This window comes from Amblyomma maculatum, chromosome 7, assembly GCF_055883805.1.
Source record: "Amblyomma maculatum isolate TAMU_Amacu chromosome 7, ASM5588380v1, whole genome shotgun sequence".
Lineage (NCBI taxonomy): Eukaryota > Metazoa > Arthropoda > Arachnida > Ixodida > Ixodidae > Amblyomma > Amblyomma maculatum.
In genome coordinates, this window is record NC_139350.1 from 134653270 (window position 1) to 134725358 (window position 72089).

At 46.7% G+C, this 72089-nt stretch overlaps 1 protein-coding gene across 1 annotated transcript; it reads left to right on the forward strand.

Moving 5' to 3' along the window:
- The first annotated feature begins 14382 nt into the window (after positions 1–14382).
- LOC146184801 (uncharacterized) lies at positions 14383–30195 on the forward strand. Its single transcript, XM_084608842.1, has 4 exons — positions 14383–14437; positions 14686–14791; positions 19068–19154; positions 30066–30195. The coding sequence occupies exons 1-4, from the start codon at positions 14391–14393 to the stop codon at positions 30153–30155; spliced, it is 330 nt and encodes a 109-aa protein (XP_084464968.1). The 5' UTR covers positions 14383–14390; the 3' UTR covers positions 30156–30195.
- The last annotated feature ends 41894 nt before the right edge of the window (positions 30196–72089 follow it).

Consider the following 72089-nt stretch of genomic DNA (forward strand, 5'->3'; position numbering starts at 1 on the left):
TCCCGGGCTAGCCCTCTCCAGCTCAAGTAACTCATAGTGCGGCCAAGCTTACGAAGATGGTGTCTCCTCAGGAACGCGATTCTTGCAGAGGCTGCAAATGCGAAGGTTTTGGTCTCCTGTTTAAACAAGTCCCATTTTTGAAAAACTGACAGATAATGGCGTGACCATATGTCTTTCAAACAAGTAAATGCAGCACGCTTAAAGATTTTATCTCAGAGCAGAGAGTTATTCATCTTCCACAGCTCCCACCAAGGGTGAAGTATGTGCCGATTGTACCTCCCTACCTGAAGAGATACCATACAATGGTCACTGAAGAAGATAGGTTGCACCCAGTAACCCAAAACATTTGCTAATGCGTCTGCAGAAACATCAATTATGTCAAGGTGGGCATTAGAGGAGAACTAAAAATGAGTGAAATGAATACTGTCGTCTTTTTCCTGCCCCACATCCACAAGATAATATTCACAAGCCAATAGTTAAGTAATGCAGGACTAGGCTCATATCTCTTACATAACACTGATCGGTCCTCATCCCTACAAACACAAATAAAATCTCCCTACAATATAATTTTGCGACCGTGTACAAATGGCTAAGTAATATAGGAAAAAAATGCCTTCTTTCTCGCTGCTTTACGGGATCATGAACACAAATAATTCGCCCATGCATACCGGAGATTGTGAAATCACAGCGTATAAGTCACGCCCGGTCATCTATGCAATAAGACATGTCTGTCATCACTAGCGTTTTGGCCATGAATAGCCTACACCCTTCCGACAAGCCTCTGGCGTGGCTGACAATAGTGTTATTATATTCGGGCAAAAACGTATCGAGAGCTGTTCCCGTCTCTTCATCAGAGGGCAACTTTGTTTCCTGAATTGCTGCTACAGACACGCACCATTTCTTTAAGAGATGCCTTAACTGCTGCTGCCTCCGACGATTACGCATACCCCTTACGTTAAGGGTAGCGACTTGATATGTAGCGACTTGATATGCAGCGACGCTAGCCATTCCTGGTACTAGGCCGATTGAACATCATCCCCTGGAGTGGGGTGGACCACCTGTAATTTCGCTGCCTTTCGGGCAGACATAAACCTCCTCTTTAAAGTCAAACTTCCTATGGTTTCTACACAGTGTGCCTTATGGCCAGCACCAACGATACACACCTCCTCATCTGCGGGACTCTTTAAAGGCGCTGTGCTGTCCATGTCTTCCTCTGAGACACTCAAGGCTTCGGCCCACGAACCTGAATGGAGCACATCGCTCGCTTCCACACTAACAGCCGAGAGAGAACCGGATGCGCCAGATGTTGACGCCACGAACGGCTCACTCATCATCATCCTGACTATACCCACAGCAGGGCGAAGGCCTCTCCCATATTTCTCCACTTAACCCGGTTCTGTGCTAGCTGCATCCACTTGACCCCTGCGAACTTCTTAACCTCATCCGCCCACCTAACTTTCTGCGGCCCCTGCTACGCTTTCCTTCCCTTGGAATCCAGTTTGTTACCCTAAGCGACCATCGGTTATCCTCTCTTCGCACTACATGTCCTGCCCATGTCCATTTCTTCTTAATTTCCACTAGAATGTCGGTAACTTGAGTTATTTCTCTGACCCACTCTGCACGCTTCCTATGTCTTAATGTTACCCCTACCATTATTCGTTCCATAACCCTCTGGGTTGTCCTCAACTTAAGTAGAACTCTCTTGGTTAGCCTCCACGTTTCAGCGCCATAGGTGAATACAGGTAAGATGCATCTGTTATATACTTTCCTCTTTAGCGATACCGGTAAGCTGCTAGACATAATGTGCGAGTGCTTGCCAAATGCGCTCCATCCCAATCTTATTCTTCTTGTTATTTCCTTTTCATGGTCCGGATCTGCGGTTACTACCTGTCTTAAGTAGACATATTCGCCTACTACTTCCAGTACTTCGCTACCTAATGTAAACTGCTGTTCCTTTCCGAGGCTGTTGAACATTACCTTAGTCTTCTGCATATTGATTTTCAAGCCTACCTTTCTACTTTTCCTGTCTACGTCACCAATCATTATTTGCAGTTCATCCCCCGAGTTGCTTAGCAAGGCAATGTCATCAGCAAATCGCAGATTACTGAGGTATCCTCCATCTGCCCTTATCACTAAATGCTCCCATTCCAAGTCTCTGAATACTTCCTCTAAGCAAGCTGTGAATAGTACTGGGGAGATTGTGTCTCCTTGGCTAACACCTTTCTTTATGGGAATTTTGTTACTTTCTTTATGCAGAACTATGGTTGCTGTGCAGCCATTATATATATCTTCCAGCACTTTCACGTACGGCTCGTCTACCCCCTGATTTCGCAATGCCTGCATCACCGCCGAGGTTTCAACTGAATCAAATGCTTTTTCGTAATCAATGAATGCTATGTATAAGGGCTGGTTATATTCCGAGCATTTTTCTCTCACCTGATTGATGGTATGGATATGATCGATAGTAGAGTACCGTTTCCGAAACCTTGCTTGATCCTTTGCTTGATTGCAGTCTAAGGTTGTCCTGATTCTATTAGCGATTACCTTAGTAAATACCTGATACGTAACAGACAGTAAGCTGATCGGTCTGTAATTTTTAAGGTCCTTAGAGTCCCCTTTCTTGTGAATGAGGATAATGTTTGCATTCTTCCATGGTTTCGGTACCGTCGATGACACCAGGCACTGTGTATACAGGGTGGCCAGTTTTTCTAGCACGATATCCCCCCGTCCTTCAGCCTTTCTGTAGTTATCTGATCCTCTCCAGCTGATTTCCCCCTTTTCATGTTTTCTATTGTTTTCTTGACCTCGTCCTTCGTCACTGGTGGAGCCTCTGACTGTTTTTCCCTACCGCCAATCTCATTACGGTCCTGACTACTTTGGCTACTGTAGAGATCAGTATAGAACTCCTCGGCGACTTTGACTATCTTGTCCATATTAGTGATAACGTTGCCCGCCTTGTCCCTTATCGCATACATCTGGTTTTTCCTATGCCCAATTTCTTCTTTACCGCTTTAAGGCTTCCCCCGTTCTTTACAGCATGCTCAATTTTCTCCATGTTATACTTCCTTATATCGGCCACCTTGCGCTTATTGATTAGCCTTGATATCTCGGTCAATTCGATCTGGTCTGTTGGATTGGAAGCTTTTATACTCTGGCTTTTCTTAATCAAATCTTTCGTCTCGTTAGACAGCTTACCCGGTATCCTCTCTAACTATCCTACCGCCTACTTCTACCACGCACTCAGTAATGATATTTCTGAAATTGTTTGTTCATTGCTTCTAGGGTAATGTCGGCATCCTAAGTTAGAGCTGAATATCTATTCTGTAGCGAGATCCTGAACTCTTCTGCCCTCCCCCTAACCGCTAATTCGTTGATTGCTTTTTTCTTACTAATCTGTTGCGTTCCTTCTTCAGGTTCAGGCTAATTCGGGACCTCACCATCCTGTGGTCACTGCATCGCACTTTCCCGATTACCTCTACATCTTGCATAATGGCGGGGGTTGAACACATTATGAAGTCGATTTCATTTTAGTTTCTCCGTTAGGACTTTTCCATGTCCATTTCCGGTTCTTCCGTTTGCTGAAGAAGGTATTCATGCTTCGTAAGCTATTGCGCTCTGCAAACTCAACTAGTAACTCCCCCTGCTATTCCTACAACCAATGCCATAGTCACCTACTGCCTGGTCTCCTGCCTGCTTTTTCCCTACCTTGGCATTGAAGTCGCCCATTAGCACAGTGTACTGCGTCTTTACTTTTCGCATTGCCGATTCTACATCTTCGTAGAAGCTTTCAACTGCCTGGTCATCATAACTACATGTAGGCGCATAGGCCTGTACAACCTTCAGTTTATATCGCTTATTAAGCCTAATAACGATGCCTGCCACCCTCTCATTATTACTATAGAATTCATCTATATTACCCGCTATATACATATTGACAAGGAAACCTACTCCTAGTTGTCGCCCCTCTGGTAAACCTCGATAACACAGTACATGCCCATCCTTCAGTACATTATATGCCTCATTCGGCCTCCTAACTTCACTAAGGTCTATGAAATCCCATTTCATACCCTCTAGTTCCTCTAACAGCCCTGCTAAACTAGCTTCACTAGCTAGGGTTCTAGCGTTAAACGTTGCCAGGGTCAGTTTCCAATGGCGGCCTCTCCAGCGGAGCCAGGTATTCTTAGCATCCCCTGCTGCGTCACAGGTCTGACCGCCGCCGTGGTCAGTTGTTCCGCAGCCGCTGGTGACTGAGGGCCCGGGTTTTTGTGGAGCTTATCATAGGAGGTTGCGGCCAATTACTGCACCAGGGTGGCCAACTCCTGTTCTGGTGAGGGAGTGCGTTGCCGGAGGTGTTCACCGGCATCAGGTCGCGCCCCAAACTTGTTTATGCAATTCCATCGACACGCGGATTTTTTTTCTTTTTCATCCGATGGAGAATTGCGCGGCACCGGGATTTGAGCCCCGGTCCTCTTGCATGCGAGGCGGATGTTCTACCGCTACGCCACCGCTGCACCGGTGGCGCAGCGGCTCACTGTTGCTCTCCAAAGACGAAGGAGAATCAACGACGAATGAAGATAGGTGAGCATCCACTGGTAGTATCTTCTCCATTGGCTCCACAGGAGGCATAACCAGATGACCTTCAGTGATAGGTGGTTCCTGTAGCAAGCACAGTACTCTGAGTGGCACTCGCAGGCGCTTCCGGGTCCGGCGGTTTTGGCTCTAGAGACACTGGTTCTAGATGACCAGTCGATGCAGATTTTTTGTGTTGATATGAGGTGCTGAAGGCTTCTGGTCCCCATCAATTTGAGGTTCACGACTTTGTTCACCGGTGACATCGACAACCTGTGACACATCCCTGATATGTTCTGACACCATGTCATCTTCTCTTTTTCTGTTTATGTAGTCGACATTGCTCTTTCGACTTTTTGTATTTTTCTAGGGTGCAGAATCCGTGGTCGTAATTGACCGATCGCCCTTTAAACATGCTGAATCTTTTTCCTGGCTATCATGAAGGGTTATCCGTCTCCCGCATCTTACAATGCATGACAAACCTCAGAATGTCGCCCTTTACTAGTGCAGATGTGTTTTGTCATCGTCTTCAAACGCATACGTTTTGCTGCCTACAGAGATATGCGGTGCATCAACACTTGTAAAACTGCTTGTTTTAGCTTTAGCTGCTGCCAGCGGAGCAGTGACATCAATGAATTTACTTCCGACCGAGTGTTATACATAAACACTCGAGGAAGTAACTCCCGATGTCCGGCTAACCTGTGCATATTTCAATGGTTAGCGATGTGTTTCACTTATTCTCGAGCGTATTTTTATCCTCGCTAACGAAGCGCTACTTTATATACTCTGTCCGGCATCTGTTCCATTCATGACGGGTTTGTCCGAATTAAGTGAAACCGGACATGATCTGTCCTTTATATGAGCTCAATACAGGACTAGTCCGCCCTGTTTCATATTCATACCGGTTCGGATGTCCTATTTGAGATGCATACTGGAAATGGTCTGTCCTGTATTGACTCCATACCGCACCAGACCGTCCGATTGAGATTAATACCGGGCATGACCTGTCCGGTATAAAGTGTCTAAGCCTCATACTGGACTGCTCACACCGGTATGAAATTTATACGCGATAATACAGCACCGGCTCAAACCCGTTTGTCGCGATACGGGATTTTTCACTAGAGGAGGGTTAGAATGAAACTTGTTTCTTTCATTTCCTGCCTCGTCCCACATGCGAACTCAAGGGACACGTACCATGTGTGTGTGTGTGTTGCGAAAAAAAAACAAGAGCAAAGCAAAGAAAGCCGCTACCTGTACATGCTATCAGGTAGAAGGCCGGCGGTGCTTTGCGCACAACCCATCGACGCACGAGCGCTCCTGCTGACGGCTCTTCGTTTTTACTTCCTTCAAGAAGAAATTCGGAATATGAGCAATATGGCACTTTGGAAGTTAGCAGGTAAATAAAATGAACTAAGCCAGTGTACACAACGAGCAGTACTCGCTTTTCTCCTCGGTAGCAATGTAGACGGTATGCTTGACCCTCCAGAAGCGAGAGTCGAGTACAGCTTGGCATCGTCGGCCAATGAGAAGGCCCTTAAAAAAGCTCTCCACAAGAAGGGAAGAGCACAGGTTGTATCTGGAGATGTGCCCTAAGGCGTCGGGCCATGCGTGCTTTTTTGGTGGTCGGCAGTTCTGCCGCAGTCTTTCTTTTCTACTCGGTACGTGGAAACGAGTGGTGTCTTGAGGCAGTGCAGTGAGCACAAAAATAGGCATAACAGAGAAAACTCCGAAGCGCGTACTGTTCTGTGAATTTCGAAGGAGTGTCAATGTTGAGAAATATTTCAAGTATTACTGCTTGGTGCACGGTGAGAAACTGTGCGAAGCCAAGCACGCGTGTATGGAGAGCGCGAGGCACTTCACAGTGCAGTGAGGCCCTCCGATATCTTCAGAATATGTACTGGACAAATGATAAGCGTTTTCTATGTCTCATCTTGGAGGTGAGTTTTGTTCCCTTTCAGCACCTCTTCACCACATATATGTACCTCTGTTTTGTTGTATATAGTTGTCTGCAAACCCACGCAATATCTCAAAGATTTCAGTTGCATCTGCAAGGCCGGGTGCCACAGTTAGAGATGAGTCACATCGCTGAGCCAAGAAAGATGAATACTGGGATTATTTTTTCGCGAAACAGTGTGAACATATTCGTTCTGCGCCTAGCGCTAAATATGGCGAGCGACACGCACTTTCGTATCCCTTCAGTTTACTGTCTGACGAAGCTCGATCACCCTATCCATAACATGCTGGAAATATAGTTGTTAATATATATTAGTAGCCAGGGTGTTGGTTTATGTTGCTACTCTCGTTTTCATAAAAATTGTCACTCCATATGTGTGTGTAACGTGCAGGCTACCAAAGGCTACCGTGCGGACTAAATATAACACGAGATATGAAAGCTAAGTTAAGCAGAAGCTCCAGAGAGCGAAAGCTATAGTACGAAACGCGAATCTCTTCACCATGCAGCACTGTTGGGTCCAGCGCTGTCTCCTTTCACTCTCATATTGCCACGAAACCTTCAAAACTGTATTTGTTGTTTTTTAACAGACCGCCGGCATGCGGCCTTATCACTGTGATAGTGGCAACCGTGTCGATGCTGTATCCCGTGTATGTTCACGCTGCGTTGTCGCGATACGACGCGCTATCATTTTCTTTTTCGCGAACGATGCGCTGAGATCAGTCTCGAAGATTCTGATCACTTGCGTATATTTATACATAGTTCCATGTTGTCCTAATTCCTAATAAGCGTTTGCGACTTTATCTAGATTGTTCTGAGCAGCCTTTAAATTGAGCGTTGACGAGTATGACGGGCATCCTTTGTTCGACGATCGACGAGCACGTTTGTTGCTATCGCCGCCGCCGAGTTGCTTAGTTCTTTTCCGGGGGCAAGTCAGCCCAATAAAGAGCTAATTTCAGTACCATCAAGCCTGTGTCTTGTTTTGGTGTCTATGGCCTTGTCACCACTACGTGACATCTGGTAGAGGTGCTGCTATTGATCCCTCATGCGAACACCCCAGCCTTGTTCCTGTCTCCCTGAGGCACCTGCCTACAGCCTGACCCCGTTCGACACCAGAAGCCATCAACTTTGGAAATAGCCCAGTCAAGAGCACCAGTCGTCTTCGTGCAGCACCGAGAGCCCCCCCCCCCCCCATCTTCTACTGACTGCCCAGTGAAGATGCGGAAGACTGAATGGACCTTTTCGACCGTGTGGCAGAATTCAACGGCTGGAACGACGCTGCGAAACTCAGGAAAGTCTACTTTGTTCTTCAAGGACATGTGCGAGTTTGGCTCGAAAATCACGAGACTTCTTTAAAGGATTGGGAGATATTCAAAACAGAGTTTTTGGTGGCCTTTGCAAGTTCTGTCCAAACAAATGAGCTCAGGCCCTCCTCCACTTAAGACCTCAACACTCAAACAGGCCCGTCCTGGTCTACGCATAGGAGATGAAGCGCCTAATTCGCCGCGCCGACCCTAACATGACCGAAGGTGAGAGAGTAACATTTTATTGCGAGGCGTTAGAGAGTCACTCAAGGCTTGACCGCAAATGTCCGAAAACTGTGGACGAATATGAAAGTGAAGCATCGACCATCGAGGAGACGTTGGACACCGGGATACGCCACTATGAGCGACCACTTCAACAGGACTAATCAAGCCGCTACCCCAGCGCATCTGCAAGTGGAGAGAACCTTCGGGACGTCATCCGGGAGATTGTGCGAGAGCAGCTCCGCCGATTGCTGCCATCATCGCAACAACCCCTGGTGGCGATGCTCGCGGACGTCGTCCGTGAAGAAGTCCAGCAGGAGCTGGGCGTTCCTAAAGCGACGGCATCGACAGTTCCAGCACAGTAGGCAACAACGGTGAACTGCGCTACTGCATTACGTGGCCCTGCGCCCCGACTTGATGACTTTCCAAGCCCTCGCCGCTACCATTCTGTTCCTGAAAGCGGCCCCTTAACCCCCACCCGCCAAGCCTAACAACGACCCCGTAGCCCCAGGAAGTGCGACGCGTGGAGGACAGCGAACAACTGGCTATTGCGCTTCCACTGCGGTGAGGCCGGCTACATTCTGCGCCACTGTTCGCACCGATGAATCGCATCATCACGGACGAAAACTCTCGACCGCTATGTCAACCCCCTACCGTGTATCGCCGCGAGAACGCCAGGCCATACGCGATCAAGTTGAGGAAATGCTGCATGATGACGTGATCCAGCCATTCAACAGCCCCTGGACGGCACCAATCGTTTTGATGAAGAAGTAAGACGGCACACTTCGCTTCTGCGTTGATTACCGTCGCTTAAATGACCTAACTAAGAAGGATGTCTACCCGCTTCCCCGCATCGACGACACTCTGGACCGGCTCTGTTACGCTAAGTACTTCTCGTCGATGGACCTGAAGAGCGGTTACTGGCAAATTGTGGTCGACGAAGAGACCGTGAGAAGACTGTGTTCATAACACCGGACGGCCTCTTCGAATTCAAGGTAATGCCATTTGGCTTGTGCTCCGCACCAGCCAAATTTCAACGCGTAATGAACACTGTCCTGGCGGGCTTAAAGTGGCAGATTTGTTTGGTATACTTGGATGACATCGTTGTGTTCTCGTCAAACATTAAAACCATCTGAGAAGGCTTCGAACAGTACTTGACGCAATCAAGTCCTCAGGTTTAACGTTGAGTGCAGAGAAATGTCACTTCGCCTACAACGAGATGTTGTTTCTTGGTCATATTGTCAGCAAAGAGAAGTTCGCCCCTACCCACAGAAAACAGCCGCGATCGCATAGTTTCCACAGTCAGGTGGCCAGAAAGTTGTAGGCCGATTCGTCGGTCTGTGCGCATATTGCCGACGATTCTTCAAGTACGTTTCGCGCCTCGCCGAACCTTTTGCGCAGCTTACAAAGGCAGAAAAGCCATTTCGATGGGAAGCAACTCAAGCGGAAGCCTTCGAGGAACTTGAGCGCCGCCTACAGTCTCCTCCTGTGCTACGCCACTTTGATGAGAACGCGCCGAGACCGAGAGACATACCGACACGAGTAGTCTGGGCCTAAGCGCCGTTCTCAGTCAGAAGAATGCCGGAGAGGAGAACGTAATCGCCTACGACAGCAGGTTCCTCTCGAAAGCCAAAGCGAATTACTCGACCACCTAGAAGGAGTGCCTTGCGATCATCTGGGCCACTTCAAAGTCACTGCCGTATATATATGGCCGACCATTTAAGTTGGTAAGTGATCACCACACGCTCTGCTGGCTGACGAATAAGAAGGACCCCTCCTGCCGCCTTGCCCGATGGAGCCTACGTCTTCAAGAACTCGACATCACAGTCGTGTACAAGTCAGGCCGCAAGCCCTCCGAAGCAGACTCCTTTTCACGAGCCCCTGCCGATGCGCCGCCGAAGGAAGACGACGAAGACGACTTTTTTGGACCGGTAAGCGCCAGCAGTTTCGCAGAACAACACCTATCAGACCCTGAGCTGAAAGCACTAGACAATTACTTTGAAGAAAAGACCGCTTCCCCTCCAATTGTGTTCAAGCGACATTTATCACTGTTCGCGTTAAGCAATGGTCTCCTCGTTAAGAAGACCTTCGCACTCAACAGGACCGCGCAGCTTCTTGTTGTGGCTAAAAACCTCCGGCAGGAAATTTTGCAGGCGTTGCACGATGAGCCCACAGCAGGCCATCTGGGGTTTGCACGCACGTTGCATCGAATCCAAGAGAAGTACTACTGGCCGCGATGGCCTACCGAAGTTGCCCACTATGTGAAGACATGTCGTGAGTGCCAACGACACAAGACGCCGCTGATCAGACCAGCGGGACTACTAAACCCGATTCCGCCCCCAGATCTGCCCTTTCATCAAATTGGGATGAATCTCCTCGGCCTCTTTCCAGCTTCGTCTAGGGGTTACAAGTGGATCGACGTGGCCACTGACTACCTTACCCGTTACGTCGAAGCAAAAGCACTGCCCAATGGTACCGCGGCAGAAGTTGCCAAATTTTTTGTCGACCAAATTCTCTTGCGGCACGGCGCCCCAGAAGTGCTCACCACGGACAGGGGAACGGCGTTTACAGGCAGAGTTGACGAAGCCATCCTGGAATTACGTCATACAAGCCATCCACGAACAACTGCATACCATCCGCAGATCACTGGCCTTACGGAGCGCCTGAACCAAATGATCGCGGACATGACTGCCATGCAAGTTGAAGCTGAAAACAAGATCTGGGACGCCATCTTGCCATACGGGATCTTCGCGTATAACACGGCAGTCCAGGAGACGACCAGAGCGACCCCGTTCAAGCTTGTGTACGGCAAAGAGCTCATGACGACGCTCGAAGCATTTCTGCCGCACCGTAACCAACGAGGACAACTTTGACGTCGCCGCCTACCTACAGCGGGCTGAGGAAGCCCGACGACTCGCACGGCTGCGTATTAAAGACCAACAGTGCACCGACACCCGACGATACAACTTACGACGACGCCACGCAGAATATTATCCAGGGGACCAAGTGTAGGTTTGTACTCTAATTCGCCGCCGTGGACTAAGTGAAAAGCTGCAGCGTCGATACTTTTGGCCATACAAAATCATTCGCCGCGTCGGACAACTCGACTATGAAGTCATTCCCGACGGTGCGACAGCATCACAACGGCGACGAGCGAGCCCTGTAATCGTACATGTTCTCCGTCTAAAGCCTTATTACGCGCGGTAAAGAATCCGTACGCACGCCGTTTAAACTTTGCAATGTTTCAATTTAAGTCGCTTTCTTTATTATGGAACATCGGGGTGACGTTCTTTAAGGGGGAGTAATGCCGCGAAACCTTCAAAACCGTGTGTTTTTCACCAGCCACCGGCATGCGGCCTTATCACTGTGATTCTGGCACGCGTATCAAATTCTGGATCCCGTGCTTGTTCATGCTCGTTGTCGCGATACGACGCGTTGTCATTTTTGTTGTCACGAACGAAGCGCCGAGATCTGCCTCGAAGATTCCGATCACTTGCCTATGTTTCTACAATATTCCAGGTTGTGCTAGTAGCAGTTTGCGACGTTATCTAGATTGTTCTGAGCAGCCTTTAAATTGAGCTTTGACGAGTGTGACGGGCATTCTTTGTTCGGTGATCGACGAGCACGTTTGTTGCGGTCGCCGTCGCCGAGTTGCTTGGTTCTTTTGCGGGCTCAAGTCAACCCAATAAAGAGTTAATTTCAGTACCATCAAGCCTGTGTGTCTTTTGGTGTCAACGGCCTTGTCACCACTACGTGACAATATGATTTCCAAGAAAACCGACAAAACTTATTTTTGGTTGATTCCCAGCTGTATTCTTATAACTATTATGGCACATATAAAACAGGAGTAAATCAAGTTGTTAGTTTTAAAGTGCGTTTTCTTTTGCCTTTTGCGGAAATAGTATGTATGCATGGCAAGCCAGAAACCGCGCACTACTGCAATGTGTTTCGGTCTCGATGTCGTGCTTCGACGTCAGGCTAGACTACCCGAAAGCGAGCGCCAAGAGTAGCTGGAAGCTATCTTTCGGAATTCGTTAAAGAAAAAAAACTCCCGCTCGGCAGGAAGGCTGCGCGCTCTCTACAACAGGGGCAGTGTCCGAATACTTGCTGGGCCCTGGTTCCAAACATGCATACATAGTACAGCTCTTAGCTCGAGATGGGTCCAGAAGGTAAAAAAAAACCTACCCCGGTTTAAAGGCGAAGGCTTTTAATGGAGCATGCTGTCGTGGACAGTGTCCCGCTTTTGCGGCGTTCTAACTGGCCGAGGCGGGATACGTCCCTGCCATCTGCAACGCCACTCTTGAACGCTTGCCAAGGAACGCCACGCGACAGGAGGGATGGAGTACCGTCCAAACTCGCGTTTGCCGGAGAAATTGTGAGAGATACTGCCCCTTTCCTTTTCTGTAAACCAATTAAATTATGTCTACCACTGCAACCAATGTCGACAAGAGGATGACGATGGGAGGCAAATAATAGGAGAGGAAGGGTAGGTTTTCGTCATTCTCATCTTAAGGACATCTAAGAGACCCTCTAATTTTCTATCACAATTTCTCTGGTAAGTGTGCGTTTGGAACGTAAAGCTTCGCTCCTTTCGCATGGCGTTCTTTGGCGAGCGTTCAAGTGTAAGATTGCAGATGGCAGTAATGCTAGACAAGAAGAGACTTCTCAGGCTTTTGCCGTTCACTGCATTAGTAACTAAAGTCCCTCGTATTTTTTTTTTGTCGCGTGCCGCGAGCTCGAAACATACTAGCGAACTGCCATTCTTGACACCTAGCGTGCAGTCATTAAAAGAAAACAAGAAATGCGCAGCCAAAATGAAACGCGCTGGGTGAAATATGGGGTTGGAAATGATCTTAAAGACAACAGTAAGCAGTGGCTTTCATTTCAGTGGGCGTTTATTACTTTATTCTTGCGTGGATCCGGGAAGAAATCGGAGCACAGCGTCGGCGCTAGCCGGGGCACCGGATCCAAATAGCCACATTTTTCGGTGCACCTCCCAGAGGACGCTACAAGTACAGCCGAAGCTGCAGCGCACCAGGCCCACAACCTTTAATATAACTGACAGCTTAAATACATGGCAATCCTATCTACAATGACACATTTCACACCGTGGTAAACAATGTATAAGAAAGAGAACTTGATATATTGGTATCCTAGCTTCGCACAAAAAATTACAAAACCTGCGAGTTTCTAAAACGAAGCGGTAGCAAAGTATTTTTAGGGGGAGCGAAGAAGAGTGCGATACCCCCGTGTCACCGGGGGGCTGAATTCTCCCGTCTGTGCAGTAGTTAGGAAAGGGGGAAGAAAGTAGAAAAAAACAAAACAGCTTGCGGGAGAATCACATACAGCCCACAGCATCAGAACGCCCTTCGCTAGAGACCAGAAAAATTTAGTTGTGGTTTAACTCTGGTTCTTCTATCACGCCCTATCAGTGTCAGTTGCTACATTATTGGGGACACTTAAGCTCATCCTTTAAGGGTATGGCGCGAGAGCATAAGCTATCAGCCCACATATGAGAAGGGTTCAGCGCTGCTGAACCGAATGTGGAGCGAAAGCATTAGCTGCCAGTGACCGAATGTTCTTCTTCTTCTTCTCATCCTACTCCCCCTCCTTCTTCTTCTTTCTCCTCCTCCTCATCTCCGTCTTCTTATTCCTCTTCTTCCTCTCCTTCTTCCTCCTCCTCTTCTTCTTCGCAGCGGTTCAAGGACACCCATGGCAACCGGCAGTGAGCTAAGCGAAGGGTCGAAACCTGGTTGCAGTATTGCTATCGCAATCAAAAACATCCCCAAAGAAAAGAGCGCAGAGGGTAAGGATGCGCCTACTCCCGCATTCTCCCCGCCCGGTGATCAAAGCGGCGGGGAAAAAATTTAAAATGAAAAAAAAGTCCTGAGAGGGCAAGCAGGACTAGATTCGCAACACGTGGCCGTGACTCAAGTTCTAAGTCACCCTTGTTGTCACGTGATCCTTCCCATCTGGCTTGCAAAAACTAAGGCCCGGAAGAGTCTGTAAGATTTGTTTGGCCATATGGTGTCGCCCTACGGAAAAGGCAATAAACAAGCATGATAGCAGCTGCTGCCACCCCGTTTCAAAGGGAACGCTCCTATGTTCCATTCATCCATCCACTCCGCGCGCGGTCATAAGTGTAAAATATCAATGCATGCTGACATTCTTGTCAAACATAATTAAATATATCTAACCTCACAAAATACATTTCGGCTACTTTTGGGCTAAATGAAATGTTTATTGTAATTTTTGGCAATATTTGGGTTACTACGGAAACAAATTTTGCGATCTGTGGTTAGGGTGGCCTGGCAACCCTTGAGCTCACTCGAGCAGTTCTGAAGATGGACGCCGTTCAAGAGCTGAAAATGAAGACGGAAGTTCTAAAACGGTACGCTTATCCTGTTTCAGTTATTACTGTGAATTGAGGAATATCAGATCGAAATGCCTCCTCAATAACTGTAACGAATATACGTCGCCGGTAGTTCGGGCGATGAATTCAGCTAAGTATTACGGTGTTTACGCCTTGCTAAAGAGATAATATATGGCAAGTTTAGCCATTTCTTGTACGCGGAAGTGCTTCAGCCCATTTGTGAATGACGCCCACGTAGCTTTTCTCAAATGGACCGACTTTTGCAGAGTGACAAAGGAGAAGGCGTTCCGCCTTGTGGACATCGAAGAACAGAGGGAGAAATTGACCAAGCTGATAGAAATGGGCAAGGAGGAAAGCAGTGTCAGGCAGCAGGTGAGCGAGAAGTGAACACGAATTTACCGCACTCACAAACGCTCCTTATTGTGGCATGGCTTCAGCGAGAACGCAGCTTTATGAGACGTTTTGTGCCGCTGGTGCTTTTGGTGCCGCTGGATTGGTGTGACGGTGCAAACGTCACTCTCTGCCGAGTACTGAACGCCAGAGGGCTTGGTATTTGTCGAGTATATGAAGCACTGCAGGCCGCCAACAGCTGCTGTATTTGTCATAGTATAGGCAAGCTTGAATCGCTACTTAACACGAAACTTTAGAAAATTCCTTACTGACCTTTGGAGATGTCAGCTTGCCATGCATTTGTGCACAGCATGCATCCTAAAAAACCTGACGCTAGTGTCAAAGCACTGGTCTTTTCTGAAATTTGCACCTACGGCAGTTGTCTGAGCACGCATATTACAATTGCTTGAATATAATAAGTCATATGAGCCCTCTGATACTTGGCAAGCACTCTATTTCGCGTGCCTGGTATGAAGCAAGGCGCTCTACGTTTATCCGAATGTACAAGGAGAATTAACAACATGCAGAATCCAAGATCACATCAAGACAACGTTATTGGGTTAAGCTGTGAACAAGTAAATTCTGAGTCTCCAGCAGTTGTTTAAACACATGCCAAACACATACTGAAAGATTCCGTAGCAACTTCCAGCTTTGTTTACCATGATGACATTTTCCACTCAGACTGTCGTCACCAGATTAGGATCGTTTGATGATTAAGAAACTTCTCGATCCCATATTTTTACACTTGCAATGTTTGTTAGTGTGACTGTCAGACCCAAAGCCATGTATATGCGCCTCATAATACGGTCGTGGTATGGCTTTCATGGCAGTTTAATGGCACTTCCATCAATGCCATATTGATGAAGACTACATGATCTGTAGCCTGTTTAGTGCTGCATTTCTGCTGCATTTCTTCTGCAGCCATGTTCTATTTCAGATCTGAAGCTCTGCTATTGAGGCACTGCTCCTGTATTTACTTTATTCGATATATGAAGGGGTGAGCCGGTTTGAGTAATAAAAAATATACTGGCGTTTACCATAACCTGATAATATTCTTCTGTTACATTTTGAAGGAAGTGTGTATGTATGTGTGGCTTCACCATTTGCTCTGATTATATTTTTAATTTCAGTCACCCTGGCATCTGACACTTGCATTTTGCTTCAGTGGAGTTTTTATCCCATTCATCAATAATCAGAAAGGGAAACAATATCTGGGCACGCATCATTAAAAAGCTCTAATATCCCGTAGCAGTACGTCATTGCAGTGACAAGTTGCAGTAGGCAACGCTAACCAAATAAAGACATGAATAAACCAATACGATTATAATCATAACTAATCACTTCGGTCCGTACAATATCCTGCAATTTAATCATGACAGTAATATCCCAGCTAAAATGGACCTGAGGCTATTTGCACCTATCTCTAAAGTTATGTTTCTTTTTTCTTTGTTTATTATTACTTATCGCGTTGGTTAGTGGCCATGTAACCGTATTTTACTGTTGCAGGAATAAAATCTCTGGTTCATTTCCTGAAACAGATATCTAGGTCTATGCAAGAATAAGCAATGAAATGATGTGTTTTTTTTTTTTAAATCAGCGGGTTTCCTCAAACGTGTTTGAAGTTTTTAGGGGTGAAAGACCTGTTTCGGAAAGAAATTCGGTAAATATAGTGAATTACCTACATTGAGCACCACCTGTTCGTTTTGCTTTCCCTATTGACGTAGAAAACGTGCTCAATTCATACCCGACGATGCCCTGTTTTGCGCTGTCAGGTCTTGTTTTGAAGATAAGAGTGTAATAGCTTTTCAGAACGCATGTGGTTAGAAGCTAGAAAATTTTATGCCTAGACTTGATATTTACCTTTATTCAAGCTATGTTTCTTTTAACAATGAGAACCTTGTTCAGCGCGATGGTATTTGCATTGGTTCGTGCGTGGCTTTTATACAAGCTGAAATTTTCTTGTCTAGCAAGGACCGTGATCTGGTGCGCGTTTTGGATGACGATACAAATTTGAAAAGTTTAGGATGACGATTATTTGATTTATCTTAAATATCAACCCAATGCCATACACTAACTATGGAAGAGGTTGTTTCACTTTTCAAACGACATGCGAAGAGTCCAACTGTTACCCACGAATTGCCGGACCATAACAAGCTACAGTTCTAAGATATTAACCTGACATTAACACCAAGTCACGTGTGCTGAATGTATTCGACATGGGCACAGAAATACATGTTGCCGTTCGGTTCAGCGCATTCCAAAACAGTAAAACGGGCCATCGGAATGTATTGCTTACAGGTGCTCGGTATGTACTTTCGTACAGACAAACGATCACCGTTTTCGTAAACAGGAACGACAGGTACTCACCCTCGAGTCGTTTGGTATTTTCCCTGTGGCAAGTGATACGTCAAAAATATCTATCAAGAACAGAGATAGTTGTTCCGCTTACCGTCACAGAAAAGAATTCGGTATAGCGTCAAGCCCAGAAGGCTTTTTAGTGTCGAGTTTTAAAAGCATAGCTATGACCCCTTCCCGAGTAACCACTACTTCATTTGTGCGTGCTAAATGTGTGCTCTGAGCCCTGAATTCCTAGGCGGCAGTGGATGCACTATGGAAGTAAACGTTGAAATGTTGAGCGATTCCAGTGGGATCAGTTATTGTTGTGTCTGCAATTAAAATTTTCTTAATTTTCTTTTTGCTTTCATTTAGGTGACGCCAGAATTTTCTGGCGTCGCTTTATATGAAGTCAGGAAGATGATGACCAAAGTAATTATTTCTAGAGTCCCTAACTTTTTCCAGTAACTCTTGCCTGAGTTCATAGAAGTGTGCAGGTTTCGTGTTGTCTTATCTCCTTAGTCGCGTCATCTTACGTTTCGTATGCATGTTACTGGTAATGCAGAAACTGAAGCGTCGGCTACGAACATTTCTTGCGGGCACATAGTTGTTAACACAAAATCTGATGGCGTCGCAAATCGTTTGCCAAAAAATTTCAACATTTTTTACCATGTTGTCAAACTGGATATCCATGTAATCAATTACTGTAACATCATTAGCCCTTGAAAAGTCTCTGACTACTCTTCGTCTCTGTTGCTGCCGCGTTTGATTTTGTGATAACCACCGTTAAAATATTAACTTGTGGTCTGACACGCCTTGCCCTACTGAAATCTCTGCATTGCTACAGTTAAATATCTACATGCTAACTACATTGCCATTTTAAATAAATCTACTGATCTAAATATAACTATTAAATGCTTCAATGTTATTGAAGATATGTAGTAGGCCATTGGAAATAGCCCTTTCACTTTTTTAGTTTTCGAAAATGGGAACCTCTGTGGTGCTGTAGTTGTACAGCTATTCTCCACTACATGTTCTTTTTTGAAAGCGCGGGCTGTGGAGTGATGTCATTTACTACGCGTTGCTCCAGCTGGCACCTGCCACGAGACCTGCCATGTCCTGCCCCGGTTGCAGTGCATTCCACGGATCACTGCCCCAATGCAATAGAGGCCACAATACACACCTTTCCTTTGTGTAAAAGAGATGTCGAAACACCTCCTCTCTGGACTGCTGAAAAACCATTTCTGCTGCAGCTTCCACTATGTTAGCGCCAAATACTAAAACAGTCCAGTTAACAATATGGTGGCACTCATTTACCGCCCTTTGAAAAGGTGTATAGATGTATTGTGGCAAGTAGCGATTGGCAAGAGTTCACAACCCACTCAAAAGGTGTTTTCTTTCAGAAGAGGCAAAAAAAAAGTTGCATCATGGCACCCAGTAATATCGCATTTCTGAAATTCTAAAATGTGTTGTGGATGTTAATAACGGCTGGCTACAAATTTCTATTACAACCTGGAGCTTAATAAGAAAAGTTTGTTAACCACCTAACTAGTTAGCATATTTCATCTTTTTTTTTCCGATGACTGCCATTACTGCTACGACAGTGCCACTGATTGGTTGGTTGGTTTGTGGGGTTTAACGTCCCAAAGCAACTCAGGCTATGAGAGACGCGACAGTGCCACTGAAGCCACCATGATATCTCATAAGTAATAGTAAAGAAAGTTCTGGTCCTACTGAAACACCTGGTAAAATATTCAAATTGCTAATAAATACTATATTTTTTATTGTTCTCACTTTGAATATTGCATATTCTCAGACCTATTATTGCATGGTGTCTGATTTCTTTGATGTTATCAGATGTGGAGCTGTTTCTCTTCTCGTAAGCCCTGTCTAATTATTTGGCTTGATGCCTCTTTTATTGTAGGTAGGTGTAGTCGTGGGACTACAGGTGAAGTCGATACGTGTTCATTCGAAGATGTTAAGCACCTACAACGATCTAAAAGAAGCTCTGGTAAGTAATGAGTGCATGAACAGAGAAGTTTCATGCATGACTTGACTAAAAAGACACTTAATGCGAGAAGCTTGTGCTATTGCCCAAATGTTGCTAGCGTACAGGTGCAAAGCATTCAATGCACAACCTCAGTGTTGAGAGCATTGATTCCTAGGTAAGCAAATATTTTCATATGAAGCGTGTGGTTAAATTACGTGCATGCCGCTGAATGCTTCTCCCTGCTAAACTACTCCATTCTCGCTGCTGCAATTTCGCACAGCAATGGCTTTTGGTCAACAATAGATTTGTGTACCAAATATGTTCAGGGTATTTCCCTGATTCAATCAGAAGTCGAATGTTCATACCGTATGTGTTGGCAGCCAAGCAAGAGAAGCTGCTTTTCCAGCACTGGCACCGCTACAGCCACCTTTTGCTGATTGCATCATCCTTCCATCGCCTCTCCTTTTGCTATGATAGATTTGCTGGAAACAGCACAAAGTGGCACCACCGGTGCCAGCGTTGGGGCAGTGGCTTTCCTCACTTCGCAGCGACCGCATACAATGATCACACCTGACGTTTTCTGATTGAATCAGATAAGTACCCCAAGCAAACTTTGTGCACAGCCACCTGGTGCGAAATATGAGCTTCGAGGATTCAGTGCTTCAGCTGATCCAAGCATTCTGCGGCACACATGTAATAGTGCAACTTACTTTATGTTCATTAAAACCCTTAATAGCGGAGTAGTTGATCCCGTTTTCACAATGCAAGAATTATTACAGTCAAATCGACGATCATTTGGGTTTGCTTGGTGCTACGCAGTAACATGCAGTGTCACTTGCTTAGGGCGGCAGTTAAGACTGGTAAAAAGAATTACTAGAATTCATCATCTAACATTTTAAGGAAGTGTAAAGTTTTTCTGTATGATATTGCTCGGAGCGAAAGACGTTGGATTAATCGGCTCCGCCCTCGCAAGACGTATCTTAAGACTGTGACTGGGGATTTTTACCTTTACCGGCTCTCTTAAGCTAGCCCGTCACCAACAGCGTGACAAATCTGATAGATGGGCAGTCTGACGTCCCGTACCCGTCCGCAAAGAAGTGCTAGTCCTATATACGAGGAAACACACGTTCACCGCACCAGCCATCGTCAACGAGGCCTACCACCTGAGTTTTACTGCGAAAGCAATGCTACTTTCACTTTTCAGCCCTTCGCGTAGCAAGGCGGTAGCTACCATTGACCTTTAGCGTGACTTTTGGCGCGCCGCCAAGCGCGGCTGCGCAAAAGCAGGGGCCCCAACACCCGCCGTCAACTCGAGAGGCGGTAGCTACCAGCCGCGGCCTAACTCCCGCTCCTTCCACGAGAGGCGCTACAGCCGGATTTACGTCATCCCATCTGCCGCAAAAACAGGGGCCATAATTCGCGCCGTCGGCTCGCGAGGTAGTAGCTACCAGCCGCGGCCTAACTCCCGCTCTCTCCGTGAGGGAGCACTACAGCCGCAGTGACGTCATCCATGAGAATGTTGCGAGACCGTTTAGAATGACGTTTGGGACGCCGGTTCGGGTACGCCCTTACACATCGATAGTCAAGTCCAACGTTGATCTACGGCCGGGCGGAGCTGCAGTTGTGCCACATGCTCCTAAACCTAAGAAGAATCATGGGGCTGCAGCCGCAGCTACCGCCGGGGGTGCAACGTTGGATACTATAGGAGGTGGCCTAGTGGCAGGTCGAACCAACGCACTTTCCAGGGATGCTTTCATTTCTCTGGCGTAAAGAATGCCGTTGCAGCTGGTGCCAGAGCGGCAGTTTTACATTCTGCCTTAACCTCACCTACAACCAAGTATATAGTTGCAGCCACGGCAGTCCTTGCCTCGCTACTAGTTATACATAGAATAACCAGGCAGCACCCCGCAAAAAAATAATAGTTGAACCATATGCCATGGCCAAAGTGAATCACTGCACTGCATAACCATAATTATAACCACAAGCACCACAACCAGCTACACCACCAGCTGAACCTTGCCGTAGCAATAGCTATCGCTTTCGCAATTACCAGGCTTAACCAAGCTAAGCCACTGCCAATTTTTTATTTTAAATGAAAAGAAGTCCATGTGTTTGGCATAAAACTCGTACGTACGAGTGCACCAATCATTATTTACACTGAACCAAAGTTACTAACCACTGCTTGCGAGCTATTGCGAGTGTTAGCTAAGCAGTGTGTGTTCACTATCATCACTAGCTTACACTTTCATGAGTGCCACGTTGTCTTCACTCGCTTGCGGCGACAGCGGCATCAGTCAGTCGTTGCTATCTCTTCGCCGCGCAACATTTCTATGGGCCCACTCTCTGCCTCCCGCAACCTCCCGATAACTTAATTGCTGTCTTCATTTCTCCGACCACAGAGAGTTTTTCCCATCGGGCATGACTACCGGCAGACACGACGTCATTGCAATGCCTGGGGCGACCCCCACCTACGTGACGTTTCAGAACCCCGGCGTCGAAGAGACCTTTCACGGGGACACCTATCAATACGTCGACGACTGGTTGCAACACTACGAACGGGTAGCTACATTCAACCTCTGAGATGACGCTGCCCGGCTTCGATACGTCTACTTCAGCCTTGAGGATGGCGGTCGGACGTGGTTCGGGAACCATGAAGAGCAGCTGTCTTAGATTGAGTTCAAGCGTCCTCTTGCGGCAACTTACGTAATTAGCTCAGATCGCCGCAAAAGGGCTGAACGCACTGTCCAATTTCGGGTCCAAATGCATAACAAAACTGTCGTGGCATATATTGAAGACATGGCGTGTGGACTCTACGATGTCCGAGGACCAAAAGCTGCGCCACCTCTTGCGTGGCGTCAAAGAGCAGCTTTTTGTTGGCCTGGCCCGCAGCCCTCCGAAATCGTTCGCAAAATTCCTTGCGGAAACATTCGTGATAGAGGAAATGCTTCAGCAGCGAGCTACGGCACAGGATCATACCGTCCAAGCCGCCTCCGTTTCTGCTGAGTTACAATCGCATGGCATTGAAACATCCACGTTAGGGAAGCTGTATATTCGATTGTGCGCGACGAACTCTGAAGGCTCTATGGCACACCTCAACCAGCTCCTATCTCCATTGCGAGCTTTATCCGCGATGTGGTGCAGCAAGCGCTCCGGCCTCCGTTTCCAAGCGGGACCCTTGCCCTGCTACTCCTATTACGCCACCTGAGTGTCACCGCCCTACATACGCCAAGGTTCTGCAGTACTCTCAGCCCCCGTCGCCGTGCCTCAGTCCAGATAACGTAGCTGCGCCGACAACATCAGCCCCCGTGATCCAGTACATAACAGATTCCCGATCGTCTACACGGAAAGCAGACGAGTGGCGTACCCCCATTGACAGCCGTTATGCTTTCACTGCGGCGAACCGCGTCACATTTATTGGCGCTGTCCCTACCGTCGACTAGGCCTCGAATGGTTTTTCGCCGATTCTCCGCGGTCTCAGTGCGGCGAACGGCCCTGAGCCATGGAAGATTGCGTCAATAATCTGCGCCGTGTTGTTCCATCTCGTTTGTGGCAATCTCGACACAGTCGCTCAGTGCTCGACCTCTGCATCATTTGCAATTTCTTTATGGGTAGCGCAGGGCCGATCGCCCAGTCCCTGGCGGGAAAACAAAGCAGCGACGTTCGGTAGTAGACTCGCTGAACAACGCTGCACGGGAGACCCCCCCCCCCCCCCCCATCGATACTGATACGGAAAGACTGCGCATCGATACCTGAAAAGTGCGCGGTTACCAATCATATCTCCACCTCGACGCCAGCGTGATACACCCGCAACGAAGACTTGCCGGTGAAACCAGCGACGCAAAAGCGAATGCGCAACGACGACTCATTGCAGGTAGAACAGACGATGCAACAACGCACCCGCAACGACGTCGAATTGCCGGTGGAACAGACGACGCAACAACGCACCCGCAATGACGCCGAATTGCCTGTTTAACAGATGACGTACTACTCCCCCGCAACGAGGACGAATTGCCGATTGAGCAGATGACGCAACAACGCACCCGCAACAGTGACGATTGGCAGGTGGAACGGACGCCGCAACAGCACGCCGGCAACGACGACGAATTGCAGGTGAAGCAGAGCACTCGACTCAAAAGCCTGACATACGCGAGAAGCTTTCTTTGGACGTACCCGAGATACTGGACGGTCGCCATGTTCGAGCTTTGTTGGATACTGGCGCTGATTACTCTATTTTCTGACGTTCGCACTGCGGGTGGTGATCTGATCACTCCTCTGGGCATGTGCACGGCCAGAGTTTAAATTCAAGAGTCAAAGTTTCTGATAAGCTGCCTTGTTCTGAAAAGCTGTTAGCGTGACGCGACTGGGCGTAGAATTTCTTCCTGAATATGGAGCAGTTATATACCTCCAAGATTTTAAGGTCTCATTTTCTACTGAGAAAGCGATGGCCATCAGCAATGCAAAACGACCATTAAATGTATTCGAGTTTATGCGGACAGTGTCACGCTGCCACCTGCAGAAGGATATTTATCCCTTTCTGCGGATTGACGACTATCTCGACCGCCTTCGCCGTGGAAAGCATTTTTTCTCCATCGATCTAAAAAGTGGCATCTGGCAGATTGAGGTAGATGTGCGAGCTCGTGAGAAGACAGCGTTTGTCACACACGACGGCCTTTAAGAATTTAAAGTTCGGGCTTGAATCCGCGCCGGCCACATTTCAGCGGATGATGGAAACTGTCCTCGCCGGCCTTAAATGGCAATGCTCCTCAGTCTACCTAGATGACGTAGTGGTCTTTGCAGAATCTTTTTCACAGCATCTTAAGCGCCTGCTGTCAGTGCTCGAAGCCCTTCGATCCGCTACTCTGGCACTTAGCCACCAGAAATGCCACTTTGTCAACCGAGAGTTCAAATTCCTAAGCCATGTCGTCACCGCCTCTGGCGTGAAGCCCGACCCTGATAAGGTTGCTGCTCTTGCAGAATTTTCAATTCCACGTAACAAGAAAGCTGTTCGCCCATTCCTCGGCTTGTGCAGTTACTACAGCCGTTTTATCGATAACTTCGCTGAACCGTTGACTCGGCTCACCCGGGTAGACACCCCTTTTGTTATGACTCTCGAGTAAAAAGCTGCTTTTGCTGAGCAGCATATCCGTCTCCAATCACTGCCGACTCTAGCCCATTTCGATGAGCAGGGTGAGACAGAAATACACACCGACGCCATTAACATTGTACCTTGGAGCAGTTCTCGTGCCATGCCAAGACAGTGTTCAATGATGCATTGCCTAGGCCTGCCGTATACTATCTCTCGCGCCGAGACGAACTATTCAACGACTGAAAAGGAATGCCTCGCTATTATTTGCGCTGCGGCAAAATTTCGCCCCTAAATTTATGGTCGCCCATTTAAAGTGGTCACAGACCACCTTTCCTTGCGCTGGCTAGCCAACCTGCGTGAGCCTTGCGGCCGCCTCGCGCGATGGAACCTTCACCTATAGGAGTTTGGCCTCACTATAGCCTTTACGTCCGGACGTAAGCAGAAGGTGCTGACACGCTCTATCATGCGCCTGTTGAGGTCGCTTCACCAGACACGTATGACGCTGGGAGTTTTCTCAGAGCTGTTGATGCTTCAGGTTGAATAAGCAGCAGCGTACCGATCCAGAGTTGCGAGCCCTGCTCGATTATTTAGAAGGTCAGCCAGCCACCATACCTAAGTGCTTTTCTCGGAGCCTATCATTCTTCTGCCTGAGAAGTGGTGTGCTATATGAGCGCAACTCTAGATCCGAGTCGAGAACTTTCCTCGTCGTCTTACCCACAGCTCTCCTAGAATTGCTTTCCACGTGCCACGATGAACCGACCTCTGGACACTTGGGCTATTCTCGCACACTTGCTAGAATATAGCAGACATTCTACTGGCCCAACCTTGCCACTGTTGATAAGTGCTGTGTCCAGAGTTGTCGGCAATGTCATCGTCGAAACGTTCCGCAATCAAAGCCTGCAGGCCTCTTCATACCCATAATACCACCACGCGTGCCGTTTGATCAAGTCGGCATGGACCTTCTCAGGCCTTTCTCTCGGTCGTCCGTTGGCAACCGCTGGATAATCATTGCCACCGAATGTAGTAGTCGCTATGCCGATACCAAAGCTCTACCTAGTGGTACAGCATCTGAAGTGCCCATTACTTTGTACACCAGATCATACTGCGGCACGGTGCTCCTACCTGTGCTATTACTGATAGAGGGACTGCCTTTGCATCCTAAATTCTGGCCGAAGTTTTTCATTTCAGCGGTACTGCGCATCGAAAAGCTAGTGCTTACCACACACAGACAGACGGGTTGACAGAAAGGCTTAATACGACCGTGGCGGACATGCTGGCGATGTGTGTCGACGCCCAGCACAATCTTGGGATGACAATACCTGACATTCGCGCACAATACGACAGTCCAAGAGACAGCACGTTTCACGCCTGTTCACCTCGTTTACGGCAGGGAGGTGTCGACGATGCTGGACGCAATGCTCTCTTGCGAAACGGATAGCGACTTTTCTTTTTACTCCGAGCAATTTGCCCAGGATACTGAGCAAGCACATCAAATAGCAGGCGTCCACATCGCCCAGTAACAGGACAAGGTTTAAAAATAAAACAGACCAAAACACACAGACGAAAAAAATAGAAACAGACACCACAAGCGCTGACTCTCAACTGATTTTTAATCATCGGAAACACTATAATATAGGGGAACACAACCAATACAAAGAAGAGCACGTGTGGCTACGAGTTGTCAAGATACGCCACTTCACTATCGCGCAGTAACAGCGAAGGTTTGCTGACGCACAACCTGTTTCTTTTCCTCATCTCAAAGGCTTCAACGATTTCACATGTCAGCTGCACCGGGTGTTTGCACAACATGTCGCTATAATGGAATAAAGGTGAACATGATTGGCATTCATGGCAATGGTCTGTTAAGTTCGAGGAACAGGTAGATACCGGGGAGCGGTTATGTTCACAGAGACGTGTGTTAATGCAACGTCCCGTTTGGCCAACATACACTTGACCACAGGCAAAGGGAATTTTATAGACCACCCCCTGACAACAAGGAACATACTCCCGGTCATGTTTTTTCCTGCACACCTGTTTTGGATTTAAAGCGTTACTGGTTTTGTTATCAACGAAAGAACAAATCTTTCCAAGCTTATTTGGGGCCGAAAAAACAACTCGAACACCGAACTTGCGGGCCACATTCTTAAGTTTATGCGACAATCGGGTATGCGACAAGGATTCACGCCGGTACAACCTCCGCCACAGACAAGCTTCCTACAGCACAGGGGGCCAGGTTTGGGTGTGGACTCCTGTTTGATGCGGCGGCCTATCAAAAAAGCTACTTTACTGCTACATCGGACCATATAAAATCTGCGGCGCCCCCCCGACGTAAACTACGAAGTGCTCCCGAATGGTCCAGAGCAGAGGCCATCGGTTACCTCGTACATATACAGTTCATGTCTTGTGTATGAAGCCGTATTTTGTCGCGGTAACTGAAAATCCTCATCAGCAATTTTTTGTTTGCTTTTGTCCTTTGTGTGCACATGTGCCTTTGTGCGTTACGCTTAAGGAGGGAGGCATGGCAAGGGGCGCTCAGAGCGAGACATTGAAGTGAATAGGCTTCAGGACGTATCTTAAAAATGTGACCGTGGATTTTCCCCTATAACGGCTCTCTTCCCCGGTCACAAACACCGTGACAATATTATAGGCATAAAATTTTATTTCTGCCCAAGCTGCAGCTTATAAGCCATCAAAATCAAGATGTTTCCCAAAACTCCAATAAATGTAAGCAAATATGGTTGTCATGGTGGAGTGCAGAGGCGCATGGAGAACGCAGCTGACATCTGCGAGTTAAGCGCTCCCTTAGAACTTTAAATACTTCTAAGATAAACACACCCGGAGAAGCGGCCAAGAAGAAACAAACTGGCCTTTTTGTTCCAGGAAAGTCGCATAAAAAAGAGGAACGACATGTTGTCCCACTTAGTTTTCTGCTTTGTTCGCTGCTTTAGACATATATCATTAAAGAAATATTTTATTTGCGACGTGAGGGGTGCGAAATTCGCCTGGAGATACACATCTTTCCTCGTTGCTGCACAATTTTTGAAAAAGCTGCTCGTTCATTGTGCCAACTTTGGAAGGCACACTTCAGGGTGTTTTGAATGTTACAGAAGGACACGACAAGAAGTGTGCTGCCTTACTGCATGGAAATCATCCATAAAAGGCATCAAACTGTCTTTCTATATAAAAACGGGCATCGCTTGAATGTCATTCATAGAACGCAGTGGTACGGTTGGGCACATCCAAGAGCAAGCAGCTAATGCATCCCTCCCCCCGCCCCCTAAATAACACCTATCAGTTAGCAGCATTAAACAATAATCAAGGCATCGCAATCCTCTTGCACCTGCCAGCCATCTGCACGTCTGCAATGTTTACTAGCCAACAAAGAAGCATTTCCACATCATCATGACTGCCAATGCCACTGGGCCAGAGTGGCTTTGGTGAGGGGCTCCTGCCGTTGCATTCTTCAGTACTATCCAGCTATATATACTTAGTGTAGACAAAGCTAATTTATGAACAGCATAGCGTAATCGCCTTTGCTAATCCTTGTCTAAGGTTCGGACTTTTTGATTTTAAATGGAAAGAGGTCGATGTGTTTGGCATGGAACTCGTACGTATGAGTGCACCCATTATTATTTACAGTGAACAAAAGTTACTAACCAGTCTTACCGAGATATTGCGAGTGTTAGCTAAGCCGTGTTTGTTCACTATCACCACCAGCTTGTACTTCCATGAGTGCCACAAACATGTAGCCAACATGATCTCTGCCCTCTCAATCTACTCTGTGCAACAGCCCAAAAGAGCATGTCAGCCCCGTTCATGGATCTAAGTTTGCATACATTTAAATCGCAGCTCATAGGCACCCGTTCCTACTTTTCGCGTCGTCGTCGGCGTCGGACTCGTAACCAGCTCCGCTCCACTTTCAGCCCCCCAGCTCAGCCCCCCTCTTCCTCCTTGGCGGCGATCGCACGTGTTATCTGATTGCTGCGCGCGCCCTGCCGCCCCCATTTGCCGCTGTGTATACCTCCCTCCTCCTCCTGCGTGGCGGCGAGGGTGTTCTCTGGTTGCCGAAGCGCCGGCTCGCTATAAGCGGACCACGGTGCGTGCATCGGAAACCGAAACTTAGAGCCACGTTGTCTTCAGTCGCTTGCGGCGTCAGCGGTATCAGTCAATCGTTGCTATCTCTTCGCCGCGCAACATTCCTATGGGCCTACGCTCTGCCTCCCGCCACCTCCCGATAACTTAACTGCTCTCTTCATTACTCCGACCACAGAGCTTTCTTCATGACAGTCAATAACTGCTAGTGGAGTATTTCTTAAAGGCATATGCTTGAAAAATGAAAAACGTTGTCTGTAATTGCACATACATATATATCAAAATGTTTGCCTCAACCTATCGAAAAGGTGAAACAGCTGATGAGATGCGCTCAAATTTTGCTTTAGGAAGTAACGTAATCGTCTGGAATTTTATTGCATCGCATCTAGCTTATGTAACTTTTTTTGAGTTTTAATTATGAAGGTTCTGTCTTATACAAGCGCAGCCCCAGGTATTATCATTTGTACATAACTCAGTGGTAAATAAACTCCTTTTGGTAACAGAAATAGTGAGGGTGATTTCTGACCTCAGAGATTACAGAAGAAAATAACAAATATGTAGTTATTTTTCAAAAAGATATTTGCCAAAATAACTTTCTCCGAAAAAAAAAACGCAGAAATTTTGAAAACTGAAAACCATAAAGTCCATGTAGCACTCATATCTAAGATGCCATCTCTGGTATATATATATATATATATATATATATATATATATATATATATATATATATATATATATATATATATATATATATATATATATATATATATATATATATATATATATATATATATATATATTTATATTTATATGTTTACATAGCATTCAATGAAGGCCTCTTTGGCTTCTAGTTTGGGACTCATTACTGTAATATGTTCCATTTTCTCTAATCAGGAAACAAATCTGAGTTCAAAATGTTGGTTCAGCCCATTTAGATTGTGTGGCTAGGATGTGCATGCACTTAGGACTGTAAACTGAACATGAAGAGAGTCTATGCCAAAGAGTTGCAGCTCCCAAGGCACGTTGGTTTTGCATCTTTGAAATTCTTGACATACGTCTAGGTGTGTAACGTTCACCTTTGTGCTTTTATTTCCATGCTCTGGCGCAGCATGGCTTTACTAATTGTCATTCAACAGGTTACTTTCCGGCGGTGGCAGATATGCAGTTTTACTGATGCGAGCTTTGTAAAAGACATATCACAAGCATAAGTACCTCTGCTAATCACCACCATGCACTTAAGCATGCACCAAAAGTTGGCAGTCAGTATTGAATGAAAATATAGAATACTGCAATAATAGAAAGTTCTTCAGCCAAGCTGGTGAGACCCTTATTAATTGGTTGCGAAAATTAACATTCAAGACGTGATGAAACAATGTAAGTGGCTGGGAGTGCTGCTGCTTGTGCATAGCAGGAAAAACAAATTAAAACACTCTGAGACATAACCACAGCAGTGTCACCCTTTTCAGCCAGCTTGGTCATAGACTATACATTAATCATATAAAAATTTGCTGGTTGGGTTGTTAAACATTTTATCACCTGTGAGTTCCGTAGTTGAATAAAATCCCTTCTATGCCATACAGCCAAGGGAGTAATTTCAAGCGACCCAGCTATCTGACTGAACTAGGGAATTTTAGTTTACGCTTTTCTGTGTTACCCATGCGTTTATCCACTAGTAAACATGTTGCCAGTGAACTTAACCATTAAGCTACGGAAAGTGGTTAACGTCTGCTTGTTTTATATTTTTGCTTTTGCAGGAGAAGTGTAAAGATGTTTCAGAAAATGAAGCCTGCGTTGCGGCCAAAGATGCACTGGAGGAGGCAGAGCTGATATTTGAATTTTCCTAATTTATCAGTGTTGTGTAGTTCGTGCAATAAAAAATGCCCCCCATAGTTCTTGTTTTCGCAATTTTCTTCCCTATTTAACATTCCATTTTTAAACCTGCTTAAATTCCCAGGATAGTCAGGGTGGAGCTTGATAAATTTCCTCTCTATCCTTCCTTTTTCTTTCGGAAAACTATCATGAGGTGGTCATCCGAGTGCAGGTGTAATTTCTAGGAATATGCTGCTTGCTAGCTAAATTTTTGATACATTTTATAGCTGAAGCTAATAACTATGGGAGTGGGACTGCTCGAATGAGCTTATGACGAAAATGAAAAACTTGCATAAGCTGGTAAAGCAAACGTTCGATTCATCACATTCCAAGATTATATATGCCAATTTCGTATATTTGGGAATAGAAGCAAAGAAAAAATTTAGACGATGTTGAAACTCCGCCTTTAGATTAGACGTGATAGCGCCTTTAACACTGTGTTTTCATTTCACTGATTTTAAGCATTGGGAGACTGACATAGAGTTTGGTATCGCAAATTTCTTTATTGGCTCTGCGTTTAGCGGTATGTAAGGTTCAATTTCTCTCTCATTTCTCGTTGGGCACTCATACGTACAATTACGTACAGCATACAAACGGAGGTAAAGCCTTTATCAAACTTTTACAGCCGAGGGGGTCTACTTCTAAGCGACACTATGTGACTCGCAATGCATTCCCAGGTTTCTACGCTTGCTGAAGGCAAGAAGATGTTTCGGCCTATGCTCTCCAATGGCTGGGAGTTCCATTATTATTGTAGAAATAGTAATACGGGTTGAAAGCAAACCTTCTGTGCTGTGAGCTTTTGATAAAGGCTGCACATATTCTGCCGGCGAAATTCATGCCGCGAACTGGCCTCCACCTTGACTAGGAAAGGTTGCTATGAGCAGCAATACCATATGAGACCACCCTCAACGCTGCAGAAAAACAGGTTGTGTCACATATTTGATAGCAAATAACGTGGATATTTTCTCCGACATATTTTTCTCAAATCTTGGTTACAGCGAAGCCTTTTCGACCAAACAAACTTTATACGCTGTCACGTGAAATTTAAATACATGCTTTAGTACTATCGCTTGAAGAATAAAACGTTTTTAGCTCAAGTTGCGTGCTATTTACAGTGTTCTGCAACTTTATCGGAATCGTTTTAAATAATCTCCTTCCTCGACTAGAGTCACGTTTACGGTGAAATCATGCAGAAGGCTTGCGCATTGTTCGCGCTTTTGTTGTGTAGTGAGTGTCACAGTGGTGCTTACCTGGTTTAGGTGCACACAAGAGACCAGAACCGTCTGTGACGAGACTGAAGGAACAAAAGACGCAAACGCCAATTTTGCCGTAAAAGCCAGCGATGGCACCATCTACCATATTACAACACGTGCAACGCTTGCCTAGACACTTTAAAACCGCAGCGCTTTCCTCCCGCGATGCCAAATGGCGCCACGACTGCCTTCTGGCGAAAACTTGATGTTGGCAGTTTTTTTCTCCTCAATCTCGTCGCAGACAGTTCAAGTATTTCATCATGCATTGCCAAACCAGGTAAGTAGCACAGTGAACTTACAATATAGCGAAAAGGTCAACAACCTGCATACTTTCTATGAGGTTTCAGTGCGATTGAGCTTCCAGCTGAGTGTAGGAGAAATTTTCGAAACTGTTCCGATAAAGTGGCAGAGCAGGGTAGAATACTCTGTAACAATAGTGCCCTAATTTAAGCACATGGAATGTCAGCCAGAGTTATGTATCTATGACGCACTGCTCATATAGGGTATAGGGACTGGCAGAAAAAGGGGGGGGATATCAGATGGTGTCGTGATCACTGCTCATGATGTTCAAGAAAGCATGCGAGGTGCACTCATGAACAAACTAGTTCTGCTGGATTGGGTTTTCTACTTGCAAACTGTATTCAGCACGTTTCTCAGGGTCATATCAGGGCTTTAATATTAAAATATGCATGTACACTACACACCTGTTTTAGAGATGCACAGAGGCTAGCCTTCAGAGCTCTCATTATGCACCATCCTTGGCTGACTCCTGTCCAGGCACCAGAAAGTCTCACCAATGATGAGAACAGGAGTTCAGTCATCTGGCAATAACTACACATTTCCTCAGCTCTGTACTCGCCCTTGTGATATGCTTGCTTTGGTGTAACACAAGAAGCAGAATGAAAGAAGCCAACAGCCAAATGTCTTTTTTTTTTTTCATTTTTACTCCCGTAACCACATAAATTATTCATGTAGTCTGTTTAGGGGAAAGATAAAGAGACACAAAGTAGAAGGAAAAACAACGTGCCGATGGTGGGAACCAAACCCACGACCTCCGAATATCGCGTCCGGTGCTCTTCCAACTGAGCTACATCGGCCGCTGTCTCCCCTTCTACTTTCTTGGGTATTAATGTTGTCTGTATACGAACCTTGAGAGTGTGCACCAGCGTCACCCTCAACCATAGCGGTGGACGTGGAACGTCCTCGCTTACCGCCAGCGTCATGTAGAACGGAATCAAGAGCGAGGGCGATAGCTGTAATAGAACCCTCTTACGGTACCTATGGTTTCAAGATTGCCAGAACCGAGACCCCCGTAAGCTAAAAGCAGATAAATGAAAGGAAAATGAGGGTGCTCGTTATAATACTCGAAGTAAAGAAGCCAACAGTCGGCGAGGCCAAGGAAAGCATTGGGAATTGTAATTTATGTATTTTTTATTAGTAATGTAATCTGTTTAGGGGAAAGATAATAAAAACAAAGTAGAAGAAAAAACAACGAGCCGATGGTGGGAGCCAAACCCACGACCTTCGAATATCGCGTCCGGTGCTCTTCCAACTGAGCTGGTGAACACTCTCAAGGTTCGTATACAGACAACATTACATTGTCACGTGGTGGTGTCCATGGTCGATGACACAAATGAAGACACAGGCTTGATGGTACGGAAATTAACTCTTTATTGGGCTGACTTGCGCCCGCAAAAGAACTAAGCAACTCGGCGGTGGCGATAGCAGCAAACGTGTTGGTCGATCGTCAAACAAAGAATGCTCATCACACTCGTCAACGCTCAATTTAAAAGCTGCTCAGAACAATCTAGATAACGTCGCAAATAGCTACCAGCACAGGCTGGAACATTGTGGAAAGACACACGAGTGGCCGGAATCTTCGAAATAGATCTCGGTGCATCTTGTGCTACAACGAAACTGATAAAGTTGTGACTCGCGACAGCGATCATTAACAAACAAAGATTACGAAACTGATACACGATCCAGAATCAGAGTGATAAGCCTGTATGCCGGCGGCCGGTGAAAAACAACAAATACAGTTTTGAAGGTTTCGTGGCATTACTCCCCCCTTAAAAAAAAACTCGCCTCGATGTTCCAAAACAAAGCAGCTTAAACATAAATACTGCAAAGTTTAAATGCCACAGATTCTTTAACGCGCGTAATATGGCACGGCCGCTCGATGGAAGCGCACTAGTGCGCTTCCATCGAGCGGCCATGGTGGGAGTGAAAACAGAAAGAAAGATGTGTCGGTTGTGGAGGGAGTTGGACAACTTCGAAACAGACGCTTTCGCATTATCGCAAAATTTAGTGATCACAATTGCCCCCACGTCATTAATAATTCTGAATCGGCAGAGTAAACTACTACGCGCAAAACATTGTCTTTATTTTCAAGTTGAGCTTAAGCGTACACATGCAGATAGTTCTCGCGTAACTTGATGATTACCCACAAGCTAAAACACAGAATTTTTTTTAATTCCTTGTGTCGAAGACAAAATCGACGCACAGAGTTCCTTGACGCGCGTGCAGCTTATGCACCGAGGGAGAAGAAGCAGAAGCTCATCTCCGGGTACATTCGCAAGCACTGTGAAGACCCCTTAGAGATCAGGTTCGCCAAAGATACTGTACCGAAGGGCAAGATGCAACCGAAGGGGAAGATGCAGCCACCGGTTCAAGCACCGAAGGCTAGAAAGCCGCCCAACTCCGCCAGCATGGAGAAGACTACCGCTGCAGTGCGCTTCACCGAGGTGGGTCAAGCCTATTCGCCGCAATATACGCGTTCCCAGAAGGAACGCTTCGCAAAACGTCAGATTGAAGACGAATTTGGGCCTACCAAGGGGACCTGGATGCCGTCCGATCTGGACGCGCACAGCTCTGTGCTACGAGAGATGAACAACCTATGCGTGAACAAGAAACCGACCACCTCCAAGAAGAGTTACGAAGCCGCGAAGATAGCACCCAGAAAGCCACCTTCTGCCGCCACTTCGGAAGTGAAGCAGGGGCAAGAAAGTACCGGCGCTAAGGAAGGCAAACCTACTTCATGCGGCGGAAAGTCATCCGGCCTGAAGACAAACCCATAGACTTTCTGCTACAAGAGTCCACCGCTGCGACGCCCGGAGGACTCTCAAGAACTGTAGTGTTTTTTTTTTTTCTTTTTTCTTGCAGAATGTGAATTATAGCAAGAAATACATTATCAATATTATACTTTAATATAACAATACGAATACCGTCCTGTCCCCTGCTTTATTAGAGAGTTTTAGTTTACCGTGATCCGCCCCAGCGCGTTTCACTGCGCATTCCCCGATAGATGGCGCCACATACTGGATGTCGGCACATAGACTTGCCGTGTCGGGATCAATCAGCTTGAGCACCCTTCCCACGCGCGGTATAGGGCCACGGTGGCGGATCCCAAAACAAGGTAAGCTAAATCTCTTTATTATTCGATAGCGCGCTTACCGCAGATGAGAGTTCATCTAGGATGTGTAAATTTCACTAAATTGCTATATACTGTCCTAGATAAATTAGTGGATGTGGAATTAGACGGGAAGTTCCTTTTCAACTAACTCGAGCTTCGCTTTGCACCAAAAGCTACACCTTCGGGCCGGTTCGCCTCTTCGCCATGGTCGCACTTTCGTCGTAATCACAGCCCTACCAGCCTGCTGGAAACCCGACCTGTTCCGGACTGCGGGGATTTTCTGTTTTTTTTTTCTTTTCTGTCAATCAGACCTTTGCAGGTCATTAGTTTGCTCGAAACTTTAAGCCCCCGAAGGAGCACCAGCAGGGCTAGCAGAGCATGCTCCAAACGCACACCCCTGAGAAAGCCGGGCGCAGGGCCGGGGGACGCTGAGCTTTAGCCGCTGGCTAGCAACTGCTACAAGAATAAGAAGGACAATAAGAAGAGGTTGTAGGAGGCGGTTACTGGCAGCTGACATGGCCGAGCACTAACTGGACGGCGGCTTCCTGATTACTTTTGGCAGGACCTGCCCAACTCGGGCCTCTCCTTTCAAGTAGGCGAGTGGTATCACAATCAGCCTGCCAAAATCTTTGTATTCACTTTATCCCTTGAGAAGCAGGCACGTTCACACGCTCAGTTAAAGGGGAGCTTTAAATGTTGGTTGATTATTTGAATCAATCGAGTAATCGAGAAGGTGGGAGGGAAACCAGAAAGATGTGTCGGTCGTGGAGGTATTCGGACAACTTTGAAGCAAACGCTTTCGCCTTATCGCAAAATTTAGTGACCACAATTGCCCCCATGTCATTAGTAATGCTGAATCGGCAGATTAAACTACTACGTGTAAAAGCATTGACTTTACTTTCAAGTTGAACTTAAGCGTACACATGCTGATAGTTCTCGCGTAACTTCATGATTAACCACAAGCTAAAACACGGAATTTTTTAAATCTCGTGTCGAAGACAAAAACGATGCACAGAGTTCCTTGACGCGCGCGCAGCTTATGCACCGAGGAAGAAGAAGCAGAAGCTGATCTCCGGGTTTATTTGCAAGCGCAGTGAAGAACCGTAAGAGATGAGGTTCGCCAAAGGCACCGTACCAAAGAGCAAGATGCAACCAAAGGGGAAGATGCAGCTACCGGTTCAAGCACCAAAGGCTAGAAAGCAGCCCAACTCCGCCAGCATGGAGATGGGCACCGCTGCAGAGCGCTTCACCGAGGAGGGTCAAGCTTATTCGCCACAATGCACGCAGAAGGAACGCTTCGCAAAACGTCAGATGGAAAACGAATCTGGGCCTACCAAGGGAACCAGGATGCCATCCCATCTGGACGCGCACTGCTATATATTAAGAGAGATGAACAACGTATGCGTGAACAAGAAACCGACCACCTCCAAGACGAGTTACGAAGCCGTGAAGATAGCACCCAGAAAGCAACCTTCTGCCACCCTTTCGGCCGTGAAGCAGGGGCAAGGAAGTAGCGGCGCTAAGGAAGGCAAACCTACTTCATACGGCGGAAAGTCATCCGGCTTGAAGACAAACCCATAGACTTTCTTCTACACGAGTCCACAGCTGAGACGCCCGGAGGACTCTCAGAAACTGCAGTGCTTTTTTTTTTTACGCAATGTGAACTCAAGCAAGAAATATATTATCAATAATATACTTTAATATACCAATGTGAATACCATCCTGTCCCCTGCTGTATTAGAAAGTTTTATTTCACCGTGATCAGCCACCGCGCGTTTGAATGCGCATTCCCACCCCTCCTTGACGCCGATAGATGGCGCCACATACTGCTTGTCTGCACATAAACTTGCCGTGTCGGGAACAATCAGATTGTGCGCCCCGCCCACGCGCGGTAGAGGCCACGGTGGCGGATTGCGAAACAAGGTAAGCTAAATCTCTTTCTTATTCGGTAGCGTGCTAACCACAAATGATAGTTCATCTACGGTGATTAAATTTCGATAAATTGTTAAATACTGTCCTAGATAAATTAGTGGATGAGGAATTTGACGGGAAGTTCCTTTTCAACTAACTCGAGCTTCGTTTTGTACCAGGAGCTACACCTTCAGGCCGGTTGGCATCTTCGCTGTGATCGCACTTTCGTCGTAATCACAACCTTGTCGTGGTCGCCCTGAGCTTGAGCCGTTGCCTAGCAACTGCTACAAGAAGAAGGAGAATAAGACGAGGTTGTGGGAGGTGGTAGCTGGCAGCTGACTTGGCTGAGCACTTACTGGACGGCGGTTTCCTGATTACGTTTGGAAGGACCTGCCCATCTCGGGCCTCTCCTTTTATATAGGCGAGTGGTACCCCAATCAGCCTGCCAAAATCTTTGTATTCACTTTATCCCTTGGCCAAGCAGGCACGTTCATACGCTCAGTTAAAGGGGGGCTTATATATGTTGGTTGGTTATTTGAAGCAATCGCGTAATCAAGAAGGTGGGAGTGAAAACAGAAAGAAAGGTGTGTTGGTCGTGGAGGGATTCGGACAACTTCGAAACAAACGCTTTCGTCTTATCGCAAACTTTAGTGATCACAATTGCCCCCATGTCATTAGTAATGCTGAATCGGCAGAGTAAACTACTACGTGCAAAAGCATTCTCTTTACTTTCAAGTTGAACTTAAGCGTACACATGCAGATAGTTCTCGTGTAACTCCATGAATAACCACAAGCTAAAACAGAATTTTTTTAAATTTCTTGTGTTGAAGACAAAATCGATACACAGAGTTCCTTGACGCGCGCGCAGCTTAGGCACCAAGGGAGAAGAAGCAGAAGCTGATCTCCGGGTACATTCGCAAGCACTGTGAAGACCCCTAAGAGATCAGGTACGCCAAAGATACCGTACCGAAGGGCAAGATGCAACCGCAGGGGAAGATGCAGCCACCGGTTCAAGCACCGAAGGCTAGAAATCCGCCCAACTCCGCCAGCATGGAGAAGGCTACCGCTGCACTGCGCTTCACCAAGGTCGGTCAAGCCTCTTCGCTGCCATATACGCGTTCCCAGAAGGAACGCTTGCAAAACGTCAGATTGAAGACGAATTTGCGCCTACCAAGGGGACCTGGATGCCGTCTGATCTGGACGCGCACAGCTCTGTCCTACGTGACATGAACAACCTATGCGTGAACAAGAAACGGACCGGCTCCAAGAAGGGTTCCGACGCCGCGAAGACAGCACCTAAAAAGCCAGCTTCTGCCGCCGCTCCGGCCGTGAAACAGGGGCAAGGAAGTACCGGCGCTAAGGAAGGCAAACCTACTTCTCTCGGCGGAAAGTCATCCAGCCTAAAGACAAACCCATAAACTTTCTTCTACACGAGTCCATCGCTGAGACGCCCGGAGGACTCTCAGTAACTGCAGTGTTTTTTTTTCTTTTTTTTTACCAGATTGTGAACTCTAGCAAAAAATACATTATCAATATTATACTTTATTATACCGTCATGTCCCACTGCTTCCTTATTCAGTAGTGTGCTCCCCGCAGATACATTTCACTACATTATGTTAAAGTACATTTCAATAAATTTGCTTTATACTTTCCTAGATAAATTTGTTGATGTGGAATTTGACGCGAGGTGATTAACAAGAAGTTCTCCAATATTTGTAAAGTTAGTATTGAATTCATTGACAACCTCCATGAAGAGGTCATCAGGATAAATCGCGTTTTTCTGTGCGATTCATGACACTTTAACAATTCCACATTACGCTTTTAAACCAATGCGAGGTGTCGTTACTAGGTTGCTGTAGTAACTATTTTTGGCGCTCCTATCATGATCGCAACAAACTTGTTACTATAAAGCTTGAGTCGACCATGAAAATAGTTTGGTTTATTTTGCTTCAATTTGAGCTAAAACCACGTACTACCGCATGTGTACTATCCGCAACCCATGGGCACGCAGCTTCATAGCGGCAACAGGAGCATTGAAGTGTAGATTTTGATTTGACGTTTGAGAGAACGTATAAAATTCTAGCGTTCGACATTCCCGTCGCTGTCAATCAATTCTAAATCAATGCTGTCAGGAAGTTCTAACACTAGCACAATTCATTCGACTTGGTACATTTTAAGGTGTATTTTGTGATCTCGATACACAGATATACGATGTTTCGCACAGTTAAAGATGGTATTCAGCGAAAACATCAGAGTATAGTTATGTCTGGTAGAACCCTTTCGCACCAGGTTTTAGCTGGCATCGGTACGACGCGCTACCCAGTGTCGTGTCGTGGATGAGCGTCGCCGACCTGGCAACAGTCGTCCTCCTGCAGCTCACTGAAACCAGACGTCGGAGTCACACGCCCCTGAACCCACAGTAGGAGAGCTCTGTTAACCGGCCTTTTCTAGCGTATAAGAGAACTAGAGAGTAGTAGCGTTCGTGGGTGGGTTAGCGTTCAAAGTATGTCATGTATTTGCCCTCGTCGCGTGAATGAAAAATGTGCGTGGGTATACGGCCTGCTTTTCTGCACGTGGCTCCTGAAAGTGCCAGGGCCCACGATTGCATCAGGTCTATACCAAAGACTGCACACACATATGTTTAATGCGGGTTTTTCGGCACAGTAAGTTTACAGTCCAAAATACAGAGCACCAATGTACCGTATCATCTCAATGCGTTAGAAATGGTCATTTGGCTTTAAAACACCGCACCATTGTTAGAATCTCGGTGATGGCTATGTTGCCTGGGGTAAGACGTGACCACCTAGATTCTAACAAGGCCGTTGCATAACCTTCTCTCCCATCAGCGAACGTTACGACTAGCGAATGAGCGATAGAGGATGAGCCAAAGAATCTCCGCGTACGGGCTTGGGTAGTGTGGTCAGAGGATATCACGTGACTCGGCTGAAATGAGTGCTCGCCCTTTCATTTTCTGGTACTTTATCGCTATCCGCCGGTTGTGACTTAAGCTCCCAGGGCGCGCAGGCCTTGTCAAGGTCCCGATAATGACTGGTATGACGGGTGCGCCGCGGACTACCATAGACTTTCGCAGACTACCATGGACGCGTGAGGTGATTGCGGTGCAGTGGAGACATTAAAGCACACGCTGCTTAGCTGTACCGCAGAGCCCCGTCGCGAGATTCTAGCGGCCTATAGCGGCCTGTAAATCAACCCGGACTGCATCGCGACGCTCCTGATGCAGCGTGGAAGTGCACGCAGCTTGTGCACTGTCTGGCGCGCGTGATCAGTCTGTGACAGGATGCTACATGTGCGCGGATATGTATATGCAGCCTTGTGACTATATTTGAAACAGTTACAGTGGCCGATATGAACAGTGCTCAGACAGCTGCGCGGTAGCGACGCCAGCTCATTCACTTTCTGTATTTTTTTTAAATAATGTGCTAAGCTCCCCCTGTACTTTCTTGCTATCGCTCCCTTCTGTACTTCTCAGGCCGCAGCTCTAAATGCGTGAGATCTTAGATAGCGGTTGCCGCGGCCTGCATCACTATTTTCCCTCATTTTTGATTATTCGCGGCTGCTAATTAGGTGAGTAATTCCACATCTCTAACTAATATGCCGCAACACACTGTGTACGGATTTATTATTTTGTTGCGCCTTCCTAGTGCAAGATGCCCGCGCATTATATTTTTTACTGTTCTCATGTTAGACCTCAAATAAGTACAGAACAATGTTCTTTGTTTTTAGCGGCTCGGTAATAATTCCTGAGGCGTTGTCTCTAAATGTAAGCTAACTGCTTGTTTTGAGTGTGTCACCGCATTTAAAGAAGCATTGACGGCTGTTAGGCGGCCGGGTAAAGCCACATCTTTCATGATTTGCTTTCTTTGGAGTGCTACTTCTCGATTTCGCACGCCACGCATGTAAACTCTGAGAGATCTGCAGCAGAAGTAAATAACGCTGAAGACAACTGCTGCCACGCTTCTCAAGTTTACCGACAGCTCATAGGTCAGTCAAGGCTGCTAAGAAGCTCTACACAGACTCTTGTAAAATTGTTCGCATTTGCCGCCTAGTTAGAAATTTTATTCAAAGCATGTCGCGCAGTTTGCCCACTGGCTGACAAACGACGTATGCACGGCGTGGAAGGCGTGTTGAATTGACGCCGAAATCGCGTACGTACGGCGCAACACACTGACAGCTGAGACCATTTTGTCGCAAAGTTCCTTTCGGCAGTCGGTAATATTTTAAAGTGAACACACTGCGATAAAATACAAGCTGAAATGTTCTGTTGAGACCCGGCGCAAGTGCATTACCAGCGTCTGTTCCGGAGATTGTCTGCTAGCCGTGCACCGCGTAGGGGTAGCCGCGGTCGAAACGCGAGAGGAGGAGCGGCGGCGCAGCAGTAGCAGACAGGAAATGGCACTGTATTTAGTTTATTGACTGGCTTTGACAATGAAGGTTGAAGATCGCCGCCCCACGAGGAAAGAGATAGCCTCACGAACAACTGCATTTTCCCGGTTTTCACTATGTAGGCCCGCGCTCAGCTGGTATACCTCTCTGACAAAGGCGGAGCAAGCGCGAAAGCTGGAAAACAGGGAAGAGTATCCCATACGAAAATTTCCTAAGGTCAGATATAGGAAATCATTTGTATGGTCGGCTATAGAAGTTTGGCCCAAATATCTATAGCCGCTTCTATAGATGTCTTCAGCTTTTTCTATAGCCTGTTCTATAGACGTCTTTAACCTATTCTATAGACTTATGGTTCCCTATGTGCTGCAGTCTTTAGCATTTTCTATGGTCAGGTATAAATTTTTATGGTGAGCTATAGAAAATCCTTTGTATTATAGGCGATAGATATTTGGCCCAAAAAGTTATATCCGTTCCTTTGGTAGTGTTTAGGTTTTGCTATAGGATGTGCTATAGAAGTAGCTAACTACTTCTGTAGACTTATAGACATTTTCTGTTGTCGCGTACAAACTTTTATGGTCAGCTATATAAAATTCCTTGTATCGTCAGCTATAGCCTGCTCTAGCTGCCTATAACCTATAGACAAATTCTGGTCTCCTAATGTATTGCAGTCTAGCATTCTCGTGGTCAATTATAGAAAATTCGCGCGCGCATGTGCGTGCGTGCGTGTGTGTGCATGCGCATGTGTGTATGTGCATGTGCGTAAGGCTCTACATCTTCGGACATTTATTTTCAATTCTATGCCTAAATAACTGAAAATTGGTCAGCAGTCCCCGCGGCTCGTGGGTCGGAGGTGCTCACTGCAGGCGGGCTTCCATGCGGCGACAGTGATCACACCAGTTATACCACGATTGTGACGCAATCCATTTGTCGGACACCATTGCGGTTGATGACATACAGTTTCTCGTTGCATACAGCACACAACTCTTCATCAAATTACAGGCCAAGCCGCATGAGGGATTCGAATCGACGATATACGTACATTCATATAAGGATGTATGACTACTGGTGTATAGCTTTTATTATATACAGTATTCTATAGCCAGCTAAACCAAGTTATATGGCTTGCATTTTGTAGCTTTAGAGGAATTGACATTTCAATAGGAACAGAAACAGGGACGATCGGGAACGACATTTCAATAGGCAGCTAAAGAAAACTTAATGGCTACTAGTATATAGCTTCAGGAGCACACTTTTCTATAGCCAGCTAAAGCACCTTATATGGCATGCAGTCTGTACCTTTAGAGGTATTGACATTTCTATAGACAGCTTAAGGTAATTCTGTGACTACGAGTCTATAGCTTCGGGAGCATACACTTTTTATAGCCACCTTAAACAGCTGATATGGCTTACAGTCTGTAGCTTTAGAGGCAATAACATTTCTATAGACAGCTATAGATAACTGTATGACAAGTAGCCTATAGCTTCAAGAGAGTACACTTTTCTAAAGCCCGCTAAAACAGCTCACATGCTTGCAGTCTGTAGCTTTAGAGGCATTCAAATTTCTATAAACAGCTAAAGATAACTGTATTACTAATATTCTATAGCTTCAGGAGCATAAACGTTTTTATAGCTTGCTAGAACTGATTCGATGGCTTGCAGTCTGTAGCTTTAGAGCCATTACCATCTCTAGAGATAGCTAAAGATTACTGTATGACTAATAATCTATAGCTTCACGGACATATTTTTTTCTATAGCTAGCTAAAGAGATTTTGTATGGTTCAGAAGCTATAGACAAAGTGGTATAGAATTTTCTATAGCTGCCTATAGATGTTAAAATGGCATTTTATAGCTGACTATAAATGGACATAGACATAGCCGACCATAAACCTTTCCATTGAAGCACATAGACCATTTTTGTATGGGTATGAAAGTATGAGAGGAGCGTTACACGTAGCCTGTGTCATTGAAATAAATCTTATCTACAAGACAAATTATTTCGGCATATAAGAGGAAGGACAATTGAAATTTAGCTTTTGTTTGTAGTTATCGCTTGCTTAGCAATAGACGCTATAGAACTATGAGATGAATTTGGTAGCATTGCTATGTGTGCAAAGTATCCTGTTTCTGCGCACTGCAGATGAAGACGGTCAGGAGATAGAACAGCTGCAGTATCGCCCAAGAAGCAGTCAACATGACCTTTACGGTGACGCTGCAATAATGTTGCCAATCGGGGCAGTGGGGGAAGAAATATATAACCAGACAACGCAAACGCAATTCAACGGCTGCTTTCTTTCATGAGCGGGCGAAAAATTCTCTGAGCTTCGCTTAGCTTTATCATCCCGCTTCAGCGGATAAGCCTACAAAAAAGCAGCGTAGAGGGATCGAAGACAGTTGCAGATGATTTACTAGGGACAAATCAACTACATGGCCGAAGAAGAGCAGCAGCGGGAGCTTTCCCCGGAGGGTCTTCCCAGCAAGAAGCGGAGGGGCGCTGACGACGACGGCGAAAGTGACGACGGTGAGCGACTGTCGCGTCCTCGGCAAGCAAACTTGTGTATCAGTTGCGGCAGCGCAGAAACCACGCCGTTTGGAAGTCCTCAGATAATTCGGTGCCCACACTGCGGTGAAAAGTTTTCTTCTGATGAAGCCACAACTGTAACTCGGCCGCGGTGCCCGCACTGTGGCGTTTACCTTTTCAAAGGACAAGCGTACAGCCACGAGAAATCGGGGTCGAAATCACCTCTTAGTCGCGCTGTATCAACTGTGCTCAAACTGGCCCCATCTGCGAATCTGATGTGTATACGATGCCAAGTACAACAGACGCCGACAGCGTCGCCTTTTCATCAACCACGTGTGCCGTTCCAGGAAGTGGGGCCTTCGCAGGAAGTGGGGCCTTCGCAGGAAGCGGGGCCTTCGCAGGAAGCGGGGCCTTCGCAGGAAGCGGGGCCTTCGCAGGAACACGGACATTCGCCAGAATCCGGGCCTTCGCAAGAACCCGGTCCATCGAGTGGGATACCTTCGTCTGAACCTCAGCCATCGACATCTGGTTACTCCTGGTTGGCTAGCCGAAAAGCTGGAAAACCGTCCTCGCAACATTCAAGCACTTCGCAACACTCCTGGATTCCGCCCGGACCACCGAAATCAATAAAGTCGCTGCTCAAGATAAACGTAGAGCGCTACGACAAACCAAGCAAGGACACTCAGCGCCGTGATACTTTGCCTGTGTCCAAGGGCCCAAAACAACACGACCCTGACTCTTCCGAAGACGAAGGTCCGAAGATCGTCATCGTGCAAGTGGACGTACATCGTGCAGCAGAGTCTTCCCCTTGTCATCAACCTGCACCGTCAACGTCTTCTGAAGAGCGCGAAAACGCAAGCGAAGAAGTTGTCAGTAGTGATAGCGACCAGACACAGTGAATTGTTGCATATGCACAGTCTACCGCAATTACGCTGGCATCGTGACTGCAATACAAGAAGGCCGGACTCTACTTCGGAGCATGTTGCGCACAACTTTTGTTCTCGGCTTATTACAGCGCTTTGCCGGACTCTTCTGCACAAGGGTTACGCTTCCTGTTTCGACCCTTGTTCTTATGCTCGCGTATAGTGGCTATGCTTGTTTTCCAGAAGCGTCTTTACACTTCGCACGTTATTTAAAGTGCTAGTCTAAATGCAGGAAGGCCTGAGAGCTACGTTCGAAAGCGTAACCTTCATCGGGCAGCGTGGAATTCAAATTGATTCCCCTCTCCCACCCGCGAAACAAAACTCTTACGGCTAGAATATTATATCTGTATCTTTTCCAAATTTTCTTTCTTATCTGCCGTGATGGCAGACAGGTTTTTTGGGACCATTATTTGTCGAACCTTTCTCTCACACATTGTCAGCACGATGCCTTTGCTTAATGTTGTTCAGTGTTTTGAATAAATTGGAACATCTTTGAAATTTCAAGCTGTTTCTCCCTTTGTCATGTGCACTATACTGTCGCGATCACAAGATTTCGGAGCACGGGAGTGTGTCTAACATAACACGCCAGCTATCTCGTCTGTACCGCGGCAGATTTGTGTCTTCAGGCTATCCTGCGCGTACCGTGCATAGATATAAAATGGCATCAGGTGCCCTTCGATGGCCTGCTCACCGCGGCACACTAAAGTAAGCATCGGCGCCAGTCATTGTCATAGCTGTCAGTGATGATGTAATTTTTCAACCTCATTTCCGCTTTTGTTGATAGTATTTTGTTGACTGTGACCTATTTGCATTCCATTTCCTTGTGCTTTCAGCATGAGTCACAGATGTTTCGACGTGCAGTATAGCAGCATACCTGTGCTTCGCTTAAGTTCAGCTTAGACATGGCATGCTCCCGTTTACTCCAAAGCATCCGCGATAACTTAGTGCCGTCACGTCAACGCCATCCTCGCCAGCACATCTGGCGAAACTGTTGTCAAGCTGTATATTTCTGCTTTGTTTGGACGTTAAATAAACTCGGGTTTTCTCCTTTTCCTTGGTACTGCAGCCGTCTTTACTGTTAAACAGCTTGTACTGTCTTAACTTTTGGAGTATTGCTACCGTTTCTTCTACCGATAGTGAAAACTGAGTGCCACACCCGTTAAGAGCGCAAAAACAGGCAGGGAGCGAAAAACGTGTTTACACATGCACTTATTTCCCTTCTGTGAGAATCGCCGCCCCATAACAGGCCGCCCGTGGTCTCCTTCGGCAATCAAAATGACTGGCCTAGACGCTTAACGTACAGTGTCGTCGATTATTTTTTATTTTCTTGTAGTCGTCTGTGAAAGACGGAATGAGATCTTCAAGGCGTGATTTAAACACAAGTGAGCGGAAGAACTCTGCGCGATTTTCTTTGATATATATCAAAATATATTGCTTATTATTGCATACACTTTACGATGCCCTTTGTAAGGAGGTTTCCTGCTGTGAAAAAGAGCCCTTTAAGCCCGATTTCCCCACAGCAGGCAGTCCTGCAATGACGAAAGATTTTTGTCACTAAACGCTGTATAAGTGAATTCTAGAATAGATGGTTTTACGACAAGAGCCACGAGAAGGCAGAAAAAAATGAGCAAAATTTGGTAGTAGATGATTGAAACGCGCCGTGCGTAGTACGTTTATGTACAGGGTCGAGCTGATGTCGGCCTGGAGGTCAATCCATCGAGAGTGTACCTACTTTTTCTTTTACAAGCCACGTCGTGCCCTAATAGCTGTTAGCGGTATAGGCTATCATTTTACACGTGGCCTTCACGCGGAAGCACATACTTACCTTTAGTTAGACAAGTCGATTCGCCGGACTCATGGCAGGCCAGTAAATTTCTTGACATGATTTTGCACAGCAGACTGCTTTTGAGGGCCTTACTGCTAGGCGCTATGCCGGAGTGCTGGAAATCTCTCCAGCAATGCGTACATGCTCACGTTTTTTTTTCTCGCGACAGTTAATCTCAACGCACGGTTGTAGTAAAATCTCAGGTTCGTTGTTTGTTCTTTAGTTCTTCAGCACCTCACCAAGGTGCTCGCCGATTCGGCAGGTGACGTGTAGCACACACATAGAATGAGGCGAAGGACGACGACTTGCAGTAAAAGACGAAGCTTAACTTTATATAACAATAAGAACACAAAGCACAACAAACTTACAAAAGACAGGTGACTACACTACAAGAGAGGCTGACTGAATGAAAACTACGCGTAGCTCCACGAGCTGACACGCTAACAGAAACATGAGCTATTTGCTCTTTTTACGACTGCTATGTCGGGGCCTGCCGGCTACCGCTACCTTCGTCGACGACCAGAATCAGAAACAGAATCATGGAGAAAGGGATTGGGTAAAGAGAGGACGCTAGGAAATCTGGCCCCAGGAAATGACGCACGAATGATAACGCTAGTATTAGCTTCACGCGCGACGAAATGGATGGCGCCACCAACATTTGTCGCGCCGCGCGCGGGTGCTGCCGGCGCAGATCGAAGCAACTGCGGAAGGGCAGGGACGTCTACGCGGGCTGCGTGTTCGTGAGGTCTGACTGCGGCTTCCTTGTCCTTCGGAGCGGAAATACTGCAGTTTGTCAGGGCGGCAAGGGGAGGAACGTTATTTTGGTTTAAAACGTTGCATTTCGAGCAGTTTATGCTTACCACACCGGCCTGTTTCTTGAATTGCGCAGCTCATGAACAGGCGCCGGTGCGCACGTCATGGGTCGGCCAGTTCGTGACGCCCCGGTCTTCCAGCAAAAGCAAGGTGAGATATTTTTCTGTTTACAAACTACGCTGCATTATAAGCAGTTTAGCTAGCGCTCTGGCTGGCGCGGTTGTGAAGAGAAGGCCAATTTGTGCTCAGTAATGGTGCAACAAGGGCTCGCCAGTTTCTGCGCAGTTAGATAAGAGTTAACCTACGCCTGAGGCTCTGTTTGCTTTGCCTAGTGGTTGCTTTTGTGTGGTTTCTCGTTGAGTTTTACGTGTTGGAGTGTTTTATATAGCCTTCACCAGTGCGCAATCTCTTTTAGATGATGTGTTGGCCGGGTGAAATCTGAACATCGAGAGTAGTCTAATGTGTTAAAGACGAGCGTTTTTGCGTGGTATATACGGGACCGTTATTGTTAAGAGGGCAGGAAAAAGAAAGGTACCGCACAAAATCTGGAGAACCAGAAACTTGTGTGTCGAGGATCGTCATCTGCAACGCAAAACCCTCGGGGAATGCGCTTTAAAAAAGAAGGCAATAGGAAAGGAAACGCCGAGATGCTTCTAAACAGCTTGTTACTAAAGAACTGGCTCGCCGATAATTCCGTCCTCTCCGTTTCTGAAAATATGCATTCAATCCGCGCAGTTATTTTCAGTGCTCATATCGCCCACTGTGGTATCCCCTGTGTTGTTGCCACCGGGTATCAAATAATTTTATCGAATGAAACGCGTAGTCGGCTGTCAATGCAGCTTTTAAAACCAAAGGCTAACATTGGGAAATGAAGCAATGCTTGGAAATTACTGGTAGGGACCTTCGCCGTGTAGCTTGATTTGTGCATTTTACGTGGGTATGCACGCGAGGTTCGAGAAATTATTGACCAACATTCGACTATTGACTTTATTCCTTCACAGATTTCTCGCGTTTAATCTGTTTACACAGTATCAGTAAAATGTGTATCACAATGACACATATTTCTACTGTAAATTTTTCAGCTGATGCCTGGATTTGGCAGTCTATGCTGTGTGCCCTGATGAGGCAATTGCAGCATACGTGCAAGAGGTCCGGACCAATATCCCGCATTCTACGAGTCGATAAGTCTGAGCTTTCACTTTCGGCTAGCCATTTCACGTGATTTAATGTGCACAGCAGGTATTTCTAAAAGGATATAATGTTATTTAATATGACAAATGTGTTAATAGACATGAAATAAATGTTTGCATTGTTTCCTGAAATATTTATATCGGCACATATTTTCACATTCCAACAAATTGACCATCTGAGAATATTGGAGGCTAAGCTTGATTGCTTTCTACATTTACCGTCCCAAAGAAACCCAGGCTATGAAGACGCGCACAATAGACGAACCATTCTTATATTGACACTGTTGAGCATTCTGGCTATGAATTAAAGGAGTACTAGTTACATTGCCATTGTAAAATGAATACAAGGCACTTTGTAGCATGAGTCAATGTTTTCCAGCTTATTTCGGGCTTACAGAATATTTGTGATTAGGACCCCTTCAAACCTTCTGAAAAAGGTAATGCTGAGAATGAAAGAAGTGACCATCTTCTGGAAGTTTGCTGACAAGATCATAACCAAGGACACATGCTTGTATGGGGAAGGGTGCGCATTTAAGCTGAAAGCAATGTGTTTGTGGCATAATACCCAAGACTACTTCAAGCATGTTTGAAATCTGTGTTTCAAATAAAATACAGGGTATTGTGAGGGAGCCGCGAATATATTTTGACCATAGTGCATGTCTATTTTCCTGTGTATCATTTTCCATACTTTCTTTGTATATCTGCATGTAATGCTACATTTGTCTACCTATGTATTGTTCCTTGCCTTGTGTGTTTTTTTTTACTTTTTATAATGTACACGTGGACTGATGTATCCTACGTTTTGTCTATCTTCCTGGTTGCTTTAGTGCACCAAACTGACAGAATTGTATCTGTTTTGTATTTGTATGAAGCAAAATAAATGTCCATTTCAGACAGCTCTTGGCGTCTTTCCTGCAATACTGCTGTTTGGCAAAGGCATTGACGCAGCTGCGTTGATGGTCAGTCAGCAGTAATTGTGACCTAATTTTATATTTCATTGCTGGAAATAAGTAGAAAAATAATACCATACCGTACAGAATAGAAATGTGCCAACGGTGCGCAGCTGTACGGCAAGCGCTAGCTGGCATTCAAACTGCGCGCCTCCAACCGAAAGCGGATGTGCGTCAAGCATCAGCCGCTTGGTGCGCTACAGTCAATAGGGCCGCTGGGCCCTATAGAAGTGTCCGCTCTTTACCCTATTTCTTTCTCTAAGGCAGCCCGCCGGAGCAGACGACAGATAGTTGTCGAAGGGTGTGGCTCTCGGCGCCTGAGCCATGGTAGAAGAACAAATGGTAGCGTAACCATGGTAGAACAAATGGTAGCGTAACCATGGTAGAAAACAAATGGTAGCGTAACCATGGTAGAACAACAAATGGTAGCGTAACTCCCATAGAAGCCTGCGTGTCGACTCTGAGCGAGGCTTTAGATTCCCAGCGCCCCCTGCGAACTGTGAGGCACAACAAACACTTGACGTTACTTGTGACGTCACAGTGACGTGCTTTTGGCGGGGAATTTGTCTTTTGACTTATGAACGAAAAACAAGGCCAACAACGACGGAGACAGAACGATGCTCGGATAAGGCAGAAAAATTGTCACCGTAACTGTTCAGTCAACTTTACTTGACATGGATTTCTACTGTCGTTTTACGTTAACTGAAATGTTACGGCATCTTTAACCACCTTATCATAGCATCCTTCTGCCTCCGTCGTCGTTAGCCTAGTCTTTCGTCGCGCGTCATGTAAACGCATTCTGGGGCTTATTTCTTCGGGCACGTTTGCGAACAAGGGCCTTCAAGTGAATTCGGCAAGCACATGGATAGAACCACATGGCTTGAGGCATTTCACTAAGGGCATAAATGAGTGAAGCTGTGCTGCATAGAAAGCCAGGCTTTATTAATTCACGATTACTTGCATAGACGCTTCACGACAATGAAAAATAAGTGTAGGAGAGCGACCACCGTTCATTCGTCACGGTCTTCATGAAATCCTCGTGATAACAAAATGACCTGAGCGTAGGTCTCCAAACGAGACGCGGTGAGATTATAAAAGGGTAAAAGATCTTGCTAACAAAGTACATATCAGCGTCAAAGAACAACAAAAACAAACGAACGGAATAACTAACGCTAGCGCTAGAACGCCAACCTGTAAGAGCTTAGGTAAGCAATTCAAATTGGGATTGCTAGTATTTAGAAGTTATTGCGTCTGAGAAGTGAAAATATCTACGATATAGCTTCGCTCCAATAAATCTCGCCCTGTTCATGATTCCCATATTTTACTCGCGCTTCATTTGCCACTGAAAGGAGTCGATGTGAGGTTACAAATTTACAACTTAAGCATTTAACATGTCAAGCATCCCATTGACAATAGGAACATCACTGTAATAACAGCTAAAGCACGTTCAGTGAACGTTGGTGCGGTAATACGACGCAGTAAGCAAAACACGCAGCAAAGGGAGAGGAACGGAAGGCTTTGAGCAATGCGACACGCGTCTTGGGGGCAATAAAATCTCACCTTCACCGCTCAATTAAAACATGCAGCGATGCGCCGCTCATGCAGACGTGTATCCGTAAAACAAGCCACCACTTTTGCGACGTGCCTGGGAGGCCGAGCCGAGCCGCCGAGCTGTGACGCAGCAATGTCCCATCATCCCGAAATGCGCACATGCAGCGGCAATCAGTTTCTCATCGAGCACAGACAGTCTTCGCCTTGCTGTAAAGCTCTACCACAACTAGCATAATAAAATACTGACTGTTTGTTACAGATAACCCACTCTGTACTCAGCGCGCAACGATGAACGTTGAACCGGGGCCGATGACGCACCCACCCCGCGGATGAAAAAAGATTTGGTCTGAGCTATTTCTGAGCTTTGGGCAACTACGCAGCGGATAGTAAGTGGCCGAGAGAGGCCGTTAGAAACAAGTTAAAATATTATTAAAAATGTGACACGTTTTTTCTTACGCAAGAAACAAAAACTGCATTCATTCCTGAGCGCGAATATTATGTTTGCTTTCTAGTTCTTTGGAATTCTGGCAGATCTTATTTTCTGTGTGCTAGTAATTTGCCTCACAGTTCGCAGGAGCCCTCATCATCGAGTTTATGCCGCTGGCAGTAGGCAGCTGCACGCGTTTTCTTCCAAGTTGCGCGACCAGTTGTACATTGACCTTGGCGTAACTCCCATAGAAGCCTGCGTGTCGACACTGAGCGAGGCTTTAGAGCGCCCCCTGCGAACTGTGAGGCACAACAAACACGTGACGTTGCTTGTGACGTCACAGGGACGTACTTTTGGCGGGGGAATTTGATCGTCTTTTTACTTATGAACGAAAAACAAGGCCAACAACGACGGAGGCAGAACGATGCACGGATAAGGCAGAAAAATGGACGCCGTAACTGTTCAGCCAACTTGACTTGACATGGATTTCTACAGTCAAGTTTTACGTTAACTGAAATGTTACGGCATCTTTAACCACCTTATCATAGCATCGTTCTGCCTCCGTCGTCGTTAGCCTAGTCTTTCGTCGCGCGTCATGTAAACGCATTCTGGGGCTTATTTCTTCGGGCACGTTTGTGAAGAAGGGCCTTCAAATGAATTCGGCAAGCACATGGATAGAATCACATGGCTTGAGGCATTTCACTAAGGGCATAAATGAGTGAAGCTGTGCTGCATAGAAAGCCAGGCTTTATTAATTCACGATTACTTACATAGACGCTTCCCGACAATGAAATCTTTAAGTGTAGGAAAGCGACCACCGCTCATTCGTCACGGTCTTCATGAAATCCTCGTGATAACAAAATGACAGCGTAGGTCTCCTAACGAGACGCGGTGAGATTATAAAAGGGTAAAAAATCTTGCTAAGAAACAAAGTACATATCAGTGTCAAAGAACAACAAAAACAAACCAACGGAATAACTAACGATAGCGCTGGAACACCGACCTGTAAAAGCTTAGGTAAGCAATTCAAATTGGGATTGCTAGTATTTAGAAGTTAATGCGTCTGAGAAGTGAAAATATCTGCAATATAGATTCGCTCCAATAAATCTCGCTCTGTTCATGATTCCATTATTTTACTCGCGCTTCATTTGCCACTGAGAGGAGTCAATGTGAGGTTACAAATTTACAACTTAAGCATTTAACATGTTCATGAGGAAGATCCCATTGACAATAGGAACATCACTTTAATAACAGCTAAAGCACGTTCAGCGAACGTTGGTGCGGTAATACGACGCAGTAAGCAAAACACGCAGCAAAGGGAGCGGAACGGAAGGCTTTGAGCAATGCGACACCCATCTTGGGGGCAATAAGATCTCACCTTCACCGTTCAATTAAAACATGCAGCGATACGCCGCTCATGCAGACGTGTATCCGTAAAACAAGCCACCACTTTTGCGACGTGCCTGGGAGGCCGAGCCGAGCCGCCGAGCTGTGACGCAGCAATGTCCCATCATCCCGAAATGCGCACATGCAGCGGCAATCAGTTTCTCATCGAGCACAGACAGTCTTCGCCTTGCTGTAAAGCTCTACCACAACTAGCATAATAAAATACTGACTGTTTGTTACAGATAACCCACTCTGTACTCAGCGCGCAACGATGAACGTTGAACCGGGGCCGATGACGCACCCACCCCGAGGATGAAAAAAGATTTGGTCTGAGCCATATCTGAGCTTTGGGCAACTACGCAGCGGATAATAAGTGGCCGAGAGAGGCCGTTAGAAACAAGTTAAAATATTATTAATAATGTGACACATTTTTTCTTACGCAAGAAACAAAAACTGCATTCATTCCTGAGCGCGAATATTATGTTTACTTTCTAGTTCTTTGGAGTTCTGGCAGATCTTATTTTCTGTGCGCTAGTAATTTGCCTCACAGTTCGCAGGAGCCCTCATCATCGAGTTGATGCCGCTGGCAGTAGGCAGCTGCACGCGTTTTCTTCCAAGTTGCGCGACCAGTTGTACATTGACCTTGCCTGTGCTACACAGACCACACATTTTTATCTCTCATGGGCTGCTACGTGATACGACTGCGGTTTGGAACGACGGCAAGGTGAGCTACGTTTTTTGCAGAACTGCACTGCATTTGAAGCAATTTACGCTCACCGCGCCGGTCGGTGCCAATTAAATTTCGCAGCTCATGAAAACGCGCGATGCGCACGCCTTGTGGCCAGCCGGCTGTTAACGCGCAGTTCATGAGTCGTGACGCTCCGGCAGTTTCCAACCACGGCGAGGTGTAACATGTTGTGTTCCTGCGAAACTGGCTTGCATTTCAAAGGTTTTTGCTCAGCACGCTGAACAAAGTGGCATGTGAAGGCACAAAGACACGCCGTTGCGCAACAGGCCTGATGCGGTTTGCCGAACGGCTAGTTTTGCTTAGTGTCGCGTTTAACAGGGCAACCGCAAGGGGAGATCTTTCATTCGTGTCAAATTCAACAGCATTTCAGGCAGTTTAGTTCAGCACGGCGGTCTGTGCTTCACAAAGTTACCTATGAAGGACAAGCCAACACGGCGTGCTCGCGGGCCGCGGCGAGGCCAGGCTGCGTTTTCAAACCGCGTTGGCCACACCTGACGGTGTTTTACGAACGGCTACTTTTGCATGGTGTCGCGTTGCATTTAACGGGACAACGTTAAAGTGGGAAATGTGTTATTGCGCTGCAAGCTTCATTGCTTCAGCTGTTCAATGCTTTTGAGGAACATTGTTAGTTTAGCGGCTAGTATTTCACTCCCTGTAGAAATGCATTTTGAGATAGGTTCGGTTAGCATGCAATATCTGAACTCTACATAACACAGCAAGCATAGCTTTTTTACCAATTTTACGAATGACAGCTTTCCTGTTCTGGGTCATAACTGCTGCTCACCAAGCTTCAGTACGCACCAACATGCACAGATGTGTGCGCGGTGCAGTGCCCATACAATTAATTTGCAACCTTCTGCATCATGTTCATTCTTTTTCCAACAGCACTGCATGAACCCATGGACTACAGCCGAAGCACGGCAGATGCGACGAGTGAACGGTGTGGCCTTCCCCAAGCATCACTACTACTCTCTATCCTGAACAAAACAAGTTACTCTTGCTAAGGTAACTGCGACTGTGATTGTGTACTTCATGTATAATGCCTGTTTTGTTACATAGCATTTGCCATAATTCGGAAATCAACCTCATACTATTTTTTGCCTCTACCTAAGTGTTGTTTCTCGCCTCGTGCATATTTTTTCTGTACTCTGCCCATCGCCTAATTGTGCCAATTTTGTCAATATCTACATCTACAACTGTTGCATCTTTTATATTGCCATGGGGCGCTCGCAGCGAAAGACGTTGAAGTGGCGCTCGGAGAAAAAGGACGAAGTGAATCGGCTCCGGACTAGAAGGACGTACTTAAAGCTTGGACCTTATAATTCCACCTGCACCGGTTCTGATAGCCTAGCCCTAGTCGCCAATATCGTGACAAATCTGGTGGAGGTGCGGGGTACCACGCAGCAAAATATATATGCAGCAAAATGCAAAATGTTTTATATGCAGCAAAATAAACGTTCATTTACAAAGTACTTGGCGTCTTTTTTCTGCAATGCTCTTTTGCAAAGGCTGTGGCGCTGCTGCGTTGATTGCCAATTTACAGCTTTGGAAATCGATTTTTCATGTTATGCATGCTGAAAATAAATATAAAAACTAGCAGACCATGTAAAACAAAATAATGCGCCCAGTGGACAGGCCAAGGCACAGCGCATTCTAGCATTCAAATCGAGCGCCTTTCACCAAGACCGGAAGCAGTTACCGCCGGCCGCTTGGTGCGCTACAGTCAATTGGGCCGCTGGGCCCTATGGGAGTGTCTGTACTTTATCAATCTGTCTCTCTATGTCGCCGTCTCAAATCTCGAATTTTCCATCGTCGCTTTCTGCGGCGCACGCGCTGAAACATTAGAGAATAGACCACCGCGGCCTTACAGTTGTCATACCAGCAAAATGCCTATACATATCTTCATTTGTGTTCTCACTACATCGTTACTTATTCCGACCCTGCTCTTACATCTCTTCCCCTCGGTTTGCTTTTCCTATTTTCTTAACTATATACTGTGCCACCGCTGGGCGGGATTTCTTTACTAATAGCCAGGTGTAACTAGGGTTTTTTTCTCTGTCCAGTTTCATACTGAACTGCACTCCATCCTTCTACGACGTCAAATTCAGTGCACTTCAAATAACCCCAGGTGGTCGAAACTAATGGAGTCTACTACGGCGTCTCTCATAGCCTGAGTAGCTTTGGGACGTTAAGCCCTACAAACCAAACCAAATTCCAGCCAACAGTGTGTGTTAAATAAATTATCAATTAATGGGACATTTTGCACAGCGTTAAAGGCATGATGCGATATGGGCGCGATTCTAATTTCACGCATAATTTCAACATAGAGTTGTAAGATATCCCTGTATATTACACTACACAACGTAAGTACATATGCACGCCAACTTCTTAAGACGTATATCGTATTTTCACCAGTCTAGGCACACCAACATTATAAGCAAATCCTCGATTTCCGCAAAACGATTTGAAAAAAACTTTGCACGCGAATGTAAGCAACCCCTCCCCCCCCTCCCCCGCCACCCTTTCTTTTCAATCAAGATCATGCTAAAAGGCCGCCAAACGCGCTTGCTCTCTTTATAGTTGAGCCGGAGCTGCAGGGTCTGGAAGTTGCACGGCGTCCCCGGTGTGGTATCCGGCTTAATTTGTTGCTGTGGTAAGACACTGTATGGAAGATGGCGGCACAGAAACCCGAATACTGGCCTAAACCGACCCCTATAACCCCCAGTAGCACAAAGTGACGGGCCGAGGTGGGTCCCACATAAACAATGTGGGCAAGGGGCTGTTTATATCATACCTGCATTGGTCCCTATTTTGGAGAGTGCGGGCAAAATGCCCTTCGGCTGCCCACACCATTGCTGAACGGGCCGCTTGCAGGCTGTTCATTGGCTTCATAAGCAGAGCAACCTATATGGGTCCAACAAGAGATACCTGCGGGCGATGCGGAGGGCTACACGATGGTGAGGAGTAGGCATCCCCACTACGTAGCACAAATGTGTTGCCCTGCGTCGACCGATTGTGGTAATGTGTGGGCGAGCAGCCAGCATGCTTGCATCTAGCCCACAAAGATGCCGCGTATAATAAACATGGGCTGAGCCCTGGGCATTGCAGTGGCGAAGGGTGGGAACTCTACAGCAAACTGGCCGTGTAGAGACCAGAACGGACCCGCAGCAAATTGGTTTGGGCAAACAGCTGGCATGCCAGCATCAAGCCCACAGAAGATACCGCAGGAGATACAAGGGCTTAGCCGTGAGCACTGCAGTCGTCGATGTGTGGGCACACCCTCTGTCATCTGTCTGCATATGGTTCTGAGCGGACCCCCAGCAGATTTCCACGGGCAAACGGCTAGTATGCCCGCGTCCAGTCCCCAATCCACTGCGCAGTATTTATCGGGGCTAAGCTGTGGGCTCCACAGTGGCGAAGCATGGGCGTCCCTCACTCGTGGCTGTCCGTCTATTGCCCTGCGCAGACCCACATCAGCTAAGCGCGGGCAAAAGGTAGTATGTCTGTGTCTAACCCAGAAGTCCCCACACAGAGTGCTCAGCTATGAGCTCCAAAGTAGTTAAGCTTGGGCTGAACAATAAATAGGCTGGCTAACAATGCCTGCTTTGGTGCCATGTCACGAGCAAAGAAAGGGTGAGTGACATTCTAACATGCAGCCTGGCTGTATCCATTATTCCCAATAAGTGGGCTAAGCTGCACACTTTGCAACTTAGAGCACGTAGACACGGCACCGACTTAATAAAAGGTCGGTCTCTTAGAGCGTGTAGCTTAGTATCCGGTTAATAAACTGTGGGTGTCTCACAAATTGTTCGTCCAGCAGCTGCCAGGCGCAAATAATGGAGACATACGGGCCCTTTTATCCTTCCAACTGACCTAAGTCAGTGTAAGACAATATTCACGTTGTTAAGGTCGGTCAGGCTGTGCAAGGTTCACGTGTGGCGGTGCGTTTGCCAGTGAGAAAAAAACTCAGCTAGTGGGGGTATTAAAATGCATTTATTTGCTTTCAAGAAACATAAGGTAAATAATTAGTTGTGGTGTAACTCTGGCTAACCCTAGTTGAATTACGATAGCAACGGCGGAAGCTTCTTTTGCCTGCTATTATTCCCCTGTCACTCCCAATCAGTGTGAGGTGTTACATTATTATGGACACTTAAGCTCATCCTTTAAGAGAATGAGGTGAGAGCGTAGGCTACCAGCCCACATATGAATGAGAAGGGTTCAATGCTGCTGAATCGAATGTGGAGCGAAGGCATTAGTTGCCGGTGACCGAGCGTTCTTCTTCGCGGCTGTTGAAGGTCAAACGTGGCCCTTCCCGGGATGACGCGATGGGCCGAAACCTGGTGCAGTATTGATATCGCAATAAAATTAACGCGCATAACGGAATCCATATCAGTAATATGACAATTCAAAACCCGAAACAGAGAAAAAATACAAACTCGGCTAATTAAGCGAAAAACCGTCATTATCAACTATATATTACAAGCAGTGATATCGGATATTTTATATCGAGACAACAAAAAAAGAAAAAACGCACACGCGGAGAAAACATAAAGGGACTACGGCGAAAGGTTCGGTGATCGTCGGCATAGTGCGAGCTCGAATGAGGCAGGCCCAGTGCAATGAAACGCGCTCCTAGGCGCCTGTAATACGGCCCCAACGCGCCCGCAGACGAAACACCCACCCTCGTCCTCCGCCTATTTCGCACCGACTGTGCTGGCGCCTCTCACGTGCGCTGGTGGTTTGCGCACGCTGTATGCAGACGACCGGTGAATGACAGGGAGGCGAGAGCGGAGGATAGTAGCAAGAACCTCCTTCGGTTTCAGGCTCCAGCTTTAGTACGCAGCATTGAACCAACAAGTACATCTTCGAGCAAAAATGGAGAGTCCATGCTAACCGCTACGATTATTATTTTCTATACCAAACGACGGTGCAACACGAAATTGTTTGGTCAAGATGGTGAGCGTATTTAGAAGGGTACCATATGCAGAAATAACCGGTTCACCGTCAGAAAAAGTGCAGGGGCAAATTTGTCAAAGGGCGTGTTTTCTCCACTTTTGCTCGCGGGTGGGCATACCTCGCCGACACACGTCTCAAAAGGAAGGTCGTTGTCGTCGGCCTGTGACAGTCCCCCATCAAAAAAGTCTCATAAATTGCCTCTGCCCAACATTTTTTTATTGCCTATGCTCTCTTGATATGGGCCTAGTTGCGTCGCTTCCAGAACGAGGCTTGAGCCTTAGGAAGAACGGCGAGAAATTTAAGATATTTATGCGCGCTATAGCTTTCGGGACCCATCATAAGTAGAACATTCGCCCACAATCCAGTAGGATTCCGCGACTTGCATGCCAAATTGATATTCGAATCTGAGGCATAGAAGACGTTATGGCTCAGGTATTACGCTCGAGTGCTGAATACGAGTACGAGGGTTCAATTGCGGCCGCGGAGGCCGCTTTTTGTCGGGGGATGAAAAGATGAAGGCATGCGCCTACTTTTCGATGGAACCCTACTTGATAAAAAGTTCCGGAGTCTTCTACTACGGTGTCTTTCAAATCCCGATTCATCTCGGCATTTTGAGAAGAAGCGATGAGCAATCATAAAATTCTCACGGTGTGGTGTCATGATGTAACCCAAGCAAAAATAACTAGGGGCCCCAAAGGTTAATACAAGCACTTTTTTCACTTCTGTTTTTCGTTCTGGACCTGCTGTGCGCTGGCCGCAGCTATGCGCCGTGATTCCAGCAGTGTTTCGCAATTCAGCCTTTCCGATAATCTGTGATCGGACGTCGGATAGATATGTGCATAAATCCATGTCCGATGTCAACTGCCGCATGGGAGATATCTAGATGGTATAAAAGAGGATGGAGTGGATCCAGGTTTCCCTCTTGCACTTATCTTCTGAGTGTCTTTCGGCCGGCTGATGTACAACTTCGACAGTGTTTATAGCCAACTTGTTGCTCGAATAACAGGTTGAATAAGAAGTTTTGCAATGCGCAAGCGTTTTTGAACGCGAGGGCACGTAAATTAATTGACACTCAGCCAGTGTATGCTGCAGTATTCATTCAGCAGCGACAAATATATGTTAAAGGAATGATCGTGCCTTCAAGCCAGGCGGAGGACAAATTAAAGCGACGTTATAGACTACATATTCTGAACGCATGCGCGGCAACTACATCGACAAGTGGTGCGTATTTTATTAACTTTGGCAGTCGTTTTGGTCCTTTTTTTATTTCTAGGGCATACACCGGACTGTCAAGACGCGGCAGCAGGTACAGACGCCTGCATGGGGGCGTGCGGTATATGTTCCAAGGCTATACTTGATTTTCTCCTTGTTTGTCGCACAGATCACTGTCGCAAGGCTTAGCTATTGTAGGTGTAGCTTACAGACCTATTAGTTTAATTACCAGAGAAGCAAACTTATTTTCCCTAATGTTTCTAGTTATCGAACGCTGCATGTTTATTGTTTCAGTTTATGCAACCCACCAAATACATCGGAAGCGAGACTGCTAGCGGACTTTGTTCGAACAAGAACACTAACGGTGTCGAGAAGGGCGAAGTGCTCACACCAAAAGACGTACGTCTCAGTCTTCCTACTAGAGTTGGCTTTCGGCTGGGCGCACGGGCCTTCGGTGTGCTGCTGACAGGACCGATCGACTGGAAAGCTTTGGATTAATTTCAATAATCTCTTGTTTTTCAACCTATCCTAGCGTTGCACAATACACGGGCGTTTCCGAATTTCAGCTCCGTCGTAACACGGCTGCCATGGGCGAAGTAATGCCCTGCGACCTATAGTCGGACACAACTCGTCTGCATGCGGTATCCACCGATGACAAACATTTTGCAAGCATTTCGCAGTTAAACCAGGATCGTGTCGAACAGCCTAAATAAAAAGCTATGCATCAGACGCGGTTCTCAAGACCTTCAATGCCTCTCCTTCTTCGGTACAGTCAAATATCAAAGCCGATTTGGTTTACTGTTTTGCGAGGTAATTATTAAACAGGCCAGGTACTATCGCCCATATAATTATATAGCAAGTACTGTTTTTCTTTCAAGATGAGTCCCACTATAGCAGCCGGTAGGCAGAAGCCCCAAACAGTAAAGTTAACGGCGTGCACTGAAAAGGAGTTATCCATTCGTTACAGTCGAGTGCCCTAGCTGTTGAAGTCACAGAACAGCTTGTTGCGCTTTTGCTAGCATAGTAATATAAAGCTGCAAGAGAAATGCTTTCATTTCCATTCCTGAAAAATACAAAATCATCTGAGAGAGGGGGGGGGGGGGGGGGCATTTAGCTTTAATTTATTAGGTTTTTGGACAGGGTTATTCCCTTGTGGAACCTCGTTCTCGTACATGCGATCCCCAAATCCGTAAATCACTTCATTTGTGGTTGTATTATTTCGCAGATACCCATTAGAACACAGTCCTAAGTTAACTTAAGTGTAAAATATTACCACATTATTCATATGAAACGTCTGGCAAGAGACCCACGTGTCCCGGAGGTTTCAGCCATTTATGATAAACACAAGCCCGAGTTGGCTACTCCTACAAAAAAGACGAATAAAAAACGGTTATAATTCAGCTGTCCTTATCTGTCACGTGACCAAAATGCGTTTATGACATAACTATCACTGATGGGCCTATATATAGTCCGACGTTTTCGGCGTGACTGGCAGAGCCGGCGATGTCAATCACCACCTTTACACTCTTGTGCGGCTGCAGCGTGCATGGTGCCGCGGCGCGCATGCGCACAAGACGCCCTCGAGCGCTGGTACATTTAGATGTGCCGATGCGCCGGGATGTGCATACATCCCGGCGCATGTTTTGCGGCAAATCAAATGAGAAAGTCACGTGTCGGCGACACTGAGCGTAAACAAAGAACACTAGGCTTTTGTATGCGGTACTAGCAGAGTAGCACGCAGAAGTACAGCAGGGCAGTGGCTACACAGCAGGCAACATGCGGTTGTGGATTCTTCCGCTGTCGCCACACCCCCCGACCAACATGCAGTCACCCGTTGTTTCTCGGCCTCTCTTCCCTCTCGCCTGACAGCGTAGAAAGAATTTCTGTCTTCAACTCTGCCCCCTGCTAGGCTTGGCGAGTGGGGCTCAGGTGTAGAAATGAACAAGACGGCTGACTTTAGTGAGCGGTTCGGAGCAGCTCCGCTCAAAAAAGTGAGCCGGCTCACTTGAACGGCTCACTGGCTCACTTACACCTGTAGAGGTGAATGGGTCTCTAAGGAGGGGCCAGATCTTTATATATGTGTATATTATTAATAGTAATAAAAAGTAAAATAAGTTTTGGCCCTCACATGGCACCTTTCGCCTTTAATGCCGTGACGGACACGTGGTCCCATTTTCTTTTTACGCGTTCTTATAGTATTATTTTTCCAAAATTAATAACAGTCTGTTAGATTCGTGCCGACAAAAATCTCTAGAGGACAAATGTTGGCTCGCATTTTCTCTCTCTCTTTTTTTTCTCTCTCTGCTTCGGCCCGCTGGCTTCTCGGCGCCTCGCCTCGTACGCGCGCTGTCAGTAAGGAGGCATATGGTGGCAGAACGGCAACTGTCGTGTTTCTGCCGGTGCGATGCTCCTTTGTGTTTGGCGCGCACTGCAGCGGTGCGACGCGCGCCACGGGCTTATGGTCATTATTTCCCTCTTCTTACCTCACACTGACTTCCTTCACTTCTATTCCGATCAGATGTATAATAGTTGTCTTCTTCTATCTTCGTGCTCGTTCTACGTGCTATTTCATCAAAAGAGTAAACTGCACATTTGATTGTCTTTTGAGACGCGAAAGACTTCGTCTTCAAATGGTGTTGTTGCACCAGCGAACAATGCACGACCGATGAGTGTCATGAGACATCGTTCGAACAGCAGCATGGCAATAAACGGCGCCATTCTTTGCCAAATAAGGCTTCTTTACTCCGTCCTTCAGTGGCATCGGGTGTCACACTATATTATGCATACAGAGCCAAAGGGATTGCCGCGGACAACTTTACACAGCGGACGAGTACGAGTGCGGTCCCCACTCGTCGGCATGGAACGAAACCAAAAAACTGCAAGCCAAAAAAAAAAAATGTGCGGGCACCAGCAGCAGTGCACCCTCGGTACCCGCGGGAAGATCCGAAGGCAATGAGTTGGTTGTAACACTGACAAGGTCGGGTGGTATAGTTGCTTTTTCGCTTCGCGTTTTGACCAATCTCACCCGGCTCCGACAAACAATGCTCACTGAATGAGAGAGAACCGGCTTTTCAAAAGAACCGCTTTTCCAGCCATCTAGCAGACCTCCATCCATAGAACAAAAGCAAAAGAACCACCTGACTCGCTCTCCAAATGAACGGCGCACTCCGCTCAAAAGACAGCCCGGAGCGAGGATCTCGCTAATCTTGCGAATCTTACTAGAAAGGGCAGGAGGCTGCTTTCTTGCATCGCTAATAGATGACGCGGAAGTCGCACCCGCCTGTGGCGGAAAAGTTCACTAAACGAGAGAACCAGCAACCAGCTCTCCGAAAGATCCGACGGCTCTAACCAATCCGATGGCTCCGACCGCTCCGGCGGATGCGGCTCCGACTTGGCGGAGCCAAATGGCTCACCCGCTTTCTGAAAGGAGTGGCTCCGAAGGCCCGGCTCTCTCTGGAACGACCCATCCCTACTCAGGTGTGTATTGAAGGGCAAGTCTACCTTAGGTTCTTCTTTTATGCGAAGCATACTAGCCGCACAACCGAGCTCTTCCTTGCTGCGCCGCGCGCGGCCGCGTAGCTGCCAGTTGACCTACATCGGCGCACCATGTGATATGACGTCACAACAGCTGTGAAAGCTGGGGCTCAACTCGTGCGTTCGCTTGCGGACGCGCAGCCTACGCCGTCGGCCTAACTCCCGCTCCTACCGCTAGGAGATACTGACGTCACGCAATTGTATAAAAGGCGACGAACTCGTTGAGTCAGTTGAGCAGCGAGATGTCGGCCAGGGAGAGGGCGGCTCGCCAGACCGCAAAGCGCAAGTTACTAACAGCCACGGAAACGGGAGAAGAACGAGAAGTACGGCTTGCCAAGCGACGTGCACAGTATGCAGCTAGACGGCAGCGTTCAACAACCGATGCCGAGGTGAAGGATGAAGCTTCGAGTACTTCTACTCGGTTCGAGCGGCGAAATGCTACCAAACGGAAAATGCGTGCTGAAGAAACTCCTGCACAGCGGGAACAACGCCTTGTAAAGGAGCGTGCTTACCGGAAGAAGCAAAGTGAGAAACAAAAGGAGCAGCGCGCAGAAGAAATGCTAATATGCTTCGCATCCTAGGCTTAACCATAAGCTAAGCCAGACCGATTTCTTTTGTTCTTTTTCCGAAAGTATTGCACAATGAAAGGAACAAAACAGCGAAGTAATAACAACACTGGAGGGACGCTCTACGCCATTAAAAACGAATGCGCATGTAATATCGAGCTATTTGCTAGCCAGCATGGGGCTATTCGCTTACATAGTACTGATCAGCCATTTTTTCTCGCGTGGTAGTGTTTTTGTAAAAATCAGCTACTTAATTGCTTACATTTTTTATTGAGTGTTATTTCAAATTTTGCAAACAGTGAAGCATTGGCAGTGCATTAATGCCGTTCCTTTCTTTTTGGAGTGCCCAGTTTCCCCATGTGGGATCTCATTTGGACGCTTTTTGCCCAGTATTTTGCTTCATAATGGCGACAGTGCCTACTAAATTGGACAAGGAAGAGGAAATTTCACGGCAACGTTGTGCTGCGTCAGAGCTGGATTAAAAAAATGCAGACGATTACGTTACTTCCTAATGCGAAATTTGAGCGCTGCTCATCAGCTGTTTCACCTTTACGATAGACTGAGGCAAAAATTTCGAGCAAGGCATGTATGTACAATTACAGACACAAGGTAAAACAGCGCAAAACCACACCTTGTGGTGATCAACCAACTAGCCCGCAATGTGTTATTCACGTACAATTACAGACAACTTTTTTATTTGTCACACGTATTCCTTCAAGAAACACTCCACTAACAGTTCTTGGCTGTCATGAAAGAAGCTTTGTTATCGGAGAAATGAAGAGTGCTATTAAGTTAACGGGAGGTTGCGGAAAGCAGTGCGTGGGCCTATAGGAACGTTGCGCGACGAACAGATAGCAGCGACTGACTGATGCCGCTGACGCCGCTAGCGAGGGAAGAGAACGTGACTGCGCTTCGGCTTGGAATGCACGCATCGTGATTCGCTAACAGCGAGCCGGCGCTTCGGCAACCGGAGAGCACTCCCGCCGCTACGCAGGAAGAGGGGGGAAGCGGGTATAAGCAGCGGCGAACGGGTAAAAGCGCACAGCACTCAGATAACACGTAAAGTCCCTTGATATTTTGGGGCTTTAATAACACGCGCGGTCGGCGCCACGCCGGAAAAGGGGGCGGAGCTGGTTACGAGGCCGACGCCTATGCGAAATCCAGGAACGGGCGCCATAGAACTGCGCTCCAAAACAAATGGCATGTTGCACAACCGTGCCCTCCATATAGGTCATTCTGAGCGAAACTTAGCCTCAAAAACAGCGTCCCATCTGTTTCTCTGGAGACGCGATACGCCACAATTTCAACATTTTCATCATTAATCATCCTATGCAAATGTATACATGGCGCTACTCACACCAGCAAGGAATCGTCACGCACCATTACGGAATCATTGGATCAGGTGACCTGGTGGTGATATCATAAAACATTTGTCGAGGCTGGTGCGGTAGAAATGCAAACTGCAATGCTGTGAAGTACATTAATGATAAGACTGAAGCACTTAATAGTGTTTTATAGGCATCCGGAATTCATTTCAAGTGTATTTTGGCAACTTGGTCAAAACCGGCTGGAGAACTGTTTTGAAAGGGCTCAGTTGCAAAGCTCCTCAGAAAACGGGGAACGCTGAATAACAAGCAGATAAAGGACTTCGGGTCAAGCAAGTTCATGTATTCTGCTGGTGGGTTCTAAGGTATTTTAACATAAGACCAGATATAAGATCAAATCAGTCGATATTGTCGACCATAAACCCTGACTGCTCATGGAGGGTCAAACTCTATAGTTAAAGCTCAGATACTTTGGTCATCTGATGAGAAGAGAGGAGTCGCTGGAGAAAGATTTGATCTTGGGAAAGGTTGAGGGTCGCCGGAGAAGGGGTAGGCAGCGAACGCGATGGTTAGATGGCATCCTCGAGGCACTGCAGATGAAGTTATGTGATGTTAGGAAGATAGTGAGAGACCGGAAAGCGTGGCGTGACATGGTCTATTGGGTCACGAAGAGTTGGACACGACTAAACGACTGAACAGAACTTATTTGCGTAAGCAATTATTTATTACCTACTTAATCGCTAATTAGTTAATTATTGAATTATTTATTACCTAATTTGTGCAAGTTGCGCAGCAGAATGCGGCACTCAGTCTTTCACCTTTCACTACTTCAGTCGCTAAAGTCCCTCGTAATTTTTTGCGAAGGCCGATGGTAGCAGCTGTTTGAGAACTGGACTTCATCAATGACCGTGAACCTTTTGAGACCCGCCGACTGGAAAGTTTTTGCACTTAAAACTTCAAAGCTTACTTTTGCAACATTGCGTATGCAACAGGGACTCAGTGTTCTCAAACTCGTGAAACGCAGTTGAGCCCAGGAGGGTTGCGGAGCCTGTACCAAGCACACTGCCCTGGGGATGCCCGGCGCCTGGCTGGTGAACGCTTGTGCCGTTTTACCGGTGGGTGTCCGGAAGTGGATTGGAATTTCGAATTACAGTTGTACTAGTAATTTGTTTCTTTTACGCTTTTACGTAATGGCTCCACCAAAACGAGTGGTCATTCATGCTTGAAAGTGCATTCATTTTTAGGATGCATTCTAAGATGCTTTCAGCGGTATACCCTTTTCCATAATTTTTCTCATTTTTCTTTAAAAATACAGCTAGCAGCATTCAAATTAGGTATATCTGTTTGGGCTGCATTCTTATGTGTGTTACCGCCGAAATTGCCTTTTGAAGCGGTATCCTGCCAGCAGGGACGTTAGTGCACGTACCATTGCCGGCTTGTAAACATGTGCCTTCACCAGTACCTGCGTAGTCTGGCGTCCCAAATCTGCACGTTCGTTACGTTGGCTCGGAAGTCCACACTTCCGAGCCAATCGCCTTTCTCGAGCTCGTGCAATGCAGCTGTAGTGCCAAGGCTTCCATACCAGCGCATGAACAATTTAAGGACCCGAGTTTTGTAAATGTTGTTTATTTGAAGGGAAGAAAAAATTCTCCCCTATCAATGACGTTTCAATATTCACGTGACGACGATGACTTTCTCCACCAGATGCCAGTTTCGGCATAAAAGTCGACGACGATTTATTGCAACTCCAAATTCAAAGCGTTTGTGACTACATGGGCGTCTTTTCTTTATACAAGTCTTATAGTGGACCATCTGTTTTGTCAGATTTGGATTTTCTTCCTGCTGTCCGCCTTTTGTTTCGCCTGTATTGTCTACGGCTGTAGAGGGCTCCGTATTGTGATTCTCACTCGTATCACGAGTCATGCCAAATTTGCTCCCTCGAGGTCGGCTTCCCGTTATTGGTCTATTTCTCCTTTCTCTTTTTCAGCAGTCGCATCAGCTGAGCGCTTGAACGTTTTCTTTTGAAGACCTTCATCCACATCACTTCCATCACTTCCAGAACTCACCGTTCTTCACAGGTTGACTATCGGGCCAACACACTCGCAACATGCGTTGAGTGGAGTCAAATGAACCGGTCGCTGTAAATGTCCTGACGGTCTAACAGGCGTAGGGTCCGCTCTTCGGTCATTTTCCGGTGGCAGGCTTTTGATCGTTATCACCGATGTCTCCTCTACACACCCCTCATACGGTATTACAACAACGTGTCGGGGGGTGATCTTTTGAAGATCCATTAGAACACTGCATCGAATACAGCGTGCATCGGTAGGCGCTGTATCGACGGAGGAAGCCACATCGCCGCCAGAATAGCCGTCTACGACGCTTGAAATTTCCTTGACATCAGGCTGCTTGGCTGAAAAACGAAGAGGGTCAGAGAATAAACACGACAGTGCAGCTCGTCCTCCGACATGCCTAGACAACAAGAAATCAGAAGACGCACCTGATGGAGGAACGCTGGCCCAGTTGCCGATCGCTCCAGCAGCCGAAGTCTCCGTGCTTGTAGCCCCGTAACATGAGCTCTCAACTTGTGAAGTCGCGGGCTCGAGTGTCGGGCCAACGCACGTTCTTGGCGGCTCAGAAAATAGCTGCTTTGCCACCTTCTTTTTCCTTGGCTCCTGCACGTACCCACAAAGGGTGTTGTGAATGGGGCGCCAGCCATAGTTTGGAGCAGATTACCCAGCAGCTGAAGACCGAGACGGGTCTAGCGGGCGCCGGCGGGCGACCGCTGCCAAATGCGTTGAAGCGGTTGCGACGGCGGGGGAGTGATGCTTTGTTTCCGGCTGCAGCGACCAACCCTTCCCTCCTTCGGGATAGAAACGAGCTGCCTTTCAGGGCTTAATTAATTTCCTTGGCGCCACGGCGGCGACAGCAGGGAACCCATCGTTGTGCTGAATGGGCTAGAGGCGCGCCACCGGGCAGCCTTGACGATTGACCCCGCTCGCCGAATTCTTGAAGAAGGCGGGTGACCTTCTTGGAATTACGCGGGGGAAATGACCGCCGCGAGCGGGCGACTTCTCGGGAGGTTTCACCTTGGTGCAGAAACTACATCGCCCGCACAAGATCGTCATCGACATTGAAAAATGTGCCCTCGCCACCGAAAGATGTGAGAGGAGGTCAGAGCACCACCCTCGGCAGTGGGCGGCATATCGAGTGATTTCTTGTGCTCCAGTGATTGGACTGCACCGATTGAACTTGATTTCCCCAGCTGGGGAAGTGGGGACAACCGACCATATTTAAGCGGTGTAAATTGTCTCCACAGAGAGCTCCGTTTTCCTCTCTTGACCTGTACATATCCCATCATATAAAAAGTTGTATAAAACGCTCTTCTTTGCCTCTCCTCCCTGGCTGCTCCTGCTCCTTCATCCCGGCTCCTCATGGTTCCACAGCGGTGAAGCCTAGGCCCCCGAACCCCGGCTACATCAGGGGCCAGTGTTCACTCAGGACCGCCAAACGTTAATGCATATATTGGATTCGTTTAATAAATGATTGATGTTTTTTAAGAAAAAAAAAACTGATTCATGATCGTAGCATTGCATAAAAGCAAAAAACACTGAGAGAAGTTTTCAAGTTTGTAAATTTTTAATACTGTTAGCAAGGGAATCTGCCGTAGCTACGATGTAGTTGAATAAGTATTCACAATTTCTAAGAAAGAAAAATCCTCTCGCACTCCCACCGAGCAGCCGGCACACGACAGTCCCCCCGATTTTTTTTGTTTGTTTGATGGTGATGATGTCTTCAGTTGCAATTACGCATACCCACGACTGGGGATTCGACAGGGTGCACTGCAGATACAAAGACATTAATTAAAAATTTCCAGAAGGATCTTGAGACCCGCTGAAAGCGATAAGGCGAGTCTTTTAGGCGAGTTCTACTGTATTGTTTTTTGGACAGAACACCACAGATTACACAAGGCAGGAGAGCGACCACTTCGGTGCAGGATTTGACTTCCAATTATAGTGTACTAGAATACTATCTAGTGGCGCGAGCGGCGAGGCGCAGGCAAACGCTTTTCTAATTGACGCCTTGAGACTGCGCCACCGCATCTTTTCATAGGCACAGGAATTCGCGGAATTTTGAAAAGTTCGTCTGCTATTTTGGGTTTTTAACTCATTTACTAATTTGAATCGCACATTTATTCCTTCTTGCTGCTCTCCGCGTGACAGTTACAATGACTAGCCTTGTAAAGGATCAAAAAGAGGGTCCAAAAACCACGCCGATAGTAACTAAGCAAAGAAACAACATTCCTGCTGTTGCATCGTCGACAAAACGTCGACTTACAGAGTTATTTTTTGGAGTGAAACGCCATCGCAGAACGACAACCCGTTAAGCATGACAAGCAGAGGAAATTATCTGCGCGACTATTACTGTGGTTTTAAGGTCAAGATCTGCAAGAAATATTATGTGTGTACCCACGGTCATTTAATATTCACACACTTTCAGAAGTAAAGCATTTAAGCTAAATTTTATGCCGCATTTTGAGCTCATAAATGGTCAAGTTAAGTTAATGCGCTTCTAATTTTGAGCTATTTACCGCTATACTACAACAGCGACAACGCACTGCATAGTGTTACACGCAGTCCAGTTACTGTGGACGTACTTAGAAAGCCCCATTGGCCATTTGCGTGGCGTTGACACTCTGACAGAAAAGAATTCTTGTCGGCTGATGCAGAGTTGGAATGCAGTGCTCTAGCTGGAAATTGTGACTTCATTACTTGTATAACACCATGAATGGTCCTGCAAGAGCAATGTTACAGTGTGGTGCACGAACAGCTAAGAACCATTCAAAGTGTTACGCCAATACAACATTTAACTAAAATACAAAGTGGGAGTGGTTTAATTATTGTTCAACCGAGGTAGATGCGCGATAGCTCTGTTTAGCGTTTGTTTTTGGATTCGACTAGCTGAGACCTTTTAAACGGTGGGTTGCTCGTATTATTATTTTTATTTTTAGTTACAAATAACTAACTGCACTTAATTAGGGCCTGGAATTAGCGTTGTTCAATCGTGTTCGATAAAATCTATATCGATACATGACATGAAACTGAAGCTTTAAGTTCAATATTGAATCATAAGTAACTTTTTATTGGTTTGGTTCATGGGGTTTAACATCCCAAAGCGACTCAGGTTATGAGAGACGCCGTAGTGGAGGGCTTCGGAAATTTCGACCACCTGAGGTTCTCTAACGTGCACTGACATCGCACATTACACGGGTACCTTGCTCTTCGCCTCGATTGAAAAGCGTCCGCCGGGGCCGGGATTCGAACTCGCATCCTTGGGAACAATAGTCGAGCGCCGTAACCACTATGCCACCCCGGCGGGGCAGTAACTTTTTATTGGCAACTAATTAAGATCTATAGTTTGCCCGCAGAAGTGATACTCAACAGAAGCTATCCAACATATAGAACTATGTTGTGGCATAAAGTTAAGTATTTATTCGTAATTAACGAATTACCGGTATTTGAATTAAACCTGCACTAATTGTAGCGCAATCGTACTTTGATAAGCGGCTATGCAACGATATGACTTGATTGCATAGGAGAAAGTTCAGTTTTATTCACAATTACTAATTAATTGTAAATAATTATAGCCTGCAATCTGTCCAGTGCAGTTGTACTTGACACGAGCTATTAACACTACATGGTGATGCTGTAGCAAGTTGAATTTTTATTCACAGTTATGTAATTAACGCTATTTTTATTGCCCTCAACTTGTCCAGTGCAGTTACACAAGTCCGGAAACATTTGCTTATATTTATCATCCGTCATTGATCCCTTGCAAAGACAAGCTGCTTCGGCATTCTGCAGTACAGCTGCAGCGTCACTAACAAAGACAACTGTTTTTTCTGTGCATATCACACTATTTTGCCTCCGACAGGCTTGAAAACCACAGCTCGCTCATGCGTAATTACAAGTCTTGCTTGTATTTTCAGAGACGACGTAGCAATAACAACCGAAACGTTCATCCTCGAAGCGGCGCCAGCTCGGCGAATAAAGGCGATGATTCTGTAGCAGCCAGCTATCTAGGCTTTTGATGTTCGTTATCAGCGCCGATCACGTCCTGACACGGCTTCTTGCTTCGCGGTGGAATTGTTTTACAATCACACCGTTTGCTTTCGTTCCTCTGTTAAAGTGTTTTAACAGAAAGCTGGGCTGGACACCTCGGAAGCAGAGTGAGTATGGCACCGGGAGCTAACGACTTCAACGCCGTCGATTATATGAACGTAGTTGCGCCATATGAGGTGTACTTCAAAACGGTGCTCACACATTGTTGATAGTTCTACGAATCTCTTGTCGTCCTTCGGATGTTCCGCGTAGTTCCGCTCAAACTTTCCTCCCAACAGGTCATCTCTTGGTACGGAAAAAACAACGCTTTTGGCGCGCCCGGATAGCCGGTGCGGAAGCCTGAAGCAAAACAGTGGGAATCAGTTCTTTTCGCCACAGCTTCGTTAAATTCTCTGTCACTGGTGCTAGATAGTTCTTGCTCACTGCTATCACTACTTAACAGCAGTATACGAATGCTGAAGTGCAATTAATTGCATGACAGCGCGCGCGCAAAGCGGGAAACATTCCACACCGCATTGCCATGTGCTGCCAACGTGCGCGCCGGAGACTAGGAGAAGGCGCAGCGGCGCCCCTGCCGGCCGTCAGTGTCAACTCGCTTCGCCCCAGCTGGCCCAGCCGCCGCCGGTCGCGCCACTAGAATGTAGTCTAGTTCACTATACTCCCAATAGCTCCACTTGGCTGCGATGGCGCTCGCTCGTTGCGCCACATGATCATCCGAGGACGAGGAAAAAATATTTATTTAGTCCCAATAACTAGGCACTGGGGATGAGGTAGTCGTGTCCTCTTCAGGCGAGCATCCGGTAGATGACGTGCGGCGGTGGTCGACATTAGGGTGCCCCGATGCGTGCTCTTTCGACGCGTGCACGCTCCCACCTGGAGACGGGGG

What these genes read in the sequence shown, in the direction of transcription:
- LOC146184801 (XM_084608842.1), top strand. Translation starts at nt 14,391, where the DNA reads ATGGACGCCGTTCAAGAGCTGAAAATGAAGACGGAAGTTCTAAAACG. An exon ending in AAGACGGAAGTTCTAAAACG is followed by an intron (nt 14,438 to 14,685) that starts GTACGCTTATCC and finishes CGACTTTTGCAG; the next exon opens with AGTGACAAAGGAGAAGGCGT. An exon ending in AAAGCAGTGTCAGGCAGCAG is followed by an intron (nt 14,792 to 19,067) that starts GTGAGCGAGAAG and finishes CTTTTATTGTAG; the next exon opens with GTAGGTGTAGTCGTGGGACT.